Raw genomic sequence first — 72,089 nt, 5'->3', positions numbered from 1 at the left:
GGGCGGATTGGCTGAAGAGTACGTGCATTAAACGGTTACCAGACTGCCTTCCCAAAAGGCTCTAACAATCCACACTCTCTCCAGCAACAGCCATACACATGCCCATCAGCGACAGATATTTTCACTTTTTTCCAGCCTGAAATGAATAAAAGGATACCTACTGATGTCACGTTAACTTGCGTTGCCTTGACTGTCGGGTTTCCGAACACCTCCCCGTGTGTGCCAGTTTTGCACCAGATTTGCTCTTCTATGAGCCGCCTTGTTGTACCTTTCTCTCGTTTTTCTCTTTTGGGTTTTTCTCCTTTTGTCTTTTTGTTCTTCTTGCCAATTTGGAAGAGCCATCGTATATGATACTTGTCAGCGCTCTCTTTTCTGTACCATAACCATTATTTTCCAGTCCCATCGTACGACTACTGATTTTGCTTACTGCGTCTTTTGCCATACAAAAGCTCTACATTCAAATACAGCAAAGTAGGTCTATCATTTAAGAGCTGCTGGGTTTCCAGTCTTAGTTTGGTCTTCCCCAGTCCTAGAATGTCCTCCTAGATTTTCTTGCAAGAGTTTTATATTTTTACCATTTTTAAGTATTGAATTCACCTGCAGTTTATTTTATTTATTTATTTTTAAAATATATTTATTTTATTTATTTATTTTTGGCTGCACTGGGTCTTTGTTCCTGCGCATGGGCTTTCTCTAGTTGTGGTGAGCGGGGGCTACTCTTCACTGTGGTGCGCGGGCTTCTTATTGCAGTGGCTTCTCTTGTTGTGGAGCACGGGCTCTAGGTGTGTGGGCTTCAGTAGTTGTGGCACGCGGGCTCAGTAGTTGTGGCTCGCAGGCTCTAGAGTGAAGGCTCAGTAGTTGTGGTGCACAGGCTTAGTTGGTCCACGGCATGTGGGATCTTCCCAGACCAGGGCTCAAACCCGTGTCCCCTGCATTGGCAGGCGGATTCTTAACCATTGCGCCACCAAGGAAGCCCACCTTATCCATCTGATAAGCTAAGAGTCCAATTTAATTTTTTTCCAGACAGCTGGACACTCCAGAACTATTCACTCAATAATCCATTCTTCCCACTGAAATACCACTCAGGTCACCTATTAAATTCCCTTTTATCCCAGAATCTATTTCTGGATTCTCTGTTCTGATCCACTAAGCTATTGTTTATTCCTATACCAATACCATACTGATTTGATAACAATAGCACTACAGAATCTCTGACATTTAGACAGGAAAATGCCTGCTCAAGTATTATTCTTATCTTTCATACTTTTTTACTATTCCTTGCATTTACTCTCCTAAACAAATCCGAGATGTCATCCAATTAAAAAACCAAAAAACCGAAACAAACCAACAACAAAAAAAACCTTAAATGGGATCCTAATTGGAAATCAATTATCATGTTAATTTTTAGAACACGAAATCTCTCTATTTGTTCAGAACTTGTTTTATAACCATCAATAAGACCTTCTAGTCTTCTTCATAAAGGCTCTATGCCTTATTAAATTTTTTCCTATGCATTTCCACGTCTTCTGCGTTTTGCACTGTTACGAATGGAACAATTATCCTTTTCACATTTCTAAGTACTTATTCTACTGTAGCAGATACAGATTTTACGTATTTTATAATATCTAGCCACCTTATCAAATTCTTTTTTTTATTCTGAAAGTATTTTTTAAATCTCTTGGATTTTCTAGAAACACAAACCTATCACAAAGTTTTATTTCTTCCAATCTCTGTAATTTCACTTCCTGCATTTATTAATACCACCAAGAATAATAATGGTGGCAGCAGATAACCCATCTGGTACCCGATTTTAAATGAAAATATTTTGGAGCTGCCATTTAGGAAAGGACCTGCTACTGAGTTTAGTAAACAACTTTCAATATACTTAAGCAACTACTTATTCTTGGTCCTGGGACCACCCCCCCCCCGGCCAATGTCATTCCCACGTGTTCCCCAATGTCCTTTTACAGCCTAACCCACACATGTGTGTATGATTCACACACTCTTGGGGTCTCCTCTGCCCAGCCTGGCTGGGACACTTAGTGGCAAACCTGACCTGTGCCCTCCCATTTGGCCCAGCCCCGGGTCACGTCATCGTATCATACACAGGATGGTATCTGCGCCACGGAGAGCAGGGGACGGTCTCCTCTGAGACCATGTTGGCAACAGCACTGCCCTGGATCATCCTGCTGGACTCAACCTCTCACCCTCCTGCTGAAAATGACCCTGACGTGTCTTTGCTGATTCTGCTGACCTGTCAGACTTGACCACTACACTCCCACAAGTTATTCCAACCAGACCTGTCTGTGCCTAGACCCTGTCACAACAGGCTGCTTCATTATTAAGAATAAAAGTGATAAAGGCACTTTATCATTAGTTTTAGAACGATGACCTCCATATACATGTCTAGGGAAAAGGCACTCATTAAAATTTTTTTTAAGTTGAATTTGCCTAAGGGAGTATGTTTATCACTCTAGTCTAGTGGCTCCCAAACTTGTCTGTACATTAAACTCACTAGAAATCTTTTTAAAATTCCAAAACCCAGACCACACACTCCAAACCAATTAAAACACAATCTCTGGGAGTGGGACCCAGGTACCAGCACTTTTTGAAGCTACCTGGAGGTTTCAATGTGCGGACAAGTTGGGGACCACTGCTTTCATCAGAATTCCCTGAGCTGCAAAGAGCATCACAAAATCAGGAGCACAGACACCACCACCGCTGCTCTCACGCCCTTAAATCAAAAGCCTTGTTAAACACACCTGGTGTGAGGAGCAAAGATCCATCAGGAGTGAAACTAAGTCTACGAAAGAATGATTTCATGCTGTCGTCATGGAACATCCGGTAACTTCTCGCCTGCGGCACAGAGTCTAAACGTTATTCCAAACCTTCACATTCACAATAAAGGCTTACCAATTCCCATTTTTTTCTCTACACGTTGTCATTTCTTACTGACATAATAATAAATGAAACTGAAATAAATTACATATCAAATAATCACGCAAGTCTGCAAGGGCAATCACTCGTGAACTGATCTCCCATTTTTGTTAAGGAAAGCTGTGTGTGTGTGTGTGTGTGTGTGTGTGTGTCTACGTGTTTGTGTGGTTCTATACTTATTATACAAATAACCCTCTGTAAGAGCACACACCACACTGTCAACAGTGGTCTGTCTGGGGAATGAGACCGGGAAAAGGCAGGAAGGTGACTAGGAGCCCTTTGCTTGTTATCTGTGTGTTTATATTTAGAATCTCCAACCGAATGAACACTTTTTAAAAAGAAAATAGTAATCCTATCATCTTTTCAAACAACATTTCTTGAACACCTGTGTGGAACAGTTTTTGCTACCATGCACTGACACTTCATGAACAGTAAGCGTTTAATCCTCAACCAGGCAGCACTCTCCTAACTACCCAGCTGACCTCTCAGCGCCGGCCAGCTCACACAGCCCGCTCTGCCTTACGTGCTGTCCCAGGACTGGATTTGCACCTCATCTCTGCTTTGGTTTTTGTTGTTGTTGTTTGTTTGTTTTTAACTTTATTGAAGTAGAGTTGATTTACAATGCTGCGCTAACGCCTACTGTACGGCAAAGTGACTCAGTTATACATGTGTATATTCTTCTCCATATTCTTTTCCCATCTGGCTTATCGCAAGACATTGAATACAGCTCCCTGTGCTACACAGTAGGACCTTGTTGTTTATCTGCTTTGTTATAGTAACCAACTTGCTCCCTTTCACCTACTAGGATTAGAGTGCTATCTTCTTTTACCAGTTCTTTCAAAAATCAAAATCCTTTCCATTCCTGAGTACCAGCCCGATGGCCAGGGAGTCCCCCTCCATCTGCCAAGAAGGTGTATCGCCGCTGCTGGATCCACCTGCCTTCCTGTTGCCTAGTGCTGTGGTCTTCCTAGTCAGTGGTTCCTGAACCTCACTGCACCTCAGACCGTGGGGGCCCTGCCTGCTTCAAGCCAAGTGAATCACAGCTCTTGGGGTCGGGCCCAGGCACCCATATTTTTACATGCTTCCCAGGTGACTCCATAGTTCAGCCACGGTTGGAAACACTGTCCTCCACCATCACCTCTCCCCTGGCCCCCAGACGTCCCCACCTCCGTACAGGCCAGCCCAGACCACCACACTGAGACTTGGTGGTCTAAGAGGAAGTCATATTGCAGTTCAGGTGTCGGGTCCTGGAAACCAGGGGTTTAGCTACGAGCGATGGAGGAGCTCACAACTTCCTAAGTCCCAACTACAGTACGGCTAAGATGGAATGCCAAAACATTTTGTACCTCTCCTTCAGCCCCTACTCCAGACAGCATCTTTGAGACATTAAAAGCCACACGTTTCTTCAGTGTGCTGTACACCCTCAGGATCCTAAATAAAGAAGAAAAGTCTGATTTATCTCTTCTAGTAAACGAATTATGTTTCACAGAGAAACAATCTATTACCAGAACTGAAGATTGCTTCAACAACTTTTGGCCTGCAAAACCACTGACCAATGACTTTCACACTTAACTGAATGACAGAGGCAAATATTAACAACCAGAAGGATATCACTAACTAAGTGGGGAAATACGTCATCATTTCATTCTCTATTGAATGTTTCAACTTGTCAATGGACATAAACTTGTAAGCCTGGCCTTATTTTTCAGGTCTTGGGCATCTGGCTCAGTGGCCATCTGTATGACTGCAGTGAAGTTTATTTTGTGTGGAACGGTCTCGCCCTCAGGGATTTGCAGGAGTAAGGAAAGCAGCAGCAAGTAAATTGGTTGTTGGTAGTTCATATTATTCCCTGAGCTAATCAAATTGTTTCACTCCTGACCGCCTGAATAAAACACATATACCAGGGGACTTCCCTGGCGGTCCAGTGGTTAGGACTCTGTGCTTACCACTGCAGGGGGCACAGGTGCGATCCCTGGTCAGGGAACTAAGATCCCACAAGCCACTCGGCATGGCCACACAAAAAAAGAACAAAAAAAACCACGTATACCAGAAAATAAATGACATTTGGAATGTTACAGGAGATTCTATGAAAAATAAACACTTCCTTAGTGCTTTCATTCCAGCGCCATTTGAAATTCAGTTTGTTACAGTTAAAAGTAGTTGGATAAATATTATAAAGGACTATTCTGACTGGTGAGTGATATGCTTGGCATCCCTGGTTTGTTTTTTTTTAATTTTTTGTTCCAGGAACACAATTAAATTATTGTGTTTAGGGCTTCCCTGGTGGTGCAATGGTTAAGAATCCGCCTGCCAATGCAGAGGACACGGGTTCGAGCCCTGGTCCGGGAAGATCCCACATGCCGCGGAGCAACTAAGCCCATGTGCCACAACTACTGAGCCCGCACTCTAGAGCCCGTGAACCACAACTACTGAGCCCACGTGCCACAACTACTGAAGCCCACGTGCCCAGAGCCCGTGCTCCGTGACATGAGAAGTCACTGCAATGAGAAGCCCGTGCACCGCAACGAAGAGTAGCCCCCGCTAGCCGCAGCTAGAGAAAGCCCAAGTGCAATAACGGAGACCCGATGCAGCCAAAAATAAAATTATTAAAAAAATATATATTGTGTTTAAATGTACCAGTAAACACAGCAACAAGACCTCCTTTCAGAGAAGACAAAATATCTTATTTTCATATTAATTTAAATGGAGCTGTTAAAATCACTATAGCAGTAAACTCTAATCAAAAAAGTGAAATAACTATCCAACCCTACCACTAGTTATCTCTTCTTAAGTCATGTTTATAAAAGACTTTTTCTTTAAAAGTTGCCCAAGAAGTTTAATTCAAAGCTATTTCTGCATTCACTCACCCACTCAATAAAGATTTATTAAGTACTAACTTCGTGTAAGGCTCTTGTCCTAATTAGTTGCCAATTTCTTATTATGCTGTAAGAAAAGCAGTAAAACAAAATGCTTTATATGAAACGAGGAATGAAAGAATCAAAGCCAGACTGTGGCTTACATTGGTTAAGCTGTAACAAAAATACCTCTGAAGAAAATTTCAAGCAAACAGAGATGAAAACAACTTGCCAAATACTAACTTACCTGTCACAGCTCAGGGTAGCAACATACTGACCCAAAGGATCCCAGGTTACTCCTTGTACATAACTTTTATGTTCATTAAAAATTGAGATCTTTTGTCCTACGAATAAAGCACACAACACACACATTACCAAAACCCACTAATGCACAAATGGTATAAACTACAATTTAAGTATTATTCCTTTATGCCGTTCCATAATTCAGCAGTTGGTAACTTAGACTCTACGAAACTCCACGTCAGGCTCTGGGGACCAAAGATGACTTCACATGGCCCCTCCTCCCAGGGAGCTCACAGCTCCCGGTGGGGACAGACCCACCACCAGCATGCGCACTGCGACACGGCGCAGAGGAGAGGGCAGCTAACAAAGCCGGGGTGAGGTCGAGAAGGAGTGAGCTCAGAGTTTGGTTCTCCAGGTCAGGCAGGATACATGGGGCCGATGAGGAGAGAAGAAGGTATTCCGAGCAAACCCACGGGGTGAAAGTCAGTTTAGGCCACTGCAGCAGTGACAAGTAGCCGAGACTGCTGGTGTGTGCAAGACCGTCGTGTGCAAGGAAACGGTTCTGGGGGTTCATGGTGTGGCTCAGAGCAACGCTGAGCTGGGAAGTGAGCTGCATTATAAAGATGAAACTGAGGGTCGAAGAGAGCACAGAAAAGTGTCACTAGTTAGGAGGTGACAGCAGACCAGGTGAGAGACGAGGGCCTGAACCAGAGCATTGTGACTAGGGATGGGAAAAGGGCTTTGGGGGAAACATTCAGAAGATAAAATCAGTAGCACACAGAGATTACCCGGATAAAAAGAGGAGGGAGTTAGGAAGCCTTGGCCAGTCTTAAAAAAACAAAACCCAGGGAATTCCCTGGCGGTCCAGTGGTTAAGACTCCGCACTTCCACTGCAAGGGGCGGGCTCAATCCCTGGTTGGGGAACTAAAATCCTACATGCCGCATGATGAGGCCAAAAAAACCAAAAAAACAAAAGCCAAAACCTGCTTCTCTGGGGAGCGGTCTACACCCCGTCACTCGCTCTCCCGACCACTCACTCAACCCTCTGCCGTGGGCTCCCTCCCACTCCTTGCCTGCCCCACCCTGGCCCTGAAGTCGCCAGTGACCTGCCGGTGACTTTACACACTGCACATATGTCAGGCTAACTTTCCTTCCCCCTCCCCTTCTTGAAGGCCTTTAGGGGAGTCTGCTGAGATGAAGGTGGCCAGGGATGAAGAAGAAGGCTAAGGAGACCTACGGAGGTTTGGGGGAGCTGCCGGGGAGAACAGGAGTGGGATCGAACCTCACAAGCAAAAGGGGTTGGGACCCCAGGACCCCATCGGAGGCTGGTGAGGACGAATTTATAGCGGGCCAATATGCAGGGTGGCCGGTTTGTGACCAGCTGTGCTCAGCCCGGGACCAGGAGACTGTCAGTATTGTAGCACCAATCCTGGGCTGGGGTTTTCTTGGTACCGTCGGGTGAAAGAAAAGGGTCTATGTACATAAATGATCCCCTTGGAGAGCAAAGTGGAGAGAGAAAATAAGAGGTCAGATGGGCCGGCAGAGCAGGAATCGAGAGGGCTCGGGGGACCTGAGGGCTCTAGCAGGAAGCAGGGGTGCTGAGGGGCCTGAAGGAGGCGGCTTGGCAGGAGAGCAGGACGCCTGGCTATGACGTCACTGTCAGAGCACTTAAGTGACAGGCCTTCAAAGAAGCCCAGCTGCAGAACAGTGGACTGGCCGACAGGACAAGCGTGGATCAAGCAGGCGTTCTTTCTAAAGGGCCACCTTGAAGATTACGACACAGACTTTGGAGGAACTAAGGTGATGGGCAGAAGGAATCACAGCATGTGAACTTCCATAAATAAAAACGTACCGACTTTAAACAATTTTGCCCACGTTACACGTTAAGAAAAAAAAAACGATGGAGGCCTAGGACGTGGTCTTGATTTCCACGCTCCTCAAAAACCGCTCCTCCCCCCCACACCCCCTGCTACCTGCTGTGCTGTCCTGGGAGAGTTTGCCACATGCCAGCCAATGACATCTTTTTAAAACATAAGTAGGGGACTTCCCTGGTGGCCCAGTGGGTAAGACTCCGCACTCCCAAGGCAGGGGGCCCGGGTTCGATCCCTGGTCGGGGAACTAGATCCCGCATGCGTGCCGCAACTAAGACCCGGCGCAGCCAAAATAAATACGTAAATAAATAAATAAATAAATATTTTTAAAACAATAAGCGAAATCACATTAGTCTACTGCTTAAAACCCATCAACAGCACGTGGTCACACCTTGGTTACAATCTGAGACCCGACCCTGTGGCCTCGACCCACCACCCTCCAGCCTCAGGTCCCCCCTCCCTCCTGCTCCAGCCGTCCGGCGATTTCCTGCTCCTGGGACACAAGCAGCAGCTCCGGCCGCCGGGCCTCTGCACCTGCCGTTCCCATGAAATAATGCACACGGCTTGCTCCCCAGCTTCATTCCAGTCTCTGTTCAAACTCCACAAGCTCAGAGAAGCCTTCCCAGATCATCCTATCACTCCCGGACCCCTTCAGAGTGCTATCATTTGCTGGCATCATACGTTTGTGTATTCGTCTGACACCCTACTAGGACGTAGCCATTGTATTTACGCATCCTCCAGCACCTGCAAGAGTGCCCAGCCTGCTGGCAGTGTTCAAGATCGTTACAACTGGCTTCAGGGGGTGCTGATGGAGTGTCAACGGACACTGAAATTATCCAACACATGGCCAGATTTGGGAAAAAGAAGACAGTGACACTGGTCCTCCCCAGTGCCGAGTGTCTGGGATTGATGACAAAGAGCATGCCGCAAATGAGGCAAGAGAGAGGACGCTTCAGCTGGACCGCACAGAACGAAGAACATAGGCCTCTACAGCGTGGATGAAAACTGGGCTGATGCAGTGCTGACACCACAGGGGATGCCAATGCCCCTGCCTGACTCCCGACCTGGGCACTTGGGTTGCAGGAGAATCAGCAGATAAAGAAGAAAAGAGGTTTGGGAGAAGACATCAGGCTTGAGAACAGGACTGCAGGGGGTAAACGTGGTCAGGCGCCAGCCACCACTGGCTTTTGGCATTTCACTGCTATTTTCATCCTCCGGTAACTTCTCACATGTTTATTGTCCCCTCAACCAGTGAACAGGTTATTTCAAAGCAGTGAGGTGTCCTTGGCTTGCCTTGATGTCCCGAAACGGAAACCTGATCCCACCGACCCCAACATCGAGCATGCAATGCCTCACTGATTATGACTTGCTAACTTCCTGAGATCCTAAGTTCCAGGACGGCAGGGATCAGCCGTGTGCCGCCCCGCCGGCCTCGTCATGTCTGCACCCCCAGGCGTGTGCGATCTACCTTGCTTTGGCACCAGCAACTCATGACACCACTGCTAAGCCTCATACATTCTGACTGGGCCCTTAAAAATGCGGTGGATCCATGGCATATGGGGCTAATCCCTAACCTGTCCTGCCAAACACCTATTCCAGTTCACTAAAAAAACTCCTCTGAAGCCTTTAAAGGTTCGGCTTTTTAGACACTTAGAATAGTCCTTCCCCCGATAATAACAAAAACATATCAGCTACCTTTACTGACATCCCATATGATGGCCGTGTTATCCACAGAGGCAGAAGCCATTAAATTCCCATCGGTTGCCCAGCAAATATCATACACATCTTCTAAGTGGCCCCTAGAATCCAAAGAGGAGAAAAAGCAATTCTTGTCTCAAGGAGAGAAAAAACTGTCAAAAATTTAAAAGCAAATTCAGGGACCATACATTACAGTGGGACTTTAGGAATTTCCACTAGAGCTATATTAGCTATAGCTATAAACTACTACCTTCAAGGATATTTGTATCTTTAAAATTGATTCAAGTTTACTAAGGAAAATTTTATAAGACAAACTAAGAAAATCCATTTTAATCATATTTTTATCTTTTAAACTATGCCCGTATCACTGTCTTGCATAAGTAAAAGTTTTAAGTGAGATATAAAAGTCAAAATGCGGGCTTCCCTGGTGGCGCAGTGGTTGGGAGTCTGCCTGCCGATGCAGGGGACGCGGGTTCGTGCCCCGGTCTGGGAAGATCCCACATGCCGCGGAGCGGCTGGGCCCATGAGCCATGGCCGCTGAGACTGCGCGTCTGGAGCCTGTGCTCCGCAACAGGAGAGGCCACAACAGTGAGAGGCCCGCGTACCGCAAAAAAAAAAAAAAAAAAAAAAAGTCAAAATGCACATCAGCTTAATGCATCCAGGTCGTAAGGATAAATCCCTCCCAGGCCCCTCCCGAGGTTACCTCAGGGTTTTTACGACAGTCCAGTTCTCCTTGTTCAGCTGAGCCTCATCCTCCTCCTGAAAAGCGATCTGTTCTGGTTCCTTGTTATCATTCACCTTCCACAGAAGAATGACAGCATCTGTGGAGCGAGTCAGTTAAAGATAAGCCACACTTTACAAAGCATGGCTCCTTCACTTCTGGATTTTTAGGGTATTAAATAATATCTATGTTGTTCAATAGACACTATGGCCACAAGGATTTACTTCTAAGAATTGGGGCAGGAAAAGCAAATTTGCCTTCCGAACAAAAACTCCAAAATCAAACTCATACCAGATCAGAGCTATACAAGGTCTCCTTAAACAGAAGTGTCCCCAGGCCAGCAAAACACTACTGCAAAGCAACTGACTACATTAACAAATCCACGGGCATAACCTGTAAGCGGCCGAATAAGGAAACAACAGAGGCACCAACGCAAGGGTTGGCAAATCATTCCTAGCTGTGTAACCTACGGCCAGTCACTTCCCATCTTGATGCCTCGGTCTCCTCACCCATAAAATGAGAAGGATAACAGTGTCTAGCTCATCAGCTACCGTGAGCATCAAATGAGGCAAATGCATGAAGCACTTACCCCACGATGCCCGGCACATGGTAAGCCCGTGCACGTGTCAGCTGTTAACACCATGGACGTGTCAGATACCTTAGCGTGATGTCACCAATTGTCTGAGTCCTCTAGCTCCCCATGTTCTGACGCCACGCTCACCACATAACCTTCTGACCAAGACGTGGCTTCCCTTCGAGGAATGCCCGAAGGAGGAGAGTGAAGGAGCCGGTGGTGTGGACACACACGTTCTCTCTCTAAATTAACTGGAATCCGGGGAGCTTGGCTGAGATGAGACTGGCCCTGACGGACCGGCACTCTCCATGTGCCGACTGACGGATGACAGGTTTCCGGGCCCTCGAGGCCAAAGGACCTGGGCTGCCCTGTGCGGCCTCACAGAGGACGGCCCGCCAGCCTCCCCACTGCCCCCTGTGCTGCTGCCACTCCCCACCCCCTCCCTCGACGGAAACACTGGACATCAGGGCACTGAATTCAACAAGGCTTCTTTCCCTCCTTCTTCAGACGACATCTGAGATTTCTTCTTTCTTTTTATTCTGACTTCTAGACTATCTTAGTTTTAGAGCATGATAAAAAGATTTACTTCTTCTGTATCATTTGATGCCGTTTAAGCACAAGCAGAAAGGGAATTTCCTGGCGGTCCAGTGATTAGGACTCCGCGCTTCCACTGCAGGGAGCATGGGCTCAATCCCCGGTTGGGGGACTAAGATTCTGCATGCCGCATGGCGCAGGCAGAAAATATGAATCAATCTACTCCCACCAAAGAAACATAATTTAGAGGGCTGTTTAGACTATACTCCCTAAGCCAATTAATTCGTTAATTACACAGAGACATGGAACTGACTGTGATCACTTACAGATGCTAAACTGACAGCCAAACAAGGCCAGGCCAGTTGCCTTGGGACTTAGAATGGTAAGCACCTACCTACTTGTCTCCGATCAGCCCAGTGGGAGCAAGTGGGAAAGCGGCCGTTTTCAAACAGGTCTTCTCTGTTTAAGCTTTGCATCCTCCACCCCTTCACACTCCCCACAACATTATTTTACTAAACTATCTAAATGACAGATTGAGAGGGTCAAGCGACCTCTAAAATAACAAAGTATGTCTAGCTCGAATCTCATTCTTCAATATGAGACACATGGGTACCTGGTTTCTGAAGAATCTTGAAGTACAATACTCACCATCCCCTCCGGATGCTAAAACTTCCCCACTTGGAGAAAAACGCACGACATTGACAGCTTTGGTATGGCGAACAAGACTGGACAAAAATTCAACGATGGCCTTTCCATCTGGTCCTTTTTCTACCTTCCAGATCTGCTGATACGAACACATTCATTCAGAGAAACGTATAGCGAGCACGCACCGTACTGTACCGACGAAAACATCACTACGCTGATTTTCAGAAAGAAAATTTAGTCTTTCTTCTGAAATGTAAGAGGAAGGAACTCCTATCTGAAACATAAACCTACAGTCCCATTGCCTCCCACCTCTTTCTTGTGCAAACTGTTTCCCAGGAGGAAACTGGCTCGGGGTTCTACAGCAATGGGCATCCTGGGCATCCGGTGACATCACTCTAGGTAACAGGACCCCAGGAAGAAAGGTGCTCTCCTTTGCTTTCGTTGTTGACTCAAGGACCTGAGAATTTAGCCCTCTGGGCTACATAACTAAGTAGTGTGTGTCTGTTGACACTCATTATAAATAGAAGAGTGGAGAATGCTGCTTCAATAGTGCTTCCCTGGGCCTTTCTGCCTCGGCCCCATTTACCCTGACAGCGGTGTCCACCCCCGCGGAGGCCAGCCTGTGGATCCTCCCGGCGGCTCCGTGCTGGAAGTCCAGGCTGTACACTGGCTCCTTGTTATGCCAGGCGATCTCACAAGTGATGACTTTCATCCTCCTGAGTCTTCAAGGGGCAGAATACCGTTCCTCGGGGACCGTTCTTTCTCCAAAGACAGAGGAAAGCTGAAAATCGTCGGTAATGAGGTGAATATTATAGCAGGATCGATGTACTGAGCGCTGAGTAGGAGCCAGGAACTCTGCTAACCGTTAAAAACGCACGCTGCGTTGGGAGAGGATGTTACTGTTGACGTCTGACGTTAACACCTAGCAAGTTTCACCTAAAATGGTTCGCTGAGTCGTGGCTGTTCAGTTTATTCTCCTGCTACCGCCGGAAAAGCAAAATGGGACACCCGGGCAGAGGAAATCAACGCACCGGGTCGGGCCTGGCTGGGCGCCCGCGCCCGCTTAGTGGAGGCTGCCGGGCGAGCCCGGAGAGCTGGGGGCGGGCCGCCTGGGGGAGTGGGCCGCGTGGGAGGGGGCCACCCGGGGAAAGGGGCCGGGACCGCGGGGGAGGGGGCTCTCTGGGGGGAGGAGGCCGCCCAGGGGAGGGGCCTGCCAGGGGAACGGACCGAGGCCGGAGGCGAGAAGGCAGCTCCCTTCCCGCTGGGCCCGGGAAGCCGGGACCGGACCTGCCTGGGAGGAGGCCGCTCGGGGCCGGGGCGGGGATGGGACGCGCGGACGCGCGCTTCTCAGGAGCTATCCCGGGTCCTCGCGGCCGGCCCTCAGCGAGAGCCTCTCGCCCCCCAGGTCCAGCCGGGAAACCTCGGGGACGCGGAAGCCAGCGCGGGGAAGCCTTACCTATAGGGACGTGGTCAGTCCCCGCGGCCGCCACCTCCCGCCGCCGCGCGCGCCGCTTCCCGCGCGCTGCAGGCCCCGCCTCCGCATGGGCGGGACTCCCGAGACTCTCCGCCTCCGCATGGGCGGGACTCCCTGGAGGCCCCGCCCCGCCGCGGAGGCTGGTCCAGCGCCGCGAGTCCTGCGAATCTGGGCTGGCTCCCGCGCGTTTATTAATTCCCTGCGGACAGATGCACAGGTGGAAGAAACGGGGAGTCCATCGAGTCATTCGTTCAATCACTTATTTCCTTGTTAATTCATTCTTTTAGGAAACATTTACTGAGCATCTGCTATATGCGGAACCCTGTGCCAGCCCTGGATACACAGTGGAGAGCGAAGCTGACTCAGACTTACCCTCAAGAGAATTTACAGTCCGGTAAAAGGAAAAGAAGAGCCGTCCTGTAGGACAGGTGGGGAGGCTGTAACTCTTGAGACCCGCCCAAGACTACCAAGTCTTTCACCGGTGCAGCGAATATTTGACAGCTGTAACCTGTATCAGGCCCCCGTTTTGGTCACCGGTGTTTCAAACATAAATAAACCACAGAAACGGTCTTCGGGCTTCCTGTCATGTACACAAATAATTATAATTAAAAAATAAAGTGAAAAGGAGTGTGAAAGGAACAATGTGCTCTTACAGTTCTGAGTACGAGGTTATTTTGAATTTGAAGGCTCAAAGGAAGTTTGAAGAGAAGGAGGCATTTAAAGTGGGCTTCAAGTGATAGAGTTTCGGATGAGCAGCTCTGGGAAATGAGAATTGAAGGTAAAGAAACTACCATTGACAACAGAGGCACAAAGGAGGAGCAATGGGACCTGGCAATGAATGGGAAAGGATGGATGGGTCAATGACCCAGAAGCCTTTGGACATGAATAAGCAGGTCATACGCACATTAAGTTTCAAAGGCAGTTTCAATTCTCCTTCTAAATTAACTGGAATCCTGGTTGCATACATTACTCTGAGAGCTTCCCTGAGATGAGATTGGCCCGGATAAATGGACAATCTCCTTGTGCTGACTAACAGCAGGTTTCTGGGCCTTCAAGGCCAAGGGGCTTTGTAAAATGAGTGCTACCCTGTGCAACCTTGCAGAAGACAGCTTGCCAGCCTCCCCTAGGTGACTTTCCCACTCTTCACATTTCCCCTCCTCTCTCTCTCTGGATATCTTGGCCCTGAATTCAACCAGGTCTCTTTCTCCTTTTGCAAACAAAAACTGAGATTTTGGTTTTTTTATATATTTTTAAGATATATATTGGCTCTAGATCGTTTTGGAGAATTCAAAACTATGTGATTGTTCAGTACCTGGATTGCTTACAGTATACCTCAATTAGCAGATGTGGCTACAGACACTTTTTAAGAACAGAATTTAACATTTTAAAGTGAGGTTGTAAATCAGAAGGCAGAAATAGATGCAGCAGGCCTTTTGAAATGGGATAATTTTCCAAATGTGACATTTTATCTGTGAGTTTCCCAGAAGGCCAGGAAAAAAATCCCTTGTGATGCATAGCCTTAATTGATCAAAGGAACATACAGGTTCATCTGAGGAGCCAATTCTTCCTGGCTTTTTAAAACAATTTTCTTTCGGCATTTTTAGGAAAAAGAATTGACATGGATTCTTATATAAATGCTGGTTGATGCTTGTAGTTGGTTTCATGAAAGGTATAGAAATTGTCTACAGATGGATGTCTCATGTTGACAAAAATGACAGGAGGCTCCTTAAGCCTGTTTTCTACGGAAAGCTAGGATAATGTAATCCAGATATGTAATTTTTAGATGTTCTCTCTTGAGTCATGGCTAGGATTTCAAGAACTTGGACTGGGAATGACTAATATGTACTGTAGATAATCTGATTGTTTGAAAAGCACACATAAGAGAAAAAAAAAACAAAAAGGAAAATCCCACTCCTATGTATGTACCAAAAAGAATTAAAAGTAAAAGCAAGGATGCAATTAGATATTTATACAGCAATGTTCATAGCAGCATTAATAGCAAAAAGTGGAACCAACCTAAATGTCCATGGACGGATGAATGGATAAACGAAATATGGTACATACATACAATGGAATATCATTCAGCCTTAAAAAGGAATGAAACTGACACATGCAACAAGATGGATGAACCTTAAAAACGTTATGCAAAGTGAAATAAGCCAGACACAAAAGAACAAATATGGGGACTTCCCTGGTGGCGCAGTGGTTAAGAATCCACCTGCCAATGCAGGGGACATGGGTTCGAGCCCTGGTCTGGAAAGATCCCACATGCCGCGGAGGAACTAGTCCCGTGCGCCACAACTACTAACCCTGCGCTCTAGAGCCTGCGAGTAACAACTACTGAAGCCCGCGTGCCTAGAGCCTATGCTCCACAACAAAAGAAGCCACCACAGTGAGTAGTCCCTGCTCGCTGCAACTAGAGAAAGCCCACGCGCAGCAACAAAGAACCAACACAGCCAAAAATACATAGATTAAAAATAAAAAGAACAAATATGTTATGATTCCACTTCTATGAGGTACCTAGAATAAGCAAATTCGTAGAGACAGAAAGTAGAGGCCACCAGGGGGGCAGGTGGGAATGAGGAGTTATTGTTTAGTGGATACAGAGCTTATTTGAGATGATGAAAAAGTTCTGGAAATGGATAGTGGTGATAGTTGCCCAACAATGTGAATGTACTTAATGCCACTGAATCATACACTTAAAAATGGTAAAATGATAAATTTTATGTAATGTATATATTTCCACAATAAAAAAATTAATGAGTTAATATTTACAACACACACACACAAATATTACTGGAGGGATAAGTTAATGGGGATACAGATAAGACAAGATTGACCGTGAGTTGGAAATTGTTGAAGCAGAGTGATGGGTACACATGAGCTCATTGTAATAGTTCCTCTATTTTTTAAAAAAAATTTTATTGGAGTATAGTTGGTTTACAATGTTATGTTAGTTTCAGGTGTACAGCAAAGTGAATCAGTTATAGATATATCCACTTTTTTAGATTTTTCTCCCATATAGGCCATTACAGAATATTGAATAGAGTTCCCTGTGCTATACAGTAAGTCCTTATTAGTTGTTGTTTTTTTATTAATTTATTATTTTTGGCTGTGCTGGGTCTTCCTTTCTGAGCGAGGGCTTTCTCTAGTTGTGGCAAGTGGGGGCCACTCTTCATCACGGTGCACAGGTCTCTCACTATTGCGGCCTCTCGTTGCGGAGCACAGGCTCCAGACGCGCAGGCTTAGTAGTTGTGGCTCACGGGCCTAGCTGCTCCACGGCATGTGGGATCTTCCCAGACCAGGGCTTGAACCCATGTCCCCTGCACTGGCAGGCAGATTCTCAACCACTGTGCCACCAGGGAAGCCCAGTTATCTATTTCATATATAGTAGTGTGTATATGTCACACCCAATCTCCCAATTTATCCCTCCCGCCCACCACTTTACCCCCTGGTAACCATGTTTGTTTCCTGCATTTGTATCTCTATTTCTGTTTTGTACAGAAGTTCATTTGTACCCTTTTGTAGATTCCACATATAAGCAATATCATATATGTCTCTCTCTGACTTACTTCACTCAGTATGACAATCTCTAGGTCCATCCATGTTGCTGCAAATGGCATTATTTCGTTCTTTTTTATGGCTGAGTAATATTCCACAGTATATATGTACCACATCTTCTTTAACCATTCCTCTGTCGATGGACATTTAGGTTGCTTCCATGTCCTGGCTATTGTTAATAGTGCTGCAATGAACAGTTTCTCTACTTTTGTATGCAATTGAAAATTCTCGTTATAGAGGGAATTCCCTGGCTGTCCAGTGGTTAGGACTCCAAGCTTCCACTGCTGGGGGTCCAAGTTCAACCCCCGGTCGGTAAACTAAGATCCCGCAAGCCACCTGGCATGGCCAAAAAATTAAAAAAAAAAAAATCTAAAAAAAAATCCCCGGGGGCTTCCCTGGTGGCGCAGTGTTTGAGAGTCCGCCTGCTGATGCAGGGGACAAGGGTTCATGCCCCGGTCCGGGAAGGTCCCGCGTGCCGCGGAGCGTCCGCGTCCGGAGCCTGTGCTCCGCAATGGGAGAGGCCGCAGCAGTGAGAGGCTCGCATACCGCAAAAAAAAATTCACTTTACAGAGCTTAAAATATCTGATACTGAAAAAAATCAATTTAAGGACACAATAAATTAGTGGGAAATGAGAAACTACTGGTTAAAGTGATGATGGTGAATATGGTGTATAATACTATTATCATATACTTTATATAACATAATTATATGTAAGTATTATAATATATAATGATTTTTATTATTGTCCTAGACCCCTGTAATTCTCTGCCCAGGAAAAGAGGTAACAGGTATAGTTAGTTATGTCAGACTGCGTCACTTCTCTGGCTGTCAGCTGGTTAGACAACTCACACTGTAAAGTCACACAGCAAGTTGGGAAGAGCCCTTTCTAGCGTCTAGAAAGCATCATGCAGACAGCATGAACACCACAGATTGAGATACTCCACGAAGGGAATCGCAAAGACATGGGACAACTGCCTATCCAGAAAAAAAAAAAATGAAAAGCCCACATCAAATTACTTCCAGTCAGCCCTGCTTCAGATCACAGTACAAACTTTCAAAACATAGGCCACACAGTTCACAACACAGGCCAGTTTTCAACAGCATTTAACAGGAATGAGGAAGACTGATGACTCATGTACTTTGTGAATATAAAGCACCATTACACTTTGCTATGGAGATACAGCTGAGTTCTGGATAATATTTACATAATTGAAGATACTCATAACCTAAATATTAGCCAAGCTGGGGTAAAAAGGTCTTTTGAGTCTACTCTATGTATCATTACCATAATGAGTCCTGACTGCTTTGCAAGAAATTACTACTGAACCTTGAGGTTAAACTTGTTTTACATGTTTGAGATAGGTAATTTTATTTACTCAGCCCATTCTTATTAGAACAATTAGAATACAAAACTTATTAGTTTTGTAATGGTTAATTCATTCTCTATGACCACACTCACCTAAAAACTTCACCTGCATTTGAATGGCTTGAATTTACCAAGACTTGTCTTCAAGGGTCTTGACTTTCTTCCTAGAGGCCAGTATATGTAAATTAACTTCATGACCACAAAATTAATGCTAAAAAAGCAATGCATATATATTTTCCTCTATGTCAAGTGGATGGATATTAATGGCATTCTTTTTGTGAGCCGTGACCAATGTCCCAAAGACAAATACAGGGACTTCCCTGGTGGCGCACTGGTTAGGAATCCACCTGCCAATGCCGGGGACACGGGTTTGAGCCCTGGTCTGGGAAGATCCCACATGCCGCGGAGCAACTAAGCCCGTGCGCCACAACTACTGAGCCTGTGTTCTAGAGCCCGCGAGCCTCAACTACTGAGCCCGTGAGCCACAACTACTGAAGCCTGCACGCCTAGAGACCATGCTCTGCAACTGGAGAAGCCACCGCAATGAGAAACCCATGCACGGCAACCAAGAGTAGCCCCTGCTCACCACGACTAGAGAAAGACCGTGTGCAGCAACGAAGACCCAATGCAGCCAAAAATAAATAAATAAATAATAAAGAAAATAAAAATGCAGATGAAGTGCATAACCTAGAAATATCTAAAAATTTAAGAAAAAGTTTGGGGGATGGTTAAATTAGGTGATTGGCATCAATATATACACACTGCTATATATAAAATGGATAACCAACAAGGACCTACTGTACAGCACAGGGAGCTATAGTTATATTTTGTAATAACTTATAAGTGCAAAGAATTTGAAAAAAATATATATATATATAAAACTGAATCACTGTGCTGTACACCTGAAACATGACATTGTAAATCATTTATACTTCAAAATAAATATATAATAAAATGCACGATTTCATGTAATAAACAAACATAAGAAAAATTTAGGTATATCATGAATGCACAGAATATATGTAGATACTAGTCTATCCTTACATAGGTATAAGGGGGGTGATATTTAATATAAAATTAATGTAAGTTTCCTGTTTTATAACTTTGCTTTCAAAGAATTACATTACCACACATTATGCTTCTCTCGTAACTCGAGAAACTGCATATCATCACAGGTAAGAGGTTTTTAAAAATATGTAACGTTTCCAATATTGTATTAAGAATATAACTGTAGGGACTTCCCTGGTGGTCCAGTGGTAAAGAATCCGCCTTGCAATGCAGGGGACATGGGTTCGATCCCTGGTCCGGGAACTAAGATCCCACATGCCACGGGGCAACTAAGCCTGCATGCCACAACTACTGAGCTCACGCACCTCAACTACAGCCTGCATGCTGCAAACTACAGAGCCCATGCGCCACAACTACAGAAGAGAAAACCCACACACCACAGCTAGAGAGAAAGAAGCCCGCATGCTGCAACGAAAGATCCCACAGGCCTCAATGAAGATTCCACATGCTGCAACTAAGACCCAACGCAGCCAAAAATAAATAATAATCTATGAAAAAAAAAACTACTGAAAAAAAGAATATAACTGTAATACTGTATGCCACAACAATTTTATAACGAGCTTCCCTGGTGGCGCAGTGTTTAAGAATCCGCCTGCCAACGCAGGGGACCCTGCGAGTTTGAGCCCTGGTCTGGGAAGATCCCACATGTCACGGAGCAACTAAGCCCACGTGCCACAACTACTGAGCCTGTGCACTAGAGCCCGCGAGCCACAACTTCTGAAGACCGCACGCCTAGAGCTGGTGCTCCGCAACAAGAGAAGCCACTTCAGAGAAGCCTGCACACCGCAACAAAGAGTAGCCCCTGCTCGCCGCAACTAGAGAAAGCCTGCGTGCAGCAACGAAGAACCAACACAGCCAAAAAAAAAAACTTATAACGGGCTTCTCTGGTGACGCAGTGGTTAATAATCCGCCTGCCAATGCTGGGAACATGCGTTTTGAGTCCTGGTCCGGGAAGAACCCACATGCCGCAGAGCAACTAAGCCCGTGCGCCACAACTACTGAGCCTGCACTCTAGAGTCTGTGAGCCACAACTACTGAGCCCGTGTGCCACAACTACTGAAACCCACGTGCCTAGAGCCTGTGCTCCACAACAAGAGAAGCCACCGCAATGAGAAGCCTGCACACCACAACCAAGATTAACTCCTTCTCGCCACAACCAGGGAAAGCCGGCACGCAGCAAAGACCCAATGCAGCCAAAAATAAATTTTAAAAAATTTTATAACAATTAGTGTATAGGTTAGGCAACCGTGAAGCAATTGTATTGATTACACCAGGCTACCAAAAAGCAATCATATTCCTTGCTGCTTCTTACCAGTGCATGAATCATTATACCTGTAAATAAATGAATTTTTCACATCACCTTTTCATTTTCAATGGGTACACGTAACATCTAGTGTTGTCTATCATTTAAGATAATACAGATGTACATACTGAGATGGTCCATCTTGTAAACAGATGACGAATTTGGCAGTACAGTACTGTATTTTCCTTATGATTCTCTAACAATTTTTCTCTAGCTTACTTCATTCTAGGAATACAGTAAATGATACCTGTAACATAGACGAAACATGTTAATTGACTGTTCATTGTTGTAAGGCTTCCGGTCAACAGTTATTAGTAACTTTGGGGGAGTCAAAAGTTATACGTGGATTTTTGACTAAATGGGGGTCAGAGCCCACAAGCCCCAAGTTGTTCAAGGGGCAGACTAATATAAAAAGACATGAATCCAGTGGGTCTCTCACTCCATTCCAATGAGTCTATGTGACACTGCAAAGTAAGACTGAACCAACTTCTGAAAGCTAGGAGTTGTCTGGGTAGTGTTTGTGGCCACATCAACAGGCATTTAGCTTCCTTAAAGCAACAAACCAAAGAACCCAACATTAAAGAATAGGCAGAGAATATGACAGGGTACTCAGAAAAAGGAATTAAAATGGCCAATAAAACATATGAAAACATGTTCAACCTGAGACAAAGAAGTGCAAGCTGCCATTTTCCCACATATCAGAAAGTTTGATGGAGATAGGAAAAAACACACTCATACATCTATTTTTCATAGGAGTATAAATACTCGCAACCATTTTTGGATGGCGACATTTATTAAGATTAACACGGCATACACTTTGACCTATCGGTATTCACTACAAGGTATTTACATTCTGGATATACTTTAAAAAGTACGTGTGCTGTGTATTTTCACAGCAGCATCTTTTGTAGTAATATCAAAAGACGAGAAATAAATGAGGGCTGGGAGCATATTCATGTCATAACATGCTACTAAAGCTGTTCAAAAGAGTAATATGGAAATGTTACCAATTATATGGTGTGGTACCTGTGTAGATTTGATACAAATATATAATCAAATACAAAGATATAAAATTTAATAGAAACTGAATGCATATATATATGAATGTGTGTATGTAGGCAGCTAATACTTTCTGGAAGGACATAAGAAAACACTTTTCATTTTATATCATTCTGTTGTATTTACATTTCTAACTTGGGCATCAACTCTGCTTCCCTCTCCCTGTCCTTGCTTACCCCAGTGAGAAAGTGGTCATGCAGATGCTGAGTTTGTTTCAGGAACCACTTGAGTTCAACACTTACAAACATTCATCACTGGAGGGTATAGATCAACAGCTCTCAGCTCTGACGGTGCACTGGGAGGCCTTAAAGAAAAGCAGCCTGACAGTTTGGTCCAACCCCCAAAACTCTTAATTAGTACGGGCTGCATCCTCACACTGGGATTCCTAAGAACCGCCCAAGTGATTCTAAAATGCAGTCAGTGAGTGGTAAGAACCATCAGTACATGTCACTTTAATTATTCCTCCATGACAAATAACGACCTAATGGGCTGTATGACAGCAGGAATCAAGTGTCTGAGACCATGGGCAGAGTCACCAGCACCTCCTGCCCACATTAGGAATTTGAGGCCCAAATAAAGGCCACATCCATATGCCACGCCTCTCCTGCTGTGTGAAAATTAGCTTTTACTGATTTTGTGGTCTTAGCTGAGGTCCTGTTTGTAGGGACTGTGGACTATTCTGGTTTACGTCCTCACACTGCTTTTAAGTTTTAAATAACTAGTTTAAGCCACACTATCCTCCCCCACACTAGCCTTTGAACAAATTTAACTTGACAAAAAAAGATAGGTAGGAACAAATTTAACTTAACAAAAAAAGACAGGTATCATCGCTACCTCAATAGATGACATGAAAGCCCATGTACATTCTTCTGTTAAATTTGCTAGCCACAAAGTCATATCTTGGCAATGTTTTCTTAAAGAGTGAATATTAGGTAAGTATTTCCAAAGAATCGATTTAGCAAGCAAGTTTCTCTAAATCTATGATTAACTTTGCCGTTAAGCCAGTTAACAGCCATATGAAATATGTATTTTTGCAAGAATATAGCTGACCAAAAGGAAGGGAAAAATAGCAAATTCCAGAAATAAGTGCTACATAAATATTCACAAACTTAGACATGCTATACACAGCTGCTATCATTTAGGCAAGGTTTCTTTACATGACTTACACAAATAAAGTCCCTTTTTGAGTGGAAAATGCACGCACACACTCTCAAGGTGAGCCCAGTCTTAGAGCCTCAATGGAAGTAAATATAACTTCTAAATTTTTAGAAATTATATCTTCTAAATGTAACTTCTAATAAATATAGTAAAATGAGCTCAACTTGAGGGTCTTAACAGACACAATCTTACTTTTCAAAATATAACTTGAATACAGAACTCCTTAAAAGTAGTATCTGAAGTGTGAGCCATCATATATATTTTTATTTTATTACAAGATATTTTAAAATTTGAGCAAATACAACTGTGACAGAAAACCAGCTTCATACCAAAAATACACTTTCAATTACTTTATCAAGCAAATAAAAATTTATTTGCTTTTTCTAGAAGTTAATGTACAGTAAAAATTTAATATTGTACATGACAGACATGTAATTAAGCATACAAAAGGAACATGTATTCAATGTTCAGAAACAAAAGTAAAAATAAATAGCAATGATAAAACTTTGAAAAAAATAATGCACATTTTAGTTGTGGAAAATAAGATTCTTAATTATATATACAGTTATACTTAATAGAAAGCCATCTCTTTATAATTGCACAAAACACGGGACCAGTAAAGCATCATTTTTATGGCATGTAATACTATAATCCTAGGTTGTTTGTTGCTTAACTCCAGGATATAAAACACTTAGGTTTGTAATATAAGAGAAGGTATGCAGTACTGTTGGAGAAAGATTGTCTTCCTCAACTCGTATTAACCTGCAGTACTCCTACAAAAGGCTGTACAGGAAATTTCACAAAAAGAAATAGTGAACAATCACTGTGCCCACTCCATGCAGACCAAGCAGCCAAAGATGGGCTTCCAAGTAAATGTGGTGGGGCATTTAATATTTTTATATTTTTATACTAAAAATCATTATTTTTTTCTGTAAAAACACTTTGTGTTTAATAACCATGATCGGCAATCTCAGCACACACACAAAAATCCTGGCAAAATGGATGGAGTTTCTGCTTACTTTATTTTCATGAATAAAATATTTCAGGAGATAAGAATTTATAGAAAAGAAACATTAATGCTCAATTACTTACAACTTATCGGGAGTGTTATTCCATTTTTAAAAACCCTGTTTTAAACTTCTCTGTAAGAAAATCAAAGGTAACATTTCCATTTGTATTATGGCACAGCCCTCAAGTCAGAGAAAAATACACTTTGGGGAACCAGAAAAGACTGCACAAAGGTTAGGGGAAACCTGAAAACCTCTTGGTGAAAAACACTTGAGTCCTCTAGGGTAATAAAAAAATATGTGTGACTTAATTATAAATATTTACATTTCAAAGCAGAATCATGAGTTAGCTATGTAGCTGCTCAATACCAATGATTCACAGGCATTTCAAAAGGTGTGATAATGTGTCCACGATATTTGTGTCCACACTTGAATGCATAGAATACAGAAAAGATTATGGTTCTTCAGTCTGTTACGTATCATATCTATAACAAAGTTGCTTAAATTTTGAAAGCTATACAACCAGAAAGACGAAGCAAATATTTTTTAGTATCTCACATAAAATACACTTTAAGTACTACTGATTTCACTCATTTGCTCGACAACTTGTCCTAAGATCTCATCAACTACATCGACATCATAATTCACTTGCTGAAGATCGAGATCAGGTACAATCATGGCCAGGAGCTGTCCTACGTTAACTCGAAGAGATCGAAGTTTGAGGCTGCAAATACAAACATTACACCTATTAGACGAACATTATAACAATACAGTTCAATATTCAGGTAGGCCTTATAATTTAAGGGAAACATTAAAATGAAATCTCTGTAGAATGATATACAAACTAAATGAAAAGCAAAACTTCCTCAAGAGAACTAGATTTAACAATTCATTTAACTTAATAATTCATAATTTAATAACTAAGTATAATATTTATCTGTTGGTATGTAGAGTGTTTCAAAACACTAGCAGCTCTGTTTGGTTCCAACTATTACAATTTTAATTCGAGATTGGAGAAAAGATGGACTGGTAAAATACATAAATTACAAGATGTTATTTACAAATGAAAATCTTGTTATCACCTGGAAAACAATAATGATACACTAGTGAGAACACTGGTCTAAGAATAAGAATGTGTCTCTTTGAAGTTCAGCTTCCTTTTGAGCAAAGTGAATTGAACTGTTCCCTAAAACATGTTCTATGAGATATCCATAGTAGTATAAAAGGATAAAGAAATGGTCCTGTGGTCAAATGAGCTTATACAACTTTGGGTTAAATAATGGTAAAAAGACTTTTTAAAATGCAGGATTTCTGGGACTTCCCTGGTGGCGCAGTGGATAGGACTCTGCACTCCCAATGCAGGGCACCTGGGTTCAAACCCTGGTCAGGGAACTAGATCTCACATGCATGCCGCATCTGGGAGTTTGCATGCCACTACTAAGGAGCCGGTGAGCTGCAACTGACGAGCCCTGCAGCAGCAACTAAGGAGCCCACCTGCTGCAACAAAGACCCGGTGCAACCAAATAAATAAATATTAAAAAAAAAAAGCCTTTAAAAAAAATAAAATGCAGGATTTCTCTGAACCTATCACATGCTAAAGTTCACTAACTATCCGTTTTACTATGCATTTATTATAAACACTGAGAAACCCTGGATTAAGTGATCATTATCATTCCTTCCGTTTTCTATACTGTATCTAACTGAATATCCACATTCTAGACTTCAAATTTCTACAACTACACAGCTAGCAGCCTTTGCGTCGAAGCTTGAGACGCCTAGGTCAAGAGAATGTTACAGTTGTTTTTGTTCTGCCCCCTCCCAAAATATAAGAAGTCTACATTTAGTTTAGATACTGATCTTTCTAGGGTGGAAATCTCTGAAGGAGCGAGCTGCTCATCCTTGGGTTGACAACGCATAAAAATGTGATTTTAAATATGTTTTTTGTGAGCTTATGTTAAGATTCCATTGGACCTTTGATAAAATTTTACATCATGCCCATAACAGCTGTTTTTTGTCCAAGCTTTCCCACTCATCTTCAATCAGAGGCCCATTTCTATAGAAAAAATAGAAAAAGACCAGTATGATCCTACAACCATCTTTGGCCTATCCTATCCTTTAAGTCTTTTGACTGTCCTGGCTAATTCCTCCTCTCTACAGGACACATCACAAATCCCTATTTTAGTACACAGAACAGGACTGAGAGAAATAGTGTGAGCTCCAAATGCAATTTTAAATATTCAAATAGCCACATTAAAAAGTAAGATGAAATAAATTTTAGTTACATATAAAATATTACTTCATCATATAACCAAAATATTGAGGCATTTTATTTATTTATTTTTTCATACTAGGGCATCAAAATCCAGCATGTATTTTATAAAGCACATCTCAATTCAGACTAGCTAGATTTCAAGTGTCAGTGGCCAAATGTGCCTATACTGTCTTGGAAAGCACAGGTCTAAAAGACCATCAGTTACTCAAAGTTTAGTGTGCGAGTCATCTGGGAGATTGTTTACAGGTTTCCAATTTAATCAACTGCACTGTGGTCCAAGGATCTGCATTTTCACAAGCACCACAGATGCTTGTGGTTCCCGTTTTCAGAAACACCAGGTGGGATTTTTTTTTTCTGACCCCTTGCCCCCCGATGCTTATATGTACTGATCTATTCATTCTATTTCCATGAATAGATTTAACGAAATCCTTTAAAACCTTAAGCTAAAAAACTAAGTCATAATATAATTAATGTCAAGTAAGGATGGTAAATTATTTCTCAACAATAGTACATTTTAGGTATCAAGTTTTATCATATTAGCAAGAAGAGTTGCACTATTTTTAATGACTATTTTTGTGTGTTTCTTTTTCTCTCTTGAATGGTTATCAACAGACCACCAATACTGTCAGAACCCCAAGCCCATTTAATATCTTCCTGAGAGAGGGTAATCATTCATTTACTGTTTTCTTATTTTCACAGAACTTCTTCCTAATTAATCACCTGTAATTAGGAATCACCTGTAATGGCAATTTTTAGTAATTTTGTGATTTCCTAAAAGTTAAAATTGGGGAAGGCATGTAGTAAAATGAGGTAGCAAACCATAAAGAAATGGTGCCAAGTACAGAAATTAAAGGTCAAAAAGTAAGTTTCATGAAATAGACCCTTGTCTTCTAGTCATCGCCTAATTCAGCCCATCCTTCAATATCTGGCTCAATTTTCACTTTTTCCCAAAAAAACATTCCAAACCACTCTGACCAATCAGAGCTTAATTCCTTTGAAACTCCTATTTCATTTAAGTTCACAAAATTGTTAGTTCCTTGAAGGGAAGAATGATGACATGTACTTCTTTTGTATCTCTGTCTATCAGAACGTTGGGATCACAGCAGCCAGTAACTTCTTTTGCAAGAACAATCTGTTTGATGTGCACTAGCAAATAAGTATCATGCTAACCAGAACTGCAGCCCTAGCCAAATGCCTCATCTCATATTACCTTTCCCCATCAGTATAATTTACAGACTCCTCAATGTTACTTGACGTTGACACATCTCCAATTTGTCGACTTGTAGATTTCAATTGTTCGATTTCAGTTTTCAGTTCTTCACACTGCAAACGGATTTGTGATTTTTCCATTTCCAATAATTCAACCTGACAAAAAATTAATTAATTTTATAACTGTACAATTTAAAAATACTAATGTCAAAGTGCAAATTTAAGCTAAGAAATGTACAAAATCCTGCTTGATGAAAATTATTACCATAAAAAAATTAGGGCACCTCCCCGCTCCAAAAAGAAAACCAAAAAAACACACACAAAACACAATAGCTTTCTATAAATAAAGCTTCATTTGCTTAGTTTCAGCTCTATATCTTTTTACATTAGAAGAATACAAAATGTTAATTAAAGCATGACTAAAAACAAATGGGGGCTTCCCTGGTGGCGCAGTGGTTGAGAGTCCGCCTGCCGATGCAGGGGATGCGGGTTCGTGCCCCGGTCCGGGAAGATCCCACATGCCGCGGATTGGCTGGGCCCGTGAGCCATGGCCGCTGAGCCTGCGCGTCCGGAGCCTGTGCTCCGCAACGGGAGAGGCCACGACAGTGAGAGGCCTGTGTACTGCCAAAAAACCCCCAAAAACAAAAAAGCAAATGAGACCTAAAAACTGAAAAACCAAGATAAAAATGCCCAAATTATGTTGAGGTCATAGTGACTTTCACTTCTTGCACACTCACCAGCAGTAAGTTACAACAGAAAGCTTATATTTTTTATGTATTTTGTCATCTAGCTCCTGAGCCAACACATCAAGCGGAATGTCTGAATAAGCTTTTATGTCGGCAGTATTTCCAGAAGAAGGGGCAATTCGGTACCATACTGTCGTTTCCAAATTCCTTTTAGCAGAGAAACTCTCCTTTCAAACACCATGTAAATATAATACGTAAAATATTTTTCAAAGGAGCTACCCAAATTTGAACTAGGGGCTCCTCCTTCCTCAGTAAAAGAACCCCCAAATAAAGACTACATTTCCAAGGCATCCACTGGCCAGGTGACTAAGGTCTGACAGATGGCATATAAGCAGCTTTCAGAAACTGCACCCCTTCTCTTTCCTGTTGCCTGGAATGTAGATATACGTTGGCTGGACCTGAAGAGCCGTCTCGGACCACAAGCGCAGTGGTCCGAGTGCTTTGCTTTGAGAAGCAAAGCAACGATGCAGAAGGAGCCTGTGTCTCTGATGACTGTGCAGCTGCTACTGTTATGTGGGGTTTTATGTCACCTTCAAAGGAACCTAATCATAAGTAATACAGGGTACCTCTATAAAATAAGGTATTGTCACTACCCTGTGTGGTTATTTGCAGGCTTATTATAACGGACTAGAACTCCTGGCATGTAGTAACTGAGCGTCCCAGTGGGAATGAGCAGGACGATCCCTCACTGCACAGCAGTGTCCCTGCGCACTACAGGACATTTACCAGACCCGGTTCCCGCCCATTCGATTCCAACAATGCCCATCCCTTCAAGACATTTAAGAACCGAAACTGCCCTACACATTTCCATATGCCCCCAGAAGGACCACTCCCAGTTGAGAATCAGTGGAGTCGGTACATGGAAATATGATTACGTGATTTATGCCCACCTAGCAACTGGCAGTTAAGCTTTAGATGCCCCGGACTCCCACGACTCTCACTGTGCTGAATGATGTAACTCACCTCACTTTTATACTGGTCCCTCTCGATACTGCATTTGTCCAGCTGTCTAAATACATCGTCAAGCTGCACAACCATCTCGTCCATTTCACTTTTACTCTCGCTATTGGAACACTGACTGCATTCAGCCTTTACATGTTGCAAAGCACTACACTGTTTTTTCAGCCTTTCTATTTCTTCCAAAGCTTGCCGATACTGAGACACCATATGGTCTGGACTTTCAGATTTACCATTAATACTTTCAAGTAAACATACAGCATCAGTTTCAGTAGACTGATGGCAAGTTTCCTTCTTCACGTATTTGTCATTCATTTCCAGTATCCTCTGCTGTAACACTTTGATTTGGTCAGTAAATACGTGGCACTGTCTTTTATAATTTTCTTTTTCTTGGGTGACAAGAAGCAGCTCATTTCTTAGTTCATTTAATTGGCAACCAACATCACCAGCAGATTTATCAAAGATTTCCTGGGTTTCACGAATCTTTCCTTCAGTTTCCACACAGGATGGCAGTATGGCTGTGTCATTTCTTACATCTATCTCATCTTCAATAGTTTCTTCCTTTTTAACGACTAAACTTGGTACTTCAGTCTGGGTGGCTGCAGTGGTTCCCTGATTGCACCTGGATGATGAGGTGCCTGTTGAACTAGTCTGGCCACACGGTTCATTATCACCCACAGGCTCCACCTGAATACCGCTCTGCTCCATGTGACTCTGTTGCAATTTCACTTCAATATCATCGTCTACTGCAGGCTTGGGAGTACTGTTTTCTTCTAAGATGATGACATCTTCATCATCATCATCATCTTTATAAGAATTTTCAAATGCTGGATTACTCAATCTCCGATTCTTTGCATTCAAAATTGAGGAACGAGTAGAGAGTCTCCGTTTCAGGCTGGAAAAAATTTTATATATGAAATATAAGATTATAAAATGTAGCTATGGAAAAAATAGACGACCTTGAAGTAATCTATCTTGAAATTCTAAGAAATGCCCATGTTCATTTTAAAAAAAAATGATATATTACACAGTACTGCCCAATGATTTAATGAAGTAGAGATTATTTTCTCCTTTTACAGATAAGGAAACAACTATTGAGACCTCTTTTTAAAAGTAGCACATCCTGGGCTTCCCTGGTGGCGCAGTGGTTGAGAGTCCGCCTGCCGATGCAGGGGACACGGGTTTGTGCCCCGGTCCAGGAAGATCCCACATGCTGCGAAGCCGCTGGGCCCGTGAGCCATGGTCGCTGAGCCTGCGCGTCTGGAGCCTGTGCTCCACAACGGGAGAGGCCACAGCAGTGAGAGGACCGCGTACGGCAAAAGAAAAAAAAAAAAAAGTAGCACATCCTTATACTGCCAAATATCTCTTCATTTGATGCCTTCTGGCATTTCAATGTAACATGTCCAAACAGAATGCCACCACCCACCCCAGGGCTACTCTCTGAATTCCAGAGCTCAGTGAATGACACTGCCATTCCCGTTTGCCCATCAGAATTTTTATAAACATTCAGTGATGAAAGGTGAACCACAAAGTAAACAAGCATGCCCTATCCTTTCATGGAAAACAATTTCCCCTGCATTAAAAATTGCCTCATTTTCTTCATCTGCTTAGTTTTCTGTGAATTTATCACCAATTGATTACTTTTTGCCCCACTTAGAGGGATATTTGTACTGATTTGCTATTTGGGCCTTATGTGTTAAGACCTCATTTCTCAAGAAGGATTTTCCCCTTTCTTAGGCTTACTCTCTCATATGGAGAGGACATAATCTCCAATAAAATCTTGAGAAAGGGTACATATGACATAAAGAAATGTGAAATTTTGCATGGTGAAAATATCTTTATTCACCTCTCAAGTTCACTGCTGGCTTGAAAAATACAGACTTCCAGGTTGGGAATTACTTTCTCAAAACTTTAAAAGCATCAATCCATTGTTATCTACCATTCATTGTTCCTGCCATTCTGATTCCTGATCTTTTGAATATAGTCTGTGTTCTTCCTCTCTGAGATATTTCTTACCTTTTCCAGCCACTATGCTGTGTATTTAGTGGCAATTAAGTCTTTCTTATATTATTTCTCTCCCTTTGTTCTCTGATTTCCCACTCTGAAATGTCCTTACTCAGATGTTGGCCCCTCCAGTACGTCGTCTCTTCTTTTTTCTATCTTCCAACCATTTATCTTTTTGTTCTAGGAGATTTATCTGTTAAACATCTACCCCCCTCTCAATAAATTTCACATGGTTTCTTCTACTCCCTTTGTTTCAGTTTTGTACATCTGAGGATCCTTGGCTATATTTCTATTTCAGACTAGAGGCAGTGAGGTCTGGGAATGTGAAGGATGCTCAGGCTGTCATCATCTTCTATAGCTTTTCTCTTGGGAGCCCAGTGAGGCAAGGAAGGGAGGGGGATTTCTTCCACTCAGTATTCAAACTTTCCCTTACTTCTGCTTCCAAAACAGTGGCTCACCCACATCTTCAGCAGTAGAAACTGCTCCAGAAAGTAAACTCCCTGCCTTCTGGCAGAGGAGGAGAAGCAGCACTGTTGGACTTCGCGGGCTGGGAAGAGGTCCAGGGAACTACTCTTCCTGAAACTTTCACACAAGCTTCCTGTTCTCACACCTATTTTCCACCTTCAGAAGTTCCCAATGCTTCCAAGTTCTGAGACTGTCTAGGGATCAACGGAGTTAAGCATTTAATTGGAAACTGTCCTATTATTTTTCTTACCAGGCCAATTCCTATTTGTCTCTCTCAAGACTTAGTTTAGGTACACCTTTCCACAGACTTTGGCTCTATGAATTTAAGAATAAATACAGGCTTTAAAAATTAATGAAGGGGACTTCCCTGGTGGTCCAGTGGTAAAGAATCCTCCTTCCAATACAGAGGACGCAGGTTCGATCCCTGGTCAGGGAACTAAGATCCCACATGCCAAGGGGCAACTAAACCCGTACACCAAAACTACTGAGCCCCCGTGCCTCAACTAGAGAGCTTGAGTGTTGCAAACTATAGAGCCCATGTGCTCTGGAGCACACACCACAACAAAGAGAGAAAACTCACAGGCCACAACTAGAGAGAAGCCCACGCACTGCAGCAAAGAGCCCGTGTGCCGCAACTAAGACCCGACACAGCCAAAAATAAAATAAATATTGTTTTTAAATTTAATGAAAAGTTTTACTCTGTTCTCTTCTTCCATTTTGATGGCAGTCATATCCGAAATTAAATTCCATGATCACGTCTGTAACATTACAAGTTTTACTTTTTCTTACTTTGTCTGTAACCATCTTTATGAAGAAAAGCCAATATTATGGAGACTAGTTAAAAAAAATTCACACATGTTCTCAGTTAAGTAGCAATTCAGCCATAAACTAAGACCTCAAAATGTAGGCTATAAACAGCAAACTATTTCAAAACATGCCCTCTCTGATGTATATATGCATTAAGACAATTTCTAATCTTTTCTGAATTTTCAAAAATCCTTTTAAGAATTTAATGAAGGCTACAAAACCTCTTGGAACGCCTGGCCTCACTATTTCAGAGAATCTTGTTTCAATGTTTCTCTTTCAATAACAAATATCAGATGGAGTCAGTCTAATGTACTAGTTCACTGGTGTCACGCGCCTTTTCACCTGTGTCCATTCTATCCCCTTTGAATGGGCCACCGTGCAGAGCACTTACTGCTTTCAGAATTTCAGGGACCAACCTAAGTACCAGCTCATCATACAGCCTTCCCGACCACTCCAGTCAAAAGAGCTGACTGTCCAATTCATGTATCACTCACACCTTTCTTCCTCTTCCTTCTCCATCCACTCATCCGAAGTGCATAGCATGTCATGGGCTATGCTAAGAACGTATGGGTCACATCTGACATTACAGCGTTGTACTGTTAATTGCTTCAGGTTTTTCTTTACTCAGATACTGATAATCTTAAAAGCAGGAATTTTCATACTATACAGAATTTCAAAGAGGTGACAATTTGATCACTCTCCACAATAAAAACAATTAATGTTCTTTTAATTGATTTAAACAGGTAACTTAAATGGAGTGGGGGTAAGTTCAGACAATGAAAGCAAAGTAACTTGTCCTTAAGACTTTTCACATGCATGTCAACTACACTTTCTTAGAAGCGTATTACTGCATTGAAGTGTCAAGTAAAGCTGTTTAATATTCATTCCGCAAATGGAAAAACACATTTTAGCCACTGACCTGTTATTCTCAGGTTCAGACTGGGGTGAACCTCGATGATTATTTATAAGTCTCGTTGCATAAGTATTTGCCGCTTCTGAAAGATGTCCTCTTGGAACATTTTCCTTAACGGGAGGAAAGCTTTGACTTGACACGGGAGTTGTTGGAAACAAGAGTTCAGCAGGAATCTGTTGAAGGAAAAAAAACTGATCTTAAAGAAATTTTTAAAGTGTGTCATGTTCCAAACACAAGATATTCTTTCCCCTTTCCGCCATCCCAGGACGCACTGAGAACTATCCTAACCACATAAACTCCTTGTGCTACACCAGACCAGGGAGTGACCAACAACAGGCCAAAGAGCCAAACCCAGCCTGCAAGTGAGCTAGGAATGGTTTTACATGTTTAAATACATGAACAAAACAACAAAACAAAGAAAGAATATGCCACAGAGACTGTATATGGTCCACAAAGCCTAAAATATTTACTATCTGGCCTTTTATTGAAAGATTTGCTGACCTCGGACTATACAGAACGTATAGACATATAATAAAAACTTATTTTTCTAAGAGAAAGAAATTGAGGATAAAGTCACAAAGACACTGCCTTTAAAAACCAAAGTAAGCCCACTATTCTTTTTCTCCCAGTTCTGTTCTCACCCTCAAACCCTCAGCCTTTACACAAGAAAACATTTCAATGTAATGATAAGCACACGTACACAACTGCAACAGACCACAACTTCTGATACAAGAAGTACAACTACCTATTTATACACTCAGAAAAAGCTCAACACCATTAAGCATTAAAAAAGGTAGGGGGTATGGAAGGACTTCCCTGTGGCTCACTGGTTAAGACTCCACGCTCCTGATGCAGGGCACTGGGGTTCAGGGAACCAGATCCCACATGCATGCTGCAACTAAGACTTCGCCACAACTAAGGAGCCGGCAAGGCGCAACTAAGGAGCACGCCTGCTGCAACTAAGACCTGGCCCAACCAAATAAATAAAATATTAAAAAAAAGATAGGGGTATGAATTAAGAGATAAAAACTACTATGTATAAAATAGATATGGGCTTCCCTGGTGGCACAGTAGTTAAGAATCCGCCTGCCAATGCAGGAGACACGGGTTCAAGCCCTGGCCAGGGAAGATCCCACATGCCGTGGAGCAACTAAGCCAGTGCACTACAACTACTGAGCCTGAGCTCTATAGCCCTCGAGCCACAGCTACTGAGCCCATGTGGTGCAACTACTGAAGCCCGCGCACCTAGAGGCCATGCTCCGCAACAGGAGAAGCCACTGCAATGAGAAGGCGACACACCACAACGAAGAGTAGCCCCCGCTTACTGCAACTACAGAAAGCCCGCGCACAGCAACGAAGACCCAACCCAGCCATAAATAAATAAATAGATAGATAGATAGATAGATAGATAAATAAATAAATAAATGCAACAAGGCCATATTGTACAGCACAGGAAATTATAGCCATTATTTTGTAATAACTTTTATTGGAGTATTATCTGTAAGAATCTGAATCACTATGTTGTATGCCTGAAACTAATATAATATTGTAAATCAACCGCACACTATGGTTGAAGGGTCAACACTACAGCTTTGGTGCACGTTAGTACTACCATGTGGCTCCCTGGGTCTTCCTATGAACTTTTCCTTGACTGTCTACCTAACAATAAGATTTTTTTTTTTTTTTTTTTTTTTAAATGCAGTACGTGGGCTTCTCCCTGTTGTGGCCTCTCCCGCTGCGGAGCACAGGCTCCAGACGTGCAGGCTCAGCAGCCACGGCCCACGGGCCCAGCCGCTCCGCGGCATGTGGGATCCTCCCGGACCGGGGCACGAAACCGTGTCCCCTGCATCAGCAGGCGGACTCTCAACCACTGCCCCACCAGGGAAGCCCAACAGTAAGATTCTTAAAAGAATATCTGCCTTTCCTCAGAAAATGCCCAACTGTATAATAAAATTGAGAAGTTTGAGTGAAGTTGTGGGTTAGAAGTCAGTATTGGGAAAGAGGGTAAGAAGGGCTACAGGAAGAGAAGAGAAATGTGAACTGAATGAACAAGACTGCTTCAATTTGTTATGTAACTCCTAAGCTTAAAATTGAGTATTAGGGCTTCCCTGGTGGTGCAGTGGTTGGGAGTCCGCCTGCCGATGCCGGGGGTGCGGGTTCGTGCCCTGGTCCGGGAGGGTCCTGCGTGCCGCGGAGCAGCTGGGCCCATGGGCCGTGGCCGCTGGGCCTGCGCGTCCGAAGCCTGTGCTCCACGGCGGAGGAGGCCGCGGTGGTGAAAGGTCCGCATACCGAAAAAGAAAAAAATTGAGTATTAAATTAATCACAACACAATACAAGACACAGCTATAAAATGGAAGGCCTAATTACCCGAGGGATTGCTTCCGGTTGTCTGATCCTGAATTTTTCCTTGTCTCTTAAAAAAAAAAAAAAAAAAAAAAAAAAGAGGAGAGAGAAAAGAAAAATGTATTTAAATTTACTTCATTATGATTTTTCAATTCTGTTTTCGAATGACATACTTGCCATTTTACTACTAAGTCAATAAGATAGGTACACTGAACTTTGCTTCAATTTCGTTATAATCAGTGGTAAGGCCTCAGGCAGGGAAGTACTTTCCACCTCTTATCTCAGCAACACCCTAATGTCTTCCACTCCTGCTACTGGATTTATCTTTAAGAACAGTGTACTATAAATCAAAACCACCCAGAAGATCTTCATCAACTCAGCCTTCCATGTGCAGTACATAAGCCTAACGTTCCCCGTGGTTCACTATCGTTCCCCAGCTTCTCTCTCCCACCTCTATTTTCCATTATCCCCATTCACATATTTACTGTAGTTAAGCTGAACAAACCATTGCTTCCTACCCAACAAATCCTACCTTTCCTTCAAGGCCTATTACAAAAGTCCTTCATGAATTTTCCTGACCCATTTCCCCATCCCCAACCAGAAGTAATTTCTACTTATGGGGTTCCTCACAGGACTGGATCATGCCTTTTACGGGAGTCGTCAACTTCAAATTGATAAAACACACATCTCACTTTCCCCGTTAGACCATGAGCTCATAAAGGGCAGTACTCACTTTTGATTCACTGGTGTGTAGTCCAAAAGAACAAAACTATACTGTATATTCAAAGTATCTTGTAGATAGGACAGCAATAAATAGCAGGTACTCACAGTATAAACTTTAAAAGCACTTGATGTATGCCACATCGTATCTTTTTTTTTGGAGTCATAATCTTTTTTGGCTATACTACTTTATCTTGGAGAAATATCAACTAATGCTACAGACACACCACTGTTGATAATCTGGGTATTATTTTCCCACCATACATTAATATAACACTCACTTCTTTTTGTAGGTTTTTTCGTAAGTGGGATGCACCAAATCTTCATCTTCAGGTTCTTCTGGAACATCACAATTTCTAGTCAGAAAAATCACATGGGAATAACACGTCACCAGCGCCTATTCATACACCTTGAACAGTACTTTCTGCCTTTCCAAAAAGGCTACTACCAATTATATGGTACCTGAACTGTGGGTCAGGGTTATTGGAGCAATACCATTTTTCTGGAAGTTGATCTATCCCATCTGGTAATTTTCGCCACTTTAGACAGGAATCACATTGAACCCATGTCTGATCAGGACGTTTCCTGTAACAAAATAGCAACTAAATATGAGCATGGAAAAATGGATCTAAGTACTTCACTAGACTTTCCACATCATTTCTACCACAAAATGCCCCTATTATTTAATTCCGTCCCTGAAAATTCTGGAACGTTTGACAGAGAGTTAAGATTTTAAAAACAACAATTTTGGCTACCACTGAAGGTTAAAAGTGACAGACCAATTTAAACAAAGTGACTTAGTCTTGTTTAAAAGCATACTATTACATTGTTTCTATAATAAAAACTAAAAAACTTAGAAAATACTACAAATGCCTTGCCCTGAAATTTATGTTAAGTTAGCGTCTGCAGTGTCAAATCTAATATACTTATTAGCACAATAAACCATTCAAAGTACAGAAAATAGGCAAGTTCTATTACTGTAATTCAAGCAATTTTTATAACTGTATTACATTTTACCCTCTATTATAGCACATCTCTGAATAACTTAAATGTATATATTCTTTTAGTTTATAAAAGGCTTTCGAGCTGTGGGATTTATTTCTTACTATGGATTAGATTAAAAAGTTTATGAACACTGTAGAATCACCATGCCCTCCAATATCACATCTTGATATTATAGTCACTTCTTATTTTTTAAATGTACTTACTGTATATCTTCAACCAGCAAAGTCAGAGGATATTCTGCATTTTTCTTCACTTTCATTTCATTCCAGTAATCATTGAGCTTATCTCCTAGTGCTGTTATTGTAAGCCTTAAAAAAAAGTAAATTATAAAATCAATTCAAGAAAAAAAAGATAAAGATCAAATCTTTGACAAACAGAGAAAGAATAAACAACCTGGTACTGATCATGTGAACACGGGGGGAGGGGCCTCCAAAAGGCACAGTTAAGAAAACTTAAAGTAATGGCAATTTTCTCTAAGGATGTAGGTAAGTTCATAGAACAGAGCCAGGACCATCTAGGAATAAGATGGACAATACTAACACTTTGGGTCCTCTGTTGAGGAAGTGTGCTGCAGACCAGCTACTGGGAAAACCACAGGCTTTCTGAACTTCACCCCAACCAACAAGCTTCAATGCAAACCAGAATGCAGCTGTTTGCTTTATAAAAGTATGCAACCATTACCAGCAAGTATAATTCAAAATAGCTTCTGTCCCACAATTAAGACTTTCACTTTTCCCACAATAAGGTGTCAGTAAAAAAGCAAATCAACAGGACTTACTGAGATAAACATGACTATGGTCACAACTGAATAATCATTTGTTAAGGAGTTAAGTACCTACTGTGCCAGGAACTGTCTGCACACACAAGATATAGTCAGTGTAACATCTTAAATTTAAAACAGCCAATGTGATCCCTAACAAATTACCCATGATGTTTTTCACAGAACTAGAACAAATAATCCTACAATTTATATGGAACCACAAAAGACCCAGAATTGCCAAAGCAATCCTGAAAAAAAAGAAAAAAGCTGGAGGCATAACCCTTCTGGACTTCAGAAAATACTACAAGGCTACAGCAATCAAAACAGTGTGCTACTGGCACAAAAACAGACATATAGATCAATGGAACAGAATAGAAAGTCCAGAAATAAACTCACACACCTATAGTCAATTAATCTTTGACAAAGGAGGCAAGAATATACAATGGAGAAAAGACAGTCTCTTCAGCAAGTGGTGTTGGGAAAGCTGGACAGTTGCGTGTAAATCAATCAAGTTAGAACACTCCCTCACACCACACACAAAAATAAACTCAAAATGGCTTAAAGACTTAAATATAAGACATGACACCATGAGACACCTAGAAGAGAACACAAGCAAAACACTGACATAAATCATAGCAATGTTTTCTTAGGTCAGTCTCTCAAGGCAAGGGAAAAAAAAAAAGCAAAAATAAACAAATGGGATCTAATCAAACTCACAAGCTTTTGCACAGCAAAGAAAACAAAAAGACAACCTATGGAATGTGAGAAAATATTTGCAAAGGATACAACTGCCAAGGGTTTAATTTCCAAAATATACAAACAGCTCATACAACTCCATAACAAAAAAACAACCCAAACAAAACTTGGGCAGAAGATCTAAATATACATTTTCCCGAAGAAGACATACATATGGCCAACAGGTACATGAAAAGATACTCATCATCACTAATTATCAGAGAAATGCAAATCAAAATGACAATGAGGCATGACCTCACGCCAGTCAGAATGGCCATCATCAAAAAGTCTACAAATAATAAATGCTGGAGAGGGTGTGGAGAAGAGCAAACCCTCCTACACTGCTTCTGGGAATGTAAAATTGGTGGAAGCACCATGAAAAACAGTATGGAGGTTCCTTAAAAAACTAAAAATAAGAGTTACCATATGATCCAGCAACACCACTCCTGGGCATATATCAGGAGAAACCTATAATTCATAAAGACAGGGCTTCCCTGGTGGCGCAGTGGTTAAGAATCCACCTGCCAATGCTGGGGACACGGGTTTGAGCCCTGGTCCGGGAAGATCCCACATGCCATGGAGGAACTAAGCCCGTGCACCACAACTACTGAGCCCACATGCCACAACTACTGAAGCCTAGAGCCCACGCTCGGCAACAAGAGAAGCCACTGCAATGAGAAGCCCGCACACAGCAAAGAGTAGCCTCTGCTCGCCGCAACTACAGAAAGCCCGCACGCAGCAACGAAGACCCAACGCAGCCAAAGATAAATAAATAAAATAAATTAAAAAACAAAAAGATATATGCACCTGGGGCTTCCCTGGCAGTCCAGTGGTTAAGACTCCGTGTTCCCAATGTAGGGTGCAGGGGTTCGATCCCTGGTCAGGGAACAAAGATCCCACATGCCACATGGCACGGCAAGGGGTGGGGGGGGGGAAACGATACATGCACCCCGCATGTGCAGCACTATTTACAACAGCCAAGACATGGAAGCAACCTAAATGTTCATCGACAGAGTAATGGATAAAGAAGATATGGTGTATACATCAATATATACAATGGAATATTACTCAGACATAAAAGAATGAAATAGTACCATCAGCAGCAACATGGATGGATTTAGAGATTATGATACTAAGTGAAGTAAGTCAGACAAAGACAAATATTATATATCAATTTATATGTGGAATCTAAAAAATAGTACAAACTTATTACAAAACAGAAACAGACTCAGACTTTGAAAACAAACTTAAGGTTAGCAAAGGGGAAGGGGGGTGGGGAGGCATAAATTGAGAGTATGGGATTAACAGATGCATACTACTATATATAAAATGAACAACAAGGATTTACTGTACAGCACAGGGAACTATTTCAGTATCTTACAATAAACTATGATGGAAAAGAATAAAAAAAGAATTATAGACGTACATATATACATATAACCAAATCACTTTGCTGTACACTTGAAACTAACATAATATTGTAAATCAAGTATACTTCAATAGAGTAAATAAAGCTTTTAAAAATTAAGACTGGGGCTTCCCTGGTGACACAGTGGTTAAGAATCCGCCTGCCAATGCAGGGAACACGGGTTCGAGCCCTGGGCAGGGAAGATCTCACATGCTGCGGAGCAACTAAGCCCGTGCGCCACAACTACTGAAGCCCGCGAGCCTAGAGCCCGTGCTCCGCAACAAGAGAAGCCACCACAATGAAAAGCCTGCGCACCGCGAGGAAGAGTAGCCTCCGCTCGCCGCATCTAGAAAACGCCCACACGCAGCAACAAAGACCCAACGCAGCCAAAAAATAAATTAATTAAAAACATTTAAAAAAAAAAAAACATTTAAAAAATAAATAAAATCAAGATTTGAAATTCTGTACTGACAGGTTAATATTAGACATATCTATCCCCGTTCATTATCTCTATTTTTCCCCACCAGGAAGCCCCACTATAACAACACATAAACATCTGAATAAGAATGTATCATCTCCCCTCCCAAATATGGTTCACCTTTCATATCGCTTTTTCAGTTCTTCCTCATCTCCTTTTCTTATCACCTCTATTCCTCAATCCATGAGACTGCACCCATTTCTGTTGAAAATACACCTATAGGAGTGGAACTGCGGGGTCATAGGGGTGGGCACTGATGTCCACCTTTACTCAATACAGTCTAATAACTTTCAAAAATGGTCAACAATTCTCACACCCAACAGCACATACAGGAGTTCCAACTGCCCCTACATCTTACCAACATTTGCTATATCTTATTCATTTTAGATAATTTTTCCATTTTGATCTAACGTGTCAATACTTTTGCATCTTGCTTAAAAAAAACCACCTAAATTAAAGGTTATCAAACTATTCTTGTTTTTTGTTTTTGCCTTTCTCATTTAGGCTTAAAATCCATCTGCAATTGATTTTTTGCTTCATATAAGAGGGAGAAGTTAACGTTCATTTTGTTCATACAGGTAGCTGAACCATCAGTTTTAGAAAGATGATCATTTTCCTACTACACCTTCGTCATAAATCAGCTGACCATATGTATAAAAAGCAGGGATTTGTTTCTGGCTTCTCTATTCTATTTCACTAGACTATTTTTTCGTTAATACCACACTCTCACTACAGCTTTTTAAGCACTGACATTTAGTAGTATGAGTCCTCTTGATTTGTTGTTCTTTGTCTTAACTGTCTTTGGTCTTCTGACTTTCCACATAAAGTTTAAATTAAGCCTATTAACATACACACACACCTGCTGGGATTTTTTTTTTTAACCTGGAATTGTATTTAATTACTTTGGAGAAAAAACGACATTTTATAATATTCAGCCTACCAACTCCTGAACCTGGTATACCTATTTATTCAGATTTGAAATTTCACTCCACAATGTTTTATAGTTTTTAGTGTGTTGAGGTCTTTGCATATTTTATTTACTCCAAAGCACTTGCTTTTTTGATGTTATTATGTATAAAAATTTTTCAATCTCATGGTTTTTTTTTTTCTGGCTGGTAAACAAACTTCTGAATACTTCTTATCTAGCAACCTTAGACTCTGTATTACACTGCAGATTATTTGGGACTTTCTATATACTTGATATTGTCACCTACAGAAAATTATTTATTCCTTTCCAACGCTTATTCTTTCATTTCTTTCTTTTTTGCCTTATTTGTTCTGGTTATTTCCTCAAGAACAATGGTGAATAGCTGATAACCTTATCTTACTCCCACTCTTAAGGGGAAAGCTGTCAATAATTCACCATTAGGAACTGCTGTTTTTTGCTAAATAGTCGGTATTGCTAATATGCCCTTTCTATTAATGGTTTTGTAAGAGTTCCCTTTTTTCCTACATCACAAATTGATACTGTAGTTTCTCAAGTGCTTTTTCTGTACCTATGAAAATAACCATGAGATTTTTCTTTAACATGATGAATTACATTGAATTTTGAATAGTAAAAACCACCCATGCCATCTTGGAATACAATCCACTTGGTTTTAATGTATTATTCTCTTTACAAGTTACTAAATGGTATTTGCTGTTTAATTAATATTTTTATATCTTAATCACGAGAGACTGACATAAATTTTCTTTCTTGTAATGTATTCGTGAGTTCACTACTAGTTATGTGGTCTCTTAAAACCTTTAATGATTGTGTAAGCTGGCGCCGCCGCTTCCTTAAATGTTTGAAAGTATGTGGGAAATTTTTAATTTGATTCAGTTTGAAAGGAAGGTGTCCATATCATCTAAAATGGTCTAAAATTGTTCATGCTGCCCCTCTATGTTTTTCTGTCTGTAGATCTGTAGTAATGTCCTCCTTTTCATTCCTGATATTGATGATTATTGTTTTCTCTTTTTCCTTAGTCTTGCCAGATGCTTATAGACTTTGTTAATCTTACCAAAAAAAAACAAACTTTGGGCTTTTGATTGTGTCAATTATCAACCTATTGTCTTCCAGTTCCAAACAGGGTTTTTTTGGGTTCCGTTTTGTGATAATGGAGCTTGATCCTGTAAACATTCATCCTTTGCCAGCCTGAGGAATGTTACACTGGGTTAACGGGGCAATGAACCTACCAGGTGAGAGCAGCAAGACACATGGCCTTCAGGTCGGGTGCTTCATTATTATTTGGCTGGAGCCCATGGCCTCCCAAAGGAGCTCCAGCTGTGCTTTCAGGCCACGCTCTTCCCTCCAGCAGCAGGAACCAGTTCCAGCATATACTCACACCCTTGGGCACAGACAGGTCTCCTCTACAGAACAGCTCTAGCCCAAGCCCACCCACATCCCCTGGCAACAGCAGGCCATGTCTACAGACCCAGAGTGGCCAGGCCTTCTGGCAAGCTTCTTGCCATGGCAGGTGGCCTGTTGCTGTGTTTGTTATGACCTCTACAAAGGGATCTGAATCTCTGACATCAGGGACCCAGGATCCTCTCTTAGTGTTTGTTATGACCTCTACAAAGAGATCTGAATCTCTGACATCAGGGACCCGGGATCCTCTCTTAGTTCCTTTATTGTCTACTCTTTCTCAATCTAGAGGTAACAGCTGTTCTTTTGTATCAGCTAGTTCTGGACATCTACTGTCCTCTTTCACCTCTCTGAGTGATCACCTTCTACTATTCTGGTTAACAACTCCCTATATTTTCCCTGTTCAAGTAACAGGGGTAGCTTCTGTCTCTGGACTATACTCTGAATATTTATTGATTTTCTCTATTGTGTGTTTCCTAATTTGCTGATTTTGCTCTTTAACATTTCCCTCCTTCCACTTTGTTTTTATATGAAGTTTGCATTCTTCTTCATAATATACGCTCATTAGGACAACTGTTTGTGCTTCCTAAATTTACAAGTAAAATTGATGGTCATATTTATTTTATGGCTTCTGATCACTCTTAAAAGATATGAGCATTTCTGTCTCAAGTACATAGGACTAAGTTATCTTAAAGTTCCCATCCAAGATCAAAGTTTCTGGATTTTATATTACACAAAAAAATGTTACCAAGAAAGCAGGAACTTCCTCTATTTAGTACAAATCTCAAAAATTCTTCATCAGTAAAGACAGAGGAGAATATATTTCTATTTGTGACGGAGTAGAATACAATCCCCAGGGATGAGAAAATGATTACATGTGTTTTCTATGCAAGCTTCCCCCAAAACAGAAAGAAATCCAGCTTAGAAAAAGTTATGAAAGTATTTCCAAAATAAATAGTAAGAAGTCAGTCATTTAAATAGGTAACATACCTGTATTCGTTAGTATAATCGAAATCTTGTTTATTATGAGTCGGCTTTAGGAAATAACAGTCTATAATCCCCACTACTCCGACACCCATGTTGTTTGCCTGAAAAATAGAACTGGCATTTTAAACATGAAACATGATGCTTCAAACAATTATCCCTTCACCAAGATTTAAGATCTGCATGAAACATTTTCCTATATTTTATCTGATGCTCATGACATTTAGATTGAAAAACAGTGTCTGGTAGGTAATTTACCTTTCTGGGAGCTAACTCCTAAATATGTAACAACAGCTTTCCTCCAAAACCACTTCCACTGTTATCAAGTATTCATGTCGACAAGTATTATCATTCCCGATTTTATACTAGGGAAAAAAGATCCCCTCTACTGGGATGCAATTTCTTAGCTACTAAAAACCACAAGTAACTCCTTCCTGTATCCATAGTGCCTAGCAAAGGCTTTGGCACATAATATTCTGTAAGTTCGTTAGATAAAAATTAAAGACACTTATCCAAAGTTACACATTCAGTTGTTTATTGTGATGAAGTAAAAACTTTATTTCAACTGACCTAGGTTATTTTTTAAACCTGCTAGCTAAAACACTGAACTCAAAGTATCTGAGTCATTTTCTGATTATGTGATTAACACATGTATTTTGTTCACGACTATAGCTGAGTCTAAGTATAAAGAGAAAAAGTGGAATACTGACTTCTGAGAATTTTCATAGATGCAACTATAGACAAAACCATGAAAACCTAATCATAATGCTACTCCACTAAAAACCATCAGTGGTTCCTCATTTCATACAACTTGTAAACCACAGAACCCTTCAATCTTAGTTCTTTTTCACTTCCTTTCTGGCCTCATCTTCCTCTTTCCCATTCCCCACTTACCACCTGGTCCAGGCATAACAACTCCCTTAATGATGCCATCCTCTCAGAAGCCTCTTTCTTTTCCTTTGCAGACATTCCTTTCTCTGTCTAGAAAGCTCTTGCCAGACTTCCCCAAACAGTAAATCAACTCAGTCTCATCTCAATCACCACTTTCTACAAGAAGCCCTTTCTGCTACTCCAAGGATATACCACATTCCCCTCATCAGAAAGAGCTCTGGGGGCATGTGCTGTACCTTTTCATCTTTTTATGCTGAGCATCTAGCGTGGAAAATCATACCAAGTATTTAATAAATGTTTACTGAATCCAAATACTACGACCAGTCCATCTTCTGGTAAAGAAAAACATTAAAAGTTGGCTGTAGGGCTTCTCTAGTGGCAAAGTGGTTAGGAATCCACCTGCCAATGCAGGGGACATGGGTTCGATCCCTGTCCGGGAAGATCCGACATGCTGTGGAGCAACTAAGCCCGTGTGCCACAACTACTGAGCCTGTGCGCCTAGAGCCCGTGTTCTGCAACAAGAGAAGCCACCACAATGGGAAGCTCGTGCGCATCAACGAAGACCCAATGCAACCAAAAATAAAATACATTTATTTAAAAAAAAAAAAGTTGGCTGTAAAAGCATATTTTTTACAAGGTTAAACTTAACCAGAAATTATATATAATGCAAATTTAACTGGGTTGGAAAAATGGATTATGTACCTTAAAACACTTGAGAAATAAGGCCTATTACCAAAAATACATTTCCAATTACCAGTGAAATTCAGAACTTTATAATTATAGAGTATTTCTGGCAAAAATTACTATTCCACAGCTTCCCTGGTGGCGCAGTGGTTGAGAGTCCGCCTGCCGATGCAGGGGACACGGGTTCGTGCCCCGGTCCGGGAAGATCCCACATGCCGCGGAGCAGGTGGGCCCATGAGCCATGGCCGCTGAGCCTGCACTCCGCAACGGGAGAGGCCACAACAGTGAGAGGCCCGCATAACACACACACAAAAATTACTATTCCAATTATAAATAAAAATCAGCATTTTAAATAAAAGTTATTGACACCTTTTATCATGGTTGTCCTATTTCTGGATTTATATTTCTAATTGAAATCAGTGGTTATAAAGAAGAGCCCAACAAAGTTCATTTACTTTTTTTTTTTTTTTTTTTTGCGGTACACGGGCCTCTCACCGCTGCGGCCTCTCCTGTTGCGGAGCACAGGCTCTGGACGCACAGGCCCAGCGGCCATGGCTCACAGGCCCAGCCGCTCTGCGGCATGTGGGACCCTCCCGGACCAGGGCGCGAACCTGTGTCCCCTGCATGGGCAGGCGGACTCTCAACCACTGCGCCACCAGGGAAGCCCTCATTTACTTTTTTAAAAATTGAAATATAGTTGATTTACAATACTATATTAGTTTCAGGTGTATGACACAGTGATTCAATATTTTTATATACTCCATTTAAAATTATAAGATATTGGCTATATTCCCTGTGCTGTACAATATATCCTTGTGGCTTATTTATTTTATACATAGTAGTTTGTACCTCTTAATCCCCTACCCCTATCTCCCCCTGCCACCCTGCCCCCACTGGAAACCACTAGTTTGTTCTCCGTGTCTGTGAGTCTGTTTCTGTTTTGTTACATTCGCTCACTTATTTTATTTTTTTTGATTCCACATATAAGTGGTAACATACAGTACTTGTCTTTTCCTGACATATTATACTTCATTAAGCATACTATGCTCCAGGTCCATCCATGTTGTTGCAAAGAATTTAGAATGAAATAAAATGAATAGAAAATGAACATCATAGAATTGGAAAACAAAATATGCCTGGACTTAAAACCTTTAACAAAGCTGAATTTCAGAATTTATCACAAATTCTTAACACTCACCCACACACAACAAAAAAATTTTCTGTGAAAACAGGTAAAGGATAAACAGGTTGACATAGTGGGCAATGTTCACCATCCTAAATTGAATTCTACAACGATGGAAGTGGCTTTGGAGGAAAACTCTGATATATTCAGGAACTAACTCCAGAAAAGTAAATCACCTATCAGATACTATTTTTTAGGCTATTGAGTCAACAACTAATTAAAACCAATCAATTTTATTCTAGTATGAAAAAAATCAAGGATCCTTTTCCAAGTGTAGAGAAAATATCTGCACCTGTGCCTGAGGTCTAAGGCGGGTTACTTATCAGCCCCAATTCCCTCATCTGTAAAAGAGATAAAATGTTCTGTCCTCAAATTAATATAAAAGCGTTCTAAGGTCAAGTGCCATACCAATGTTATTAAAAACATTGACATTTAAAAGTCATTAGGCAAAAAGCACATTGTTACACATTTGACCCAATAACGTTATCCTGACTTTTTTTTTGCGGTACGCGGGCCTCTCACTGTTGTGGCCTCTCCCACTGCGGAGCACAGGCTCTGGACGCGCAGGCTCAGCGGCCATGTCTCACGGGCTCAGCCGCTCCACGGCATGTGGGATCTTCCCGGACCGGGACACAAACCTGTGTCCCCTGCATCGGCAGGCAGACTCTCAACCACTGCGCCACCAGGGATGCCCTGTTATCCTAACTTTTATAAAAGATACAGACATTTTCAGATATAAACTTACCCTTAACTGACATCCAACTTTTTCATAAGCTTTGATGAGTCTATTTCTGTGATACATCATTATCCCATAATGATCTTTATTTCTGCAGTTGAATCCAAAAGTAATTCTCACAGTTTTATTAGTCTTAAATGTTAAGGAAAATTCTGAACACACCACCTCATTCCCTTTAAACCACCCTTCCTATTTCTTTTTTTTCTTTTTTCTTTTTTTTGCGGTACGCGGGCCTCTCACTGTTGCGGCCTCTCCCGTTGCGGAGCAGGCTCCGGATGCGCAGACTCAGCAGCCATGGCTCACGGGCCTAGCCGCTCCGCGGCATGTGGGATCTTCCCGGACCGGGGCACGAAGCTGCGTCCCCTGCATCGGCAGGCGGACTCTCAACCACTGTGCCACCAGGGAAGCCCTCATTATTGAGTCCAAAGGTGCAAAAAAGGGCAAAAGTTGGAGAGGATTGACTCTATCAGGATAAAAGGAGAAAGGGGGAAGGGAAATACACTTGACTGATACATATCTATATACAGCATCATAACAAGCAAAATAAAGGATACTAAAAATTTGGGTCGATAAATATCACGTTCAATGTAGGCAAGACTCTTCGAAACTAGCTGTGTCTTCACTTTCTGTCCACGCAAGATGATCTGCATTCGTGGCTTTAGATATAATATACTGCAGTAAGCCTGCAAAGACACACAATTATCTGTCCTTTCCACATAATTTTCTATGGATTTGTTCAACATTACTTATGCATGTATTTAAAAAGGAAGCTACCGCCTTGCTTTGATAAAAGACATATTAACTCTTCAATAAAATACTATAGACTATAAAGGTGTATTAGTTAATATCTGAATACTTTTTATTAAAAACAAGCTCAGTATACTGTAGCCAGTAAAAATGACTTACAGAAAACAATCTACTGACCTACATAGATGTTGATATGTTAAGTGAAAAAAAGTTAAGAAACAGCATGTATAGTATGGTCTCATTTTAATTTTAAAAATATGTTTATGTGTACAAAAAGGACTATTTTCTGACTCTCCTGTCAAAACTATATATTGCTATTATAATTTTTAAAGCATCAATAAATTTTATTTGGGCAAAAATAAGCAAAATCTAATATAAACAAAAGGGACTATTATAAGCTTGAAAAGGAAAAAAAATCATAAATAATGCACCAACATTTCAGCAGAGTAGACAAACAGCACTTCCTCCATACGGAGCTGTAAAAATCAGCAGTCATCTAAATGTGTTGTCAAGTCTTTTTTTTTTTCTTTCTTTTTTTTTTGGCCGCATTGAGGCTTGCGGGATCTTAGTTCCCTGACCAGGGACTGAACACGGGCCATGAAAGTGGAAGTGCCTAGTCCTAAGCACTGGACCGCCAGGGAATTCCCTAAACGTGTTTTCAATTCGTAATACATGGAAGTTTAGATACCTTAGAATTGTGACCAAACTTTGCATCCTAAAACATGTTAAAATATGATCTCCTGTGCCTGTCTCCAAGCTATCAGAAATCTCTGAGGGAAATGAACTGAACAACTCAAGGAGGATATATGAAAAGTTCAAAACAAAACTAAAATTTGAACATTTCTCTTTTTTTTTCCTGACTCCTGATTTCAAAATTAGTGGTGTTTTGCCCATTTATAAAATTCATTAATGATATTTTAAAACATTTTTCTCATGATACACTAACATTATACCATCTGCTCTGGCGACCTCTGTATATTCTTAAGATTTTCTTAACAACTAGGACATACTTCACTAACACACTGGGGTATATCAAGGAATAGTAATAGCTGCCATTGTAATTGCTAGAATCTCAGATAAAACTACATAGTATACTTGTAAACGTCAAATGAATCCTTAGCTTGGGGTTATGAAATAATTTTAGTACAAAAAAAGGGAAAAGGGGAATTCCCTGGTGGCCCAGTGGTTAGGACCACTCTCCCTGGTCGGGGAAGTAAGATCCCACATGCCACAGTGCAGCCAAGAAAAACAAAAAGAAGGAAAAAAAGGGAATAGTATTATATGTCTTATCATAGTGACTAAGAAACTTAATATTCTTTGTTTTAATTAATTTATTTATTTTGGCGGCGTTGGGTCTTTGTTGCTGCGTGGGCTTTCTTCGGTTGCAGCAAGCGGGGGCTACTCTTTGTCGTGGTGGCTTCTCTTGCTGCGGAGCATGGGCTCTAGGCGTGCGGGCTCAGTAATTGTGGCTCGTGGGCTCTAGAGCGTAGGCTCAGTAGTTGTGGTGCATGGGCTTAGTTGCTCCGCGGCATGTGGGATCTTCCCGGACCAGGGCTCGAACCCGTGTCCCCTGCATTGGCAGGCGGATTCTTAACCACGGCACCACCAGGGAAGCCTGAAACTTAATATTCTTATTATATCAACACTGTTATATTGAGATATTAATTCCTTCAATCTTAAAAACATTCTCATCTCTAAGGTCAAATCTCAAAGATATTTATCACAAAATTATACTAACGTGCATTATGTATAGGCTATCCATGACTTCGCAATTAAAAAACTTTTCTAAGCAAATAAAACAAGCAGTGCACACAAGACAAATTTAATAAGTTGGTTCATGTCTGAGATACTTAGAGATTTCTGGCAGCATTTATAATACAAGTGGTTAACAATTTCCATTATTTGATGATTTTTCTCACTCCCACAAAGAGAGCTAAATACATACCCTCAGAGAATAGTCACTCTCAGGGGCAATTTGGTCCATCCTTTCTTGCTTCTTGTACCCTTTCTTCCCTGCTGTCTCATCTAAATCTTCTGGAATTCTAATGTCATATTTATCCTTATCAAAATCAAACTCTGTTGCACTTTTGTAGCTGTAAAAATAATTTTTTATAAGAGCTAAATTTTAACTTCACCATAAGCAAGCAAAAAACTTTTAGTTAGCAAAACAAAACAGGAACATGTGGTGGCAGTTAAGGTCAGAGGAGTTGGAGGGAGGGAGAGAGGGAGAAAAGAAACCCAGGAGGTACAGAAAAGAACTGTATTCATCCACACATTGCCACTGGGAATGTCAAATGATGGAGCCACATTCTGACAGTTTCTTAAAAAAATAAACATGCAGCTACCATATGATCCAGCAATTATACTCCTGGGCATTTAGCCCACAAAATGATGACCATATTCCCACAAAAATCTCTATGCACACATTTTATAGCAGGGGTCTCCAACCCCTGGGCCTGTTAGGAACCCGGCCACACAGCAGGATGTGTAAAGCTTCACCTGCTGCTCCCCATCACTGCATTACTGCCTGAACCCCACCCCCCAACCCTGTGGAAAATCTGTCTTCCATGAAACCGGACCCTGATGACAAAAAGGTTGGGAACCCCTGTTTTACAGCTCTATTTGTAATAAATGAAACTTGTAAACAACCAGATCGGTAAACACACTGTGGTCCATCCATATAATGCAATTACCACTCAGCAAGTAAGAGGAAGCAAACGGACACACAAGAACCTGGATGAATCTTCAGAAAATTATGCTGAATGGAAAAAGCTAATCCCAAAAGGTTTCACACAGTATGATTCCAGTTACAGAATATTCTTGAAATGACAAAGTTACAGAAATGGAGAACATGTTAGAGGTTGCCAGGGATTAAGGATGAAGTGGGTGTGGATATAAAAGGGATCCTTGAGGTGACGAAATTGTCCTGTACCTTGACTGTATCAATGTCAGTATCAACAGTATTATTGTACTGTAGTGTTCCAAGAAGTTATCATTGGGGGAAACTGGGTAAAGAGTACATGAGATTTCTTACAACTACATATGAATCTACAATTATCTCAAAATTAAAAGTTAAAGAAAAAATGGTGGGGGTGATGGGAGGGGCAGGGAAGAAAGTAAGAAAAAGAAAATAAAAGAAAAACGGAATACAGGTGGTCAGAAAAGCACAAGAATTAAAGGATTTTAGGATTATCACTATGTGTGCTTTATTCCTATGGTTCAACAGATCTTACATCTCTCAATATCACACATTTACCCTAAATTTTAAAACTTTATTTGCAAAGGATTTTATCCTCACAAAGATTTAGCAACACAGAAGTCTCATTTGTATTATTTTTCTCAACAGATGCTGAATTGTGCTTAGCTTTATGTAATTAACCAAACAGACAATCTCTAACTTACTCAAGCTGGGACTTGTTGGCTGGGCTTTATCTTTTCGTTTCATTTCTCTCTTTTTTTTTGAGGAGAGGGATGGTATAACCAAGAGCGAAAATAGAGTGCTATGGAGACAGAATGGCAGGGCTAGGAAATTTATTTTTAGTAATATGAAATTATCTCAAATTGAAGCCAAAGTAGCCTCAATAAAATACCCTTGGAAAAGGTAAATCATTAACTATGCCATAAAATGAGGACCTTCCAATGTATTTGCACTCTCGTGTGACAAAGCATGAATGTGATGAAATTATTCCCACACGTGTGCTCTACTTCCCAAATGGTTAACAACTAGCTGAGGTCTACCGTTTACCTTCTGAGATTCCAAATGATGATCCTCGTCCCCTTCTTACCGATGACAGCATCAAGCTCTGCCAGTAATTTCTGTTCCGTAGAAAACAGAGAATGTTCCAGAATTGCAGCAAGACTCGCTTTCGATTCTGTTAAATTAATTATCTGTCGTATATCCTAAGTTAAAGACTTAGACCAAAGGCGTATTTTTCACAATTACGATATGGAAACCAACTCAAACTAACTGAAAAACCATTTCCTAAATTATTTTCTAAGTTTTAAAATGATAGTGTGATTTCAAATGAACACCAAGAAGGATGAAGTATGAAGAAGTTTATTATTATTCCTACTTTAATTATTTCCAATATTTGAATGTTTATACAGAAGACATTTTCCTAAGGATATCTTGCTTTTTCATTTTTTGGTGAAAATATCAAGCCAGATCGTAAGCTTATCAGACCACAAAAAGACTGAAATAAAGAAGCTTAACATAAAATGCAATCGCCTTATGCTAAGGATTTCCATGGCACAATTCCAATAGAGAAAACAAAGGGACAAACATTTAGCCCAGATGTAGAGTAGAGGCAGTGGACAGGAACAAGAGCTAGAATGGAAGGTATGATTAAAAAACAAGAATCTGGAGGAGGGCAGAAGGATGGAATGGTTCAGATTATTTCTTCATAGTTTCAATTTCAAAATCAAAAGGATATGCTCTTTGTTGAATGCCACTATTGGGACAACAACATGTTCTGCTTTTATGACTTCCAAGTAGGTCTGAGACAAGAAGCCCACGCTCATGCTTTCTCCATTTTTGGTAAAAACCATTGCATCTTTACCCAAACGCATAGAACCTGACTTGAAGCCATTCCCATACAATCCAACTGGGACGTGACCATTCATGGTGACTTTGTCACTGAAGCCAAAGCTAAAAAGAAAAAAAAATTTAATAAGTATGTATAATCTTCATTTATGTTAATTCAAAAACTGTAATACCAAGTAAAGTGCCTAAGTTTGAATGTCAGCCTCATCCTTCCTTGCTGTACAATCTTGGGCAAATTACTTTTAATCTATATTGATGTGTTTCCCTATCTCTGAAAAGAAGGAAACCAAATCCACATTATAGGGATGTAAAGATTACACATACTAAAACAGGAGCTCATTGCCTGGCACATCCCAGCTAAATGGCTGAATTATAATTTAGTCTCCAGGGACCTTGAGCTTTCACCCCAGGAAATCTCTTCCTCTAAGTGTGAAGGATTCTCTTGTTCTCAGCAAGCCTGCCGTACTATGATTATCGATCGGGTGAACCTGACTTTTTTTATCAGTGTAAGGAGTATCTGAGAGACAGTAGAAAGGCCCCTGAGGCAAATCCTCCCTCTACCTCATACCTGTACTATGTATCTTAGCTTCTATTTCAGGCACAGTTGGCTTCATCCTGACATCCTATTCTGTAACCCTAGAGCCCAAGCCCTTACAACTATGCTACTTCCTCATCCTCTGTGTCACTTTAAAATTACCAGTCCCCATTCCCCAAAGTGGTAAGTTTTATAGGAAATAGCTAAAACTATTTCCACTAAAGCACAAACAACTGATGCCAATGTGCTACAACTCTAAAGGAATGGTGGAATTTTAGGTAAGTCAGAAATGGGGAGCGGGTGATGAGAATGGCAGGGACTGCTTAATAATCTAACAGTAGGGCTTCCCTGGTGGCGCAGTGGTTGCGAGTCCGCCTGCCGATGCAGGGGACACGGGTTCATGCCCCGGTCCGGGAAGATCCCACATGCTGCGGAGCGGCTGGGCCCGTGAGCCATGGCCACTGAGCCTGCGCATCCAGAGCCTGTGCTCCGCAACAGGAGAGGCCACAACAGTGAGAGGCCCGCATACCGTAAAAAATAAAAAAAAAAAAAAAAAAAAATAATAATAATCTAACAGTAGTAGAAAATGACAGAAGACTTAGGAGAATAGAGCACACTGTGGGTATAGCATTTCATGTTTAAAAAACAAAAACTACAGGGTCTAAGTATGACACATGAAACACCTGAACTAGGTAAAAGCAATGATTTTAAGGAGTGTGACACTTTACATACCTCAGCATTTTATGTAATTTGTCTGAAGTCATACCATTCCCATTATCAGTGAATGTCAGGCATATATGGTCATTTATCACTGTTTTGTCAATCCATATCTGCTTAGCATTCACATCAGGATCGTAAGCATTATCTGAGAAACGAAAGTTTGGCGAAATTTTGATTCTGCATTTTGAAGAAGAGCAATTAGTTCAGAACAACACTTTGACAAGCAACAGAATAATATATTTTAAGGAAAATTTAAAAGCTGAAATGTTTTAGAACTCCTAAGATTTGACAACATGAAACTAAACTGTACCATGCTATATATTGTTCATTGACTATTACAGAATTAACTCTATCTAAAGCCCTCCATTTGTTATATAGAGAGCAGAGACTGGTACCCACTACACTGAAAAAGTGTAAAGCCAGAAGAATCGCTGCACTGAAGAGATGATCAAGACAGGAAGGTCTTCTTCTGCCCAAAGAACTAGCCTAGCTATCATAAGGGAAACTGAGAGCTGAGTGTCAACAGCACTGCAAGTTAACATGGAAGGTCCACAACAGTTACTGAATAAATGAGAAAGCAGTATGCTAACCTATACACACAGATGAAGGTTCACTTCTACCCAGTTCTTCAAATTGTAGCCCTTTTCAATCTGACAGAAGTTTCTGGTGGCTGGTACATTTTTCTAATCTCTGTACACCCCACCGCTTAACACCCTTGCCTAGCATACTTGTTTCTCTCAGAATAGGTAAGTATGAGGAATATATCAAAGAAAAACGAAAAGGTTTTCAACAGTAGCAGTAATAAAATCAACTTGTGAACGATCTAAGATCTATCAGAATATCCCTGACTAAAAGTACTTTTGAGGTATATTTTCAAGTCTTCATTATAATATAAATAATGGTTCTCAAACTATCCTTCTGTAAGTCTTCAATTAAAATCAAATAATCTTTTTCATCAACCACCTTAGCTTCATAAAAAAACTTAAAAATCCGATACACCACAAAGAGCACCATGACTTTCAGTTGCCCAAACCCAAAGCTAGTGAAGCACTATGATGAACAACCCCAGGCTAAGTAGCTCCTCCCGTTGCCATGAAAAAGAATGACCGTGAATAGCTGCAACGTTATCTCATTTGCACTTCAGAGTCTACATCTGAACAGCACATGTTAGCTGAGAGACTCTGGAAAATCTAACTTCACCAAAGAAAAGAAGGGTTCTCAAATTTTCTTTCTTTTCTTTTCCTTGCACATCCAACATAGGACCCTTTCTTGATAATGAATCTAAAGAATTCCCAAGAATTCATGTGCACTAATTTTACCAAGAAAAAATCATGACCCATAATGCAAATCTGAACACAACCTTGCCTCTTTCCTCATGTTCATTAAAACACTTTTAAATATAATCTTATACCTTGATCATCCTATCTACTGAAAAGACCAAGAATTTATTATCACAAATCTAACATAATATAATCCTCCTAGTTACTAACACCAGAAAAATTAATCCACTGTTATAAATATTTTCAGACTATTAAAAAAAAACATAATTCTCACTTTTTGGCAATAGACGTATTTCTTTTATAATGGACTAAAAATATTTTCAACATAAATGCTTTAGGAACTTTGCAAATTAAAATACTTTGATAGTAATATAGGGAAATACTCTGAGTAGGGAAGGCTGAGCACTGATTAACTTGACATCAGTTTGAATAGTTGTTATGCTAGGTAACCTTTACCAATGTTATCGCTGAGATACACTTTGGTTTTTTTTAAAAGCACATCTGCATACTATTTTTCAATAAAAAGCTTTTTAGAACTTCAATTGCAAGCAACAGATTATATACGAAACACGATTTACTTACCTATTAATTCAGCAACCGCACTAAATGGCCAAGTGTGACTAGTAGAATTTGTATGTAAAAACTTCGGGCAAAGCTGAAATAAACCAATGATTCACGTAAATTAATTAAGGTCTTACTTTTGAGAACAGATGCCAAAATAATTTTCTGTCCCAGTATTAAGAGAGACCAAGCAAGAATGACTTAGCTGCTTGTGTCAGGATATACCTGGAAGACATAACCCGGAAAATGAGATTCCTGGAAGATAAGGCTGTAAATCAACTAAACAGTTTCTCATCAAGCTGTGCTGCAAAACCCTTGCCTCCTGTGTCCACCAATCCAGAGCCATATCATAAAGTGCCCAATCCCAAAGCTATCCACCCTACAAGACCTACCTCAAAATTACCATGAGATAAAACTAAGACTTTGTCAAAGGGGTGTTTTCTCCTTTAGTGCATTAAGCTTAAGAAACTTAGCTTTGTTTGTTAATCAACAGGCTTTTCTCATGGTCTCTCCAAGTTCATTATATCAACAGTTGAACTTGCAGCCCTGGAACAGTATACATCTATAAAGCCTTCAAACAATGTCAAGTAACAGTTCAAATGCAACAAACCTTCCTGACCTCCGGAGGTTTTATGTCTGATTCATGGTAATACAGTATGGAAGAGTATGTTAATCAACCTCATGCTATAGGGAACTCTCTAAATTCCTGGGTAGTGCAGATATCAACTGCCTAAAAATGTACAAATGGTTTAAAAAGGCTGAGGCTTGGAAATTTCAATATGCAGAGCATTTCCATGAAATGAGGACTTTTTTGTGTTCATTTTGAACAGATTATCTCACATTTAAGGGGGAAAAAAGAGGCACTTTAAGTGTTTCATGTGAAGAGCCCTAGAAATACGATTAGATCATAAATCCAACCAGCTGCATTTACAGTGTTCAGCTGCTGCCACAAGGTGTCAGAAAGATCTACTTTTCCTCTGCCCACCCTCGATTTTAGACAATCCCTAAGCATTTGTTTACTATCAGGTTAAAGCACACATGTGAAAAATAGTATTCTGTAGAAGAGTGGTCTTCGAACTGGAGCATATGTAATTCAGACCTTCTATGGCATACTTTCTATAGCATACAGCCACATAATAATGGTGTATAAGGAATTCCCCAACTTTCTAAAACAAGGGTTTTTATAAAGAAAATCAATTTCCAGGCCTTCATCTTCTACAAGAAACCTTTTGTCAAATTAGTATACCTGAGTCCTGTCCCAGGCCCTCCCCTTGCACAATCACCAGTCCTCCATTTATGAAAGAATACACAGTGTACTCCTCACCCATTCTAAATCTTACTATGGGGCATGGCTTTGGGGTGTAAAGCCTCTGGCTACCAAAGCAGAAAACGATTAAATCAACACCAGAAACCCTTAGAATAGTTTCTGTCTTTGCTCTCAATTTTATGAATTTGTTAGGTGTGAAGTCTGGAGTTAGAAATTGGGTATTCTGGTCCATGTTGTAATACTTTGATTTTAGATGTACGGCAGACTGTGGGCAGACTGTCAACTTACATTTAATAACTTCATCCTATATACCAACTCCAAACTGACATGGCACACATTGTTCTTGAGTAAGAGTCCCAGGGGAACAAGGCAAAGAAGGCATCAGTAAGAAAAGATGAATGCTAAACAGTGGCTTTTTGGGTATTTAAACAAAAGCATTATTTTCAACTACTCTTAATTCTCATCTCTCGAACACGTCATCAGCTGGAAAGAAAAACACCCTTCAACAGCCAACAGACACACACACACACACACACACACACACACACACACACACACGCACACGACATGGACTGTGGAGTATCTTTAACTAGATGTGTGATCCTGGGTAAGCAACTTAACCCTCTGTGCCTCAAGTTTTATCATCTGTGAAAATGAGGATGATAATAATATCAGGTTACCAGGACATTAAGAGAATTAAAAAACTTAATATTTATAAATGCTTAGAAGAACACCTGGGACGTAATAAGCATTTTAAGTGTATGTTTTTTTAAAAAGGTAAGTATACCCTTAAAGGCACAAATGAGCTCATATATAAATAAAGAAAATCCTCAAGGGCCTCAAGTAAAGAAGGAATTAAAATTTAAAATAAAATTTGAAAATGTGGATTAGAGTGGGGTGCTTAACTGGAATACAAAGGTTTCAATTTTAATGGTGACTCAGGGATAGGAGACATGGCAGAAGAGAAGCACGCACTTGAAGTAACTGCCCCCTCTTACCTCCTCAGTAAAAAAGGGGGTGGGGGGAATATGCCCAATGGGAAGCTTTCTGTTTTGCTCTGGACTCTAGGTTAAAGACAAACAAAAAAAGTGTAACATGAAATTCCGTAAAGAGGCATGCCTTCACTTGGGTTAAGCATTTCAATTTATATAACCTGCAGGACCCCTGTGGAGACACAGCCTCAACCGGACTGCGTAGGATTCTCCCAGAGACATTATTTGGGGAATATTTGAGTACACAATCTAAAATAACATTTAAGGAAACAATCCACCAGGAGAAAATATTAGCAGACAAGATACAGTAGTATTAGACATCGCCCCCCAACACTAGGTAAAAGAAATATCAGCCTATAAAACAGGAATCTCTTGAAATAACTAGATATTTAAAAAGTAATCCTCGGGCTTCCCGGGTGGCGCAGTGGTTGAGAGTCCGCCTGCCGATGCAGGGGACACGGGTTTGTGCCTCGGTCCGGGAAGATCCCACATGCCGCGGAGCAGCTGGGCCCATGAGCCATGGCTGCCGGGCCTGCGCGTCCGGAGCCTGTGCTCCGCAACGGGAGAGGCCACAACAGTGAGAGGCCCGCGTACCGCAAAAAAAAAAAAAGTAATCCTCTTCTCCAAAAGACACACAAAAATGAGATACAACGAAGACCACACAGATATTTTAAAGAATCAGTAGAGGGACTTTCCTGGTGGCGCAGTGGTTAAGAATCTGCCTGCCAATGCAGGGGACACAGGTTCAAGCCCTGGTCCAGGAAGATCCCACATGCCGCGGAGCAACTAAGCCCGTGCGCCACAACTACTGAGCCTGCGCTCTAGAGCCTGTGTGCCACAACTACTGAGCCCGCATGCCACAACTACTGAAGCCCACATGCCTAGAGCCCATACTCTGCAACAAGAGAAGCCACCACAATGAGAAGCCCATGCACAGCAACGAAGAGTGGCCCCTGCTCACCACAACTAGAGAAAGCCCGCACGCAGCAACAAAGACCCAACATAGCCAAAAATAAATAAATAAAAAATATATATTAAAAAAAAGAATAGAACTTTTAGAGTCAACAAATAGTCACAAATTTAAAAAATCATTTAAATATAAGATGGAAGCCTGAACACATGGACAGTGTTTACCTCTGCTGCCTCCCAAAGCCGCTCTATAATGAAGGAAAAAAAGGGGCAGAAACCCAGAAGAACAAAAAAAATCAAAGAAGTGATTACTAATAGCAAACAAAATAGTCAGTAGTTTGGAAACTGGAAAGCACAGACTAGTGACAACTGATTTAATAGCCTGGAAAAAGCTAAATCCGAAGCCTGTAGGAGATGAGAAAACCAACCAGAAGCAGGTCAGGAACCTTGGCAACCCCAGAAAGTCTTAGAAATTAGACTTTGTACCTTTGAAGTAAAAGATACTAGAAGTTGTATGAAAACAAGATAGGGTGAAAGTCTTTAAAAGAAGAAAGATTCCCCAGATCCTTCTTTTACCCTGAGCAGCCCTTCAACTACCCTCAGCAAACCACGTAAGGCTGGAGGTCTGTTCTCTGGAGAAACTGACAGCGGCAGGCTCGCAGACAATCAAAAGCAGGTGGGTTAAAAGCAGGTCAGCAAATAGACCAGAAATAAACCCTCTCCTATATGGTCAAATGATTTTCCACAAGGGTATAAAGACCATTTAATGAGGAAAGGACAGTTTTTTCAACAAATAGTGCTGGGAAAACTGGATATCCATAAAAAGAATGAAGTTGTGGCCTTACCCTATACCATAAACAAAAATTAACTCAAAATGGATCAAAGAGCTGAAACCATAAAACTCTTAGAAGAAAACATAGGGGAAACCTTTTACGACATTGGACTCGGCAATGACTTCTGAAATCACCAAAATTTAAAACTTCTGTACATCAAAGCAGCAGTCCCCAACCTTTTTGGCACCAGGGACTGGTTTCCTGGAAGACAATTTTTCCACAGACTGGGAAGCGGGGGGGGGGTGGGGATGGAGAAATGGTTCAGGCATTGGTAATGCAAGCGATGGGGAGCCGCAGATGGAAGCTTTACTCGCTTGCCAGCCTCTCACCTCCTGCTGTGTGGCCTGGCTCCTAGCAGGCCATGGACCACTGCATCGAAGGACACAATCTACAGAGTGAAAAGGCAACCCACAGGATGGGGGGAAAAATCTGCAAATCAAGTATCTGATGAAGGGTTAATATGCAGAATTTACAAAGAACTCCTACAACTCAACAACAAGAAGACTACAAACAGATTAAACAATGGGCAAAGGACTCAGACATTTCTCCAAAGATGCTCAACATCTCTAATCATTAGGGAAATGAAAATCAAAACTACAACGAGATACCGCCTCACACTCAAAGGGTTGGGTATTGTTAAAAATCAAAACAAAAAAATACAACAACAAAAGCAGAAAGTAAGTGTTGGGGAGGCCATGGAGGAACTGGAACTCATGCGCACCCTTCGAGGGAATATAAAATGGTGCAGCCACTGTAGAAAATACAGAGGGGGCTCAAAAAATTAAATAGACACAGGATCCAGCAATTCTAATTCTGGGTATATACTGAAAAGGACTGAAAGCAGGGTCCTTTTTTTTCCTCCTTAATTGAAGTATAGTTGATTTACAATGCTGTGATAGTTTCAGGTGTACACCCAAGTGATTCCATTATACATACATACATACATATATACACACACAAAGATATGTGTGTGCATGTGTGTGTATACATACATATATATATATATGTATGTATACACACATACTTTTTCCAGACTCTTTTCCAGTATAGGTTATTACAAGATATTGAATATAGTTCCCTGTGCTATACAGTAGGTCCTTACTGTTTTTTATTTTGTATAAAATTTATCTATTTTGTATACAGTAGTGAAAGCAGGGTCTTCAAGAGACATCTGCACACCCATGTTCACAGTAGCATTATTCGTAATAACCAAAAGTGGAAGCAACACAAATGTCCATCGATGAATGAACAAAATGTAGTATATTCATAGAGTGGAATATTATTCAGCTTTAAAAAGGAAAGAAAATTTGATACATGCTACAACATGCATGAAGCTTGAGGACTTTATGCTAAGAGGAACAAGCCAATCACAAAAAGACAAGTAATGTATGATTCCACTTATATAATGTACCTAGAGTAGTCAAATTCACAGAAGGTAAAACGACCAGGAGCTGGCGGAAGGGGGAACGGAGGGTTACTTTTTAACGGGTACAGAGTTTTAGCTCTGCAAGGCGAAGAGCTCTGGAGGCTGGTTGTACAACGATGCGAATGTGCTCAACGTACCGAGCTGCAAACTTAAAAACAGTTAAGATGGCAAATTTTATGTCACGTGTACTTTACCATAATAGTAAACAAATGAAAACCAAATCTGCAAACTGAACAATGGGATACTCCTATCTCCTTTTCCCTGCTTCAGAAGAGCTAGCAGCCAGGATTATATAAGCCATGCAGGAAACTAGATGTAGAATTCCTCTCTGGAAAACAGAATGATTTCTAAAATTTCTATCTGGTTCTTTAACAATTGTGCCAGGCCATTCTGGATAGCTTTTTTTATCCCTCACTTGAAAAAAAATTATTTTACAAGTTTTAAAAGTTGTTTTAAACATACTTACTTTATGGTCTAACACTTCCATTCTTTAAGGTCAACAGATACTGACAGAGAGTGCTCCAACAACACTGCTGGCTCCTTCTACCTGATCACCCAACACTGAAGCCCACCAAAGGACTACTCGGGTATGAACATCCATGTTTTTAGCGTCTCACGTGGAGATATAAGTAGAAGGCTGACCATCTCCAGACATTTGAGAATGTGTAAAATTAGAATAAAAAACATACAGTAAAAAGAATGTAAAGAAACTAGAGGCAATGCAGTGAGCAAAAGAAAACTTCAAAAATACTATGATTAATATACCCAGAGATAAAAACAAATATTTTGTTGAGAAAGATTTTTAAAAGATATTCAGAGAATAAGACAGTGTTTATAATAATTAAATATATGGTAAGAGAAAGGTAGGAGATGAAACGGAGGAAATCTCCCAGAAAGAAAAAGCAATGGGAAGGAAAACAGGAGACAAAAGAAAACAGAAAAATAAAGGGAAAACTGTCACCAAATAAATGAGAAAAATTTCCACATGTTATGGACTTGAGTTTCCAGCCTAAGTACCAGTACAATGCATAGGACTCTATTAAACAATAAAGCATGCCTTTACAATTCTAAAAAGAAATAATTTCTAATCTAGAATTACAAACCCAGCCAAATTATATGTAAAGAGCAAGGGTAGCAAAAACATATTTCCAAGAAAAGACATAAAGTTTCTTCCCATGTACTCTGTTCTCAAGAAGCTACACCTGTTTTTGGAAAAATGGATAGGCTTCACTGTTAACAGTAAAAAAAAAAAAAAAAAAGCCGCAAATATTTACTGAGTATTTATGGCGTGAACAGGACTTTTGTAAGACTTTTACAGGCACTGGCTCATTTAAACTAACTTTCCAGTGGGTAAGATTATTATTCCCACTCTTCAGGTCACATATACAGTTATCAGTCAGGATTTGAACCCAGGCATGTGAGCTCCAGAACCAATGCTCTCAGTCACAAAATGGTATTAGCATTTGAGAGCTATACCAAAGGAATAAGCAAGCCTTTATTCCAACAAAACTTCATTTATGGAAAACGAAATGTCTATTTCACATAATTTTCATGTTACGAAATATTATTCTTTTATCTTTTTCCCCCCAACCATTTAAGGATCGTGTGCCATACAAAAACAGGTGGCAGGCTGGATTTGGCCCATAAACTGCAGTTTGCCAACTCCTATCCTAAAGCAAAAGACCAGTGTAAATACACTCCAGAAGATGCAGATGGGAGATTTCTGTCAATGAGGTTCCAAACGGCCCATTATTACCCACAAAAGAAAGATTTAGCACATGGACAGCTGCTACACCCAGAGAGCCAGCTAACAACAATGCCAGTCTCTCAAGACTGTTTGACCCTTATCTTTGCTCCCTGTCCTCTCAATCTTGAAGAGACAGAGATAGCAACTTGGGAGGAGCTGGGGAATGGGGAAAAGAATCAAAGTGCAGAAATAGCAAGAAAAAAAAAAAAAAACCCAGTTCACTCCTTTTTTCTCACCACAGTTTTCTGGGCCAGAATTTGGCCCAATATGAGGGGAAAGAGCAGGGCTTTAAAATGAATAAGAGCTTTAAAAGTAGTTAAAGTCTGACTTAACTGTACCTGAGGCTAATTGGAAAGCATCAGAATCTGTCCAGATTCACCCAGGTGAATTAGCAAATAATGTTTAAAGCCAGTGGTAAGAAAGAGTAAAGTTCCTCTGTCTTCCATCTACTAAATACTATCTCATTCAACAAACCAGTTAGGTAACCAAAGAGCCTTTATTCCTAATATGTAAAGAACACTCACAAATCAATAAAAATACCCCTCAAAGAAAAAGGAAATAGAAAAATGGGCAAAGGATATGAAGTTTTTTTTTCTTGTTTAAATCCCAAACCAAAAAGGGTGAAATGTGACAAACTTTCAACTTCACAGTCAAGTAAACGTAAAGTAAACATACCATTTCACACTCATCAGGAAAAACGTTAAAGTCTAATGATACCAGGTGTTGGCAGGAATCTGGCTAAATGAATGCAAGTCAATGGGCAAAATACCATTTTTAACGCAATGGTATTACCATTCGAATAATGAGACTGCTGCAGCAATTCTTTGGCCAGCACCAACACCCTTCAGAGAAGAGGTACATGTTTGTATAACAACGCCAACTTTTTAAGGAGAATCATGTAGGGAGGCCACGCCCACACCTTAGGCTGTGAAATTTTAATTCATATTGTGTGACCGCTCCCTCCGAAAAAGACTCAGAGATACAAAAAACATGCTCAAGGATCCCCAAGAACCCGAGACGCTCCGGAACAGACACGACCCGGAGACTAGAGGGGAAATGGGAGAGCTCGGTGGTGACCTAGTAGCGATTTGGGCCCGAGGGCTTAACTGGAGGGAAGCGGCAGGAATTTAAATGAATCAGGAAGACTAGTCCCAGCTCGCAGCACTCCGTCCCACCGCCAGGAGGTCAAGGCCGCTGGGCATTTCTGGCAGCAGACCACCTCTCCCTCCCCCTCCCGGACACTCCGCGGGCCCGCAGGCCTGGATGGGTCAGAGGCCCCCCGGTCCGAGGGGCGGGCCGACTGGCCGCCGAGGCCTCGCCCTCGGACGACAGCTGCGGAGCAGCCAAGAGGGAGCCAGGAGGAGGGGCCGCGGCCCCGACCCGCCCCGAAGCCGCGGAGGCAAAACAGAAACGCAGCCCGGCGCGCGCCGCCCGGCCCTGCCCTGCCCTGCCCGCCGCCGAGCAGCTCCGCCGTCGGTAGCGAGATGGCCGCCGCCGCCTCCCCCGGCCCCGCCGCGGCCCCAGCCGCCGCGCCGGGCCGACGAGTCGCCACCGCCCACTGCCGGCCCCCCCTCGCTCGCCCGCCTGCCCGCCCTCCTGGGACACGGCCCGCTCCACCCCTCGCGGCTGCTCACCGCGCTGAGGCGGATCCCGCTGGGTGGCTGCGCCGCCATCTTGAGCGAGTTACAAAGCCAGGACCGGCCTCGGCCGCAATCCGACTGGGAGGCGGCGGGCGACAAATGTAGAGCCCGCGAGGTCCCTCCCACTTCCTGGGCGGAGCGCGCGGGTGACCCCGCCCACTCACTTCCGCCTCCTGGCGCTGTGGAATTGGGAGTGCAGGGAAGGTAAATCTCACTGAGGGTTAAGGGAGCCGGGACAGCGAGAGAGTCAGGCTTCAAGCTCCGGGGCCCTGCAGAGTAGGGCGCATGCGTGAGGCACCCGTAGGCTCGAATGGGTGACTGCGGTAACTGAACCTAGAGGCTTTGTCAAACAGTAATCAGCATGGAGGCCGCAAAGAGCTTTATTTGGGATCTTGGGAGGTGCAACTGGGGATAGGTGCCAGCAAAATAGGAAGAGTGTTTGGGAAAGAGAAAGAGTCAGAGGCTTATAAAGGCAAAAACCACAAGGTTGTTAAAGTTGTCTTGCAGGAATTATGATTGACTTTGATGCATAAAGGAAATATTTGTCCTTAAGGGATAGACTGTCACTAGTTATTTAGGGTAAGGGCCGGATAAGTATCTTGAATTTCTGGAACATCGTGCAGATGTTCTGGATACCTTTGTTAGACGATAGATAAGTGGTCAAAAGGTCAGATTCTATCTGGGCTGAGACATGCATAAGTCACTTCCTCAATGGCCTCTGGCTCCATTTTAGAGAGATCTCTTAGCAACACCTACTCCTTTTTGATTTTCCTTTTGCAGCTTGAGGGCCCCAAGTTTGAAGCCGGGTGCCATGGGCGTTGGTGACCCAAAAATGTGCACTTGAGGTGCTTGACCAGGCTGGACGTGAATTACACTGAAGAACGCCATCACATGCCCACCAGTGTCAACGTGATTTGAAACCTTATTAATGAAATGAAGACTGTACTTTTGGGATGTACCTTGAAAATTATCATTCTGATAAAAAGAGTCCTTTCTCATATTGCAACTTATTGAGTTCTTTTGCTCGTGCACATTTATTCAGTATCGACTTTGAGCTGGGCCTTGGGCTAAGTTAGTAGTATATAGAAATGAATACGTTGGGACTTCCCTCGTGGTCCAGTGGTTAAGACGGCAGGGGGCAGGGATTACATCCCTGGTCAGGGGACTAAGATTCCGCATGCCAAGAGGCGTGGCAAAAAAAAGAAAGGAAGAAAGGAAGGGAGAAAGAAAGAAATGAATAAGTCAAGGGCTGTCAGATACTGTGGTTAAAGAAAGTTAAAAGGTTTTTAAAAATATTCACTGCGTTTTTATAATTGTAAAAGAAATACATTTTCTTTGTAAAAATTCAAATAGTACAGAAATATAAAACATAAAATTTACCCCAATACCTTTACCAGAACATATAAACAATTTGGCGTACATTACTTCAGATTTACTATATGCTAAATATTGGGTTGGCCAAAGAGTTCCTTTGGTTTTTTTCTGTAAGATGGCTCTAGTAGCACTTAGTTGTCCTTAACTTCATTTGAAACAATTTTGTTAGATTGCATAGTGATAGCTGTCATGTCAGCGTGCACTTAAAAAAAAAACAACATTGGGCTTCCCTGGTGGCGCAGTGGTTGGGAGTCTTCCTGCCAATGAAGGGGACGCGGGTTCGTGCCCCGGTCCGGGAAGATCCCACATGCCGCGGAGCGGCTGGGCCCGTGAGCCATGGCTGCTGGGCCTGCGCTTCCAGAGCCTGTGCTCCGCGACGGGAGAGGCCGCGTCAGTGAGAGGCCCGTGTACCGCAAAAAAAAACAAAAACAAAAACAAAACATCAAAATTGGTGAATTTTTGTGTAGCCATTTTAATATTGAAGATAAAAAAAAGCAACATTTTTGGCATATTATGCTTTATTATTTCAAAAAACGTAAAAACACAACTGAAATACCAAAAAAGATTTGTGTGGTGTATGGAGAAGGTGCTGTGACCGATTGAACATGTCAAAAGTTGTTTGCGAAGTTTCATGCTGGAGATTTCTCACTGGACCGTGCTGCTTGGTCGGGTAGACCAGTTGAAATTGATAGTGATCAAATCGAGACATTCACTGAGAACAATCAGCGTTATACCACACGGGAGATAGCCAACATACTCAAAATACCCAAATCAAGCGCTGAAAGTCATTTGCACTACCTTGGTTATGTTAATCACTTTGATGTTTGGGTTCCACATAAGTTAAGCAAAAAAACCCTTCTTGACCGTATTTCCATATTTCTGCATGCAATTCTCTACTGAAATGTAACAAAGATGTTCTGTTTTTACGACAAATTGTGACGGGTGATGAAAAGTGGTTACTGTACAATAGTGTGGAACAGAAGAGATCGTGGGGCAAGTGAAATGAACCACCACCAATCACACCAAAGGCCGGTCTCCATCCAAAGAAGATGATATTGTGTATACGGTGGGATTGGAAGGGAGTCCTCTATTATGAGCTCCTTCCAGAAAACCAAACGATTAATTCCAACACGTACTATTACCAGTTAGACCAACTGAAAGCAGCACTTAACGAAAAGTCTGGAATTAGTTAACAGAAAATGCATAGTGGACTTCCCTGGTGGTACAGTGGTTAAGAATCTGCCTGCCAATGCCAGGGACATGGGTTCAAGCCCCAGTCCGGGAAGATCCCACATGCCACAGAGCAACTAAGCCCGTGTGCCACAACTACTGAGCCCGTGTGCCACAACTACTGAAGCCCACGTTCCTAGAGCCCGTGCTCCGCAACAAGAGAAGCCACTACAATGAGAAGCCCGTGCATCGCAATGAAGAGTGGCCCCCACTCACTGCAACTAGAGAAAGCCTGCGCACAGCAGTGAAGACCCAACACAGCCAAAAAAAAAAAAAAAAAAAAAGCCATTATCAAAAAAAAAGAAAAAGCATAGTCTTCCATCAGGATAACGCAAGGCCACATGTTTCTTTGATGACCAGGCAAAAACTGTTACCGCTTGGCTGGGAAGTTCTGATTCATCCGCCATATTCACCAGACATTGCACCTTTGGATTTCCATTTATTTCGGTCTTTACAAAATTCTCTTAATGGAAAAAATTTCCATTCCCTGGAAGACTGTAAAAGGTATCTGGAATAGTTCTTTGCTCAAAAAGATAAAAATCTTTGGGAAGATGGAATTATGAAGTTGCCTGAAAAATGGCAGAAGGTAGTGGAACAAAACAGTGAATATACTGTTCAATAAAGTTCTTGGTGAAAGTGAAAAATATGTCTTTTATTTTAAAAACCAAAGGAACTTTTTGGCCAACCTAATACTATTTACAATATGGAAGTCTAGTTCCTCTGCAACTTGCATTTTTGTTTTATCTAATTATTTCAATTTGAGGTTTTTAGGTTCTCAAATATTTTTGAATAAATGAATGAGGAAATGTTAAAAAAAAAAAAAAAAAGCCTGTGTTCTGTTGCCACCCTTACTACTGACCACTGGATTCTCAACTGAAAAAAAAAAAAAAAAAGCACAACCTAAAGGTTGAGAATTATGTTTTATTCGGTGGACATACCGAGGACTTAAGCCGAGGAGACAGCCTCTCGTTAGCTCTTTTTTTTTTTTTTTCTTTTTGGGGTATGCGGACCTCTCACTGTTGTGGTCTCTCCCGTTGCAGAGCACAGGCACCGGACTCACAGGCTCAGTGGCCATGGCTCACGGGCCCAGCTGCTCCGCAGCACGTGGGATCTTCCTGGACCGGGGCACAAACCCATGTCCCCTGCATCGGCAGGCGGACTCTCAACCACTGTGCCACAAGGGAAGCTCTCTCGTTAGCTCTGAGGGACTGTTCTGAAGATGTAAGGGGGGAGCCAGGATATATAGGGGTTTTTGCAAAAAACCCAGGTAGTCGGAGCATCAAAAGATTACTGTTAATTAAAGAAAACCAGACATCTCCAGTTAGTGAATTTAGTGCTTTTCTAGCTATGGGGAGAGGCAAGAGTCTGGGCTTATTGAAATCACCACTTTGATGTACACTTAACTCTCTAGTGCCAGTATCCTATTATTCTCCATCCTGAATCCCCTCAGTGTGTACAGTGGGTGATGGCTTGATGGCCACAACATCCTTTCTTTACTGATATGGCAGATGACATTCTTTGTCCACAGGGTAAACGACGTGTGAAACACCTAAGTAAGAGTGCTAGTTAATACCATTTGCCATCCTCTGGACTGGGTAGTTTCTCAGTTTCCTCCAGCTTTCAGATTGTATTATTATGTGAGAAGCTCTTTCATCAACTGTTTGTTGAGAACCTAATTTGTGTCTATCATAGTGAGGGCTCCAAGAATGCAGTGATGAGCAAAATAGAGGATTCCACTCTTGTGGAATCTACAGTCTCTTGGCTGTTTATTCAATAAGTTGTAGCCCATTAGTGAGTTGTGAAATCAATTTGGTGAGTCTCAACTAGCACTTGGCAAAAAAAAAATTTTTTTTTAATTTAATAATGTAGTGTAGTGTCTGTCTGGGCCTAAATCCAACGTATTCACTTGTTAACTATGTGATGTTCGGCAATGTTGATTTTGAAATGAGATTAGCCTGGAATATCCGGGTGGGCCCTAGATGCGATCACAAGTGTCTTTGTAAGACCGAGGCAGAGGGAGATTTGGTCACAGGAGACTACTTGGCCATTGAAGCATCTCTCCAGAGACTTGAAGATGCTGTGTGGATGGTCTTGAAAGTGGAGAAAGGCCATGAGCAAAGGATGCAGGGAATGCAGCTCCAGAAGCTGGAAAAGGCAAGGAAACTCCCTGCTAGGGCCCCCAGAATTTACAGGGAGCACGAGCCCCTGCAGACACCTTGGTTTCAGTTCATTTTGGACATCTGGCCTCCAAACTCGAAGAGAATACATTTCTGCTGGGGTTTTTTTTGGCTGCTTTGGGTCTTCATTGCTGTGCATGCGCTTTCTCTAGTTGCAGTGAGCGGGGACTACTCTTCATTGTGGTGCGCGGGTTTCTCATCGCGGTGGCTTCTCTTGTTGTGGAGCACGGGCTCTAGGTACGTGGGCTTCGATAGTTGTGGCACGCGGGCTCAGTAGTTGTGGCTCGCGGGCTCTAGAGCGCAGGCTCAGTAGTTGTGATGCATGGGCTTAGTTGTTCCGCAGCATGTGGGATCTTCCCGGACCAGGGCTCGAACCCGTGTCCCCTGCATTGGCAGGCGGACTCTTAACCACTACGCCACCAGGGAAGCCCCCTTCTGCAGTTTTTTTTTTTTTTTTTTTGCGGTATGCGGGCCTCTCACTGTTGTGGCCTCTCCCGTTACAGAGCACAGGCTCCGGACGCGCAGGCTCAGCGGCCATGGCTCACGGGCCTAGCCACTCCGCGGCATGTGGGATCTTCCCGGACCGGGGCACGAACCCGTGTCCCCTGCATCGGCAGGCGGACTCCCAACCACTGCGCCACCAGGGAAGCCCCTTCTGCAGTTTTTAAGACACTAAATTGTGGTAATTTGTTAGAACAGCAACAGGAATGGACAGTAGTCTATTCATGTACAAGCAAACACTTACCTGTACGTACAAATTCTTGCCTCCCCACTCCTAATCTTTTTTTAACACAATTGAGCGTACTGTGGAGTTCTACATTCTCAAGGCTTACTCATATGGAAGAAATGTGAGGCAAACATGTACAGGCTAAACTTAAACCGGGTCGGTATAAAAGGGGCTTTTTCAGGAAAGTAAATGCTCTGTTGCTCACCTCTGGTGCTTGTGTTAGAGAAACTCAAGCTGACTTGGAAATCTTTAACTTTAAAAATGTCAAAGCTGAGTTTGATGTGATTTTTTTATGGTAAAAACTACGTTCTTTGGGGAGTGCTGTTTACTAAATGTTTGTCTCCCCCCAAATTCATATGTTGACATCCTAACCACCAATATCATGGTATTTGGAGGTGGGGCCTTTGGGAGGGTGATTAGGTCAAGAGGGTGGATCCCTCATGAATTCGATTATAGTCCTTATAAAAGAGACCTTGCAGAGATCCCTCAACCCTTCTGTTAGGACACAGCAGGTAGAACCAGGAAGGTGCTTTTTGTTTGTTTTGTTTTTTGGCCGCACTGTGCAGCCTGATCTTTGTTCCCTGACCAGGGATTGAACCCAGGCCCTCGGCAGACAGAGGGTGGAGCACTAACCACTGGACCGCCAGGGAATTCCCAAGGTGCTTTGACTTTACACTTCCCTATTACAGAACTGTGAGAAATAAAAGTTTGTTGTTTAAGCCACCCAATCTATGGTATTTTTATTTTAGCACCCCAAACTAAGACAAGAAAAGATAAATTTTTAAATTCCATACAAGAGTTAGAATATCTGAAGAAAATAAAATCTCTAACCGATTGATCTAAATCAAAAACAACGTGAAGGGATTTCCCTGGTGGCACAGCGGTTAAGAATCCGCCTGCCAATGCAGGGGACACGGGTTCGAGCCCTGGTCCAGGAAGATCCCACATGCTGCAGAGCTACTGAGCCTGCGCTCTAGGGCCCGCGAGCCACAACTACTGAGCCCACGTGCCACAACTACTGAAGCCTGCCCGCCTAGAGCCCGGGATCCGCAACAAGAGAAGCCACCGCGATGAGAAGCCCGCGCACCACAAGGAAGAGTAGTCCCCGCTCAGCCCAACTGGAGAAAGCTCGCGCGCAGCAACAAAGACCCAGTGCATCCAAAAATAAATAAATAAAAATAAATTAAAAAAAGAAAAAAAAACAACGTGAAAACTGGTTGCTTTCACAAACCTACACAGTTACACATCTCGACTTTTACATGGAATATATCTCAGAGAGACTTCCGTAGTTGTACATGAAAATCTTCATCACATTGTTCTACAGCTTCATAACATTTCATTACATTGATGTATTGCGATTCGTGTAGTCAGTCTCTTACTGGTGGACACTGAGGTTGTCTCCAAACTTTTTGCTATTAACAATATTTACAATGAATAACTTGTACATAAGTCATTTTGCACATATGCATATACATCTGATAAATTCCTGGAAGTAGAATTGTGAGGTCAAAAATACATCCATTTTTACTTTTGGTAGAAATTGCCCCATTTTCTCCACAGGGCTTGTACCAATGTATACTCTGTAGCAATGGAAGTGGGGAGGCTGTTTTCCCCCTTTCACTGATATTCCTGAAATGGTGAGTGACTAATATCTCAGAGCAA

General features: G+C 41.7%; 2 protein-coding genes across 2 annotated transcripts in view; both read right to left on the bottom strand.

Annotated features, from left to right (window-relative positions):
• Nucleotides 1–12,790, bottom strand: part of CHAF1B (chromatin assembly factor 1 subunit B) — a 22,499-nt gene extending 9,709 nt beyond the window's left edge. The window contains exons 1-7 of the mRNA XM_065876947.1: nt 12,665–12,790; nt 12,082–12,214; nt 10,308–10,425; nt 9,602–9,705; nt 6,040–6,136; nt 4,284–4,368; nt 2,763–2,856 (exon numbers count right to left, since the gene is read on the bottom strand). Coding sequence (XP_065733019.1) covers nt 2,763–2,856; nt 4,284–4,368; nt 6,040–6,136; nt 9,602–9,705; nt 10,308–10,425; nt 12,082–12,214; nt 12,665–12,790 — 757 coding nt within the window. The remainder of the gene's footprint in view (nt 1–2,762; nt 2,857–4,283; nt 4,369–6,039; nt 6,137–9,601; nt 9,706–10,307; nt 10,426–12,081; nt 12,215–12,664) is intronic.
• An 11,855-nt stretch (nt 12,791–24,645) lies between these two features.
• Nucleotides 24,646–64,987, bottom strand: MORC3 (MORC family CW-type zinc finger 3). Its single transcript, XM_065876461.1, has 17 exons — nt 64,914–64,987; nt 56,127–56,199; nt 54,277–54,409; nt 52,900–53,114; nt 52,212–52,359; nt 50,412–50,559; nt 48,274–48,402; nt 47,729–47,851; nt 44,232–44,329; nt 37,720–37,824; nt 36,974–37,096; nt 36,793–36,867; nt 35,816–35,861; nt 33,455–33,621; nt 29,266–30,154; nt 27,558–27,712; nt 24,646–24,799 (listed from the first exon to the last, which is right to left on the bottom strand). The coding sequence occupies exons 1-17, from the start codon at nt 64,950–64,952 to the stop codon at nt 24,646–24,648; spliced, it is 2,820 nt and encodes a 939-aa protein (XP_065732533.1). The 5' UTR covers nt 64,953–64,987.
• Nucleotides 64,988–72,089: the final 7,102 nt, after the last annotated feature.

The sequence above is a fragment of the Phocoena phocoena genome, chromosome 4, assembly GCF_963924675.1.
Source record: "Phocoena phocoena chromosome 4, mPhoPho1.1, whole genome shotgun sequence".
Taxonomy (NCBI): Eukaryota; Metazoa; Chordata; class Mammalia; order Artiodactyla; family Phocoenidae; genus Phocoena; species Phocoena phocoena.
Note: the sequence above shows the minus strand (reverse complement) of the source record. Positions and strands in the feature narration are given on the sequence as shown.

Excerpts from the sequence above, each read along its gene's own strand:
- MORC3 (XM_065876461.1), bottom strand. The coding sequence starts at position 64,952 with ATGGCGGCGCAGCCACCCAGCGGGATCCGCCTCAGCGCG. Across the intron at positions 52,360-52,899 it reads AGTGGCATTCAACAAAGAGC|GACAGATAATTAATTTAACA; the intron begins ATATCCTTTTGA and ends CTTAGGATATAC. Across the intron at positions 30,155-33,454 it reads TCTGAACCTGAGAATAACAG|CCTGAAACGGAGACTCTCTA; the intron begins GTCAGTGGCTAA and ends AATTTTTTCCAG.